The sequence below is a fragment of the Notothenia rossii genome (assembly GCF_949606895.1).
Source record: "Notothenia rossii genome assembly, chromosome: 2".
In the NCBI taxonomy this organism is placed as follows: Eukaryota; Metazoa; Chordata; class Actinopteri; order Perciformes; family Nototheniidae; genus Notothenia; species Notothenia rossii.
The window spans coordinates 38,529,883-38,601,971 of NC_136904.1; the positions used below are offsets into that span (position 1 = coordinate 38,529,883).

At 39.8% G+C, this 72,089-nt stretch overlaps 1 protein-coding gene and 2 long non-coding RNA genes across 5 annotated transcripts; 2 read left to right on the forward strand and 1 right to left on the reverse strand.

Moving 5' to 3' along the window:
* Window positions 1-20,714: 20,714 nt before the first annotated feature.
* LOC307028338 (sterile alpha motif domain-containing protein 3-like) lies at window positions 20,715-29,242 on the reverse strand. Of its 3 annotated transcripts, XM_079663271.1 has the most exons (7): window positions 28,952-29,242; window positions 27,581-27,620; window positions 24,935-25,074; window positions 24,305-24,437; window positions 23,097-23,249; window positions 22,683-22,772; window positions 20,716-22,122 (listed from the first exon to the last, which is right to left on the reverse strand). In XM_079663271.1, exons 4-7 carry the CDS (start codon window positions 24,428-24,430, stop codon window positions 21,817-21,819), a joined length of 675 nt encoding a protein of 224 aa, XP_079519397.1. In that variant the 5' UTR covers window positions 24,431-24,437; window positions 24,935-25,074; window positions 27,581-27,620; window positions 28,952-29,242; the 3' UTR covers window positions 20,716-21,816. The 3 variants fall into 3 exon arrangements, with proteins under 3 accessions (XP_079519396.1, XP_079519397.1, XP_079519398.1); XM_079663272.1 differs by lacking the exon at window positions 28,952-29,242 and having other exon boundaries at window positions 27,581-27,759; XM_079663270.1 differs by lacking the exons at window positions 24,305-24,437; window positions 24,935-25,074; window positions 27,581-27,620; window positions 28,952-29,242 and adding an exon at window positions 23,447-24,278 and having other exon boundaries at window positions 20,715-22,122.
* A 7,253-nt stretch (window positions 29,243-36,495) lies between these two features.
* LOC307030005 lies at window positions 36,496-47,626 on the forward strand. The gene is made up of 3 exons (XR_013805470.1): window positions 36,496-37,324; window positions 47,254-47,338; window positions 47,486-47,626. It is a non-coding gene; the product is annotated as an uncharacterized lncRNA (long non-coding RNA).
* LOC307030006 lies at window positions 37,338-42,748 on the forward strand. The gene is made up of 2 exons (XR_013805471.1): window positions 37,338-38,615; window positions 42,429-42,748. It is a non-coding gene; the product is annotated as an uncharacterized lncRNA (long non-coding RNA).
* Window positions 47,627-72,089: the final 24,463 nt, after the last annotated feature.

Sequence of the window (72,089 nt, forward strand, 5' to 3'; positions counted from 1 at the left end):
AAACTGGGACAAAATTCACTTCTGTGTGCTGGTGGAATTGTCTTTTTATCAGTAATGCCCATTTTACAGCTGGAATTCATAAAAACTGCAGATACCTTTTCTCTTATTTTTTTCTTATTTTTCCAGCTGCATTAATTCACAAAGATTAATTCTGTCTCATCATTGGCGTGAAATAGGGTGTGAAAATGCGATATCTGCAATAAAAGCTGTGAGGAATTCAGCGAAAGAGCTTATTTGGCCTGCACAGGTACTTTAACCCACCCTCTCTAGGTTATTTGTAAGATAAATGAAACCACAGAAACAGATGACAGGTCTTTAGCTCAACTATAAAATGCAATTAACCAGCAAATGAGGCCAGGCAAGCCACTTTGACCATTCGGTATGAGCAACAGCTAGAGGGGAAGGAGGAGAATGGTAATTCATACCCAATCTGCAAACCGCAGCCTTTAACTGGGGTTGATCAATCGCATTAGACAGTTAAACGGCTGCTGATTTGGGTATTCAAATGTGTTTGATTCAGATTTCTGTGAATTTCTGTCATTGCTCGCTCGCAGAAATGATCACAAATGTACAATTTAACAGTGGTCTGTTTATTCAAATAACAATATAATAATTATAAAAAAAAATCTAAATGGCTCCAAATTGATTACAAATGTTGCATCAAGAAAATGAATTTATTAAGTAATTACAATTAAAATGTATCTTTTTTATTTGACAAAACTAAGAGTCTAAAGCCAGACCAAAGTCAATTCACGAAATAACAATTTATGACCTGATGATGGGCTTAAAAAAAAATCCAGTGTCTACAATACTGAAGTGCCTTAAATCTGCATTCTCGCTTATCATCAGGGGGTGAATCCACTCGCTGCTAGGAGTCAGATTGTATAGAAGTGTGAAAATATTACCCTTTTTTAACCCTTTCACATTAGTTTTTTTTGCTCATGAAAGTTACTTGTAGTTGGCTAAAAATGTCTGATTAAGTGTTTGCTTGTACTTTGCTCTGACCGGTATTTCACTGCTGGTCCCAAAATAGTGACATCCAATATGCGCAAAATTATGCTTCAAATCCGCATTCCAAAAACCAAAGGGAAACTTTACAGGTACTATATCCTCTTCTGATTCAAAGTGTATGCCTGGATGTGATTGTATAACTTTATAGTGGTTTCCCTTTCCAACACTCAGGGTATAATCTGCTATATCTCTGCAAAGCATCTACATCTCATCAGGGAAAATGTGCAGCTCAGTGCAGACCGCCCACCCTCCACAAACCAACCCACAAGCCCCAGTGGTCGGTTACCTTGCCAAGGCCTTTTGTTCTCAGCCATAATACATCTTTATTAGTATAATCCCGCTGCTCCTCTGCTTTACTCACACTCCATTAGTCTTTATCCAAATCATGTAGTTACAAACAGACTGTCATTGAAGGCAGGAGGAACACTCTCTGGAAATCAACGATGGATAATTGCTTTAACTTTTCCACTAACTGTTGGTGCATAAAGCCTTTGGCAAAGAGACAACAAGCAGCAGCCCACATTTTGGATCTGAAGCCCTAAAATGAAAAGCCTCTTTCTGACAGCAACACTGGTTCCATGCGGAAGAAACCTGGCTCTGCTTAGTCCCTGTTTCTGTGGGTACAGCAGTGTGCACAGGGGTCCTGAGATTTATGGCAGCAGCTCAATGTAGCTGGTAGGGGAAAGTCTTTGGGGGTTTTCACATCCCTCCATTTGTTTTGCACATTACTGATGTTTCCCTTAATGTGCTCCGAGCATCCCCTTGAGGAGCTAGATGGGGCTGTTCTCAAGTTCAGGCTTCATTTAGTTTCCCCCTGTTCTTCTCCGGAGATAAAAACCTGACATACAGACCTCTCCGTCTCTCCTGAGGAGCTATTAATACAGGAAGAGGAACAGGGGAGAGGAGGTGGAGCTCCACATCCACCTGGCAGACCAAACACTGCCATGTTTATTTGGATCCTACATGGGATATGGATGAATAGGCAAGCAATAGATGTTAGTCATGGCGGCAAACTGACACTTTCAGGGTCCCTCATGAGCAGTGGGTGTTTCTGCCAGCTAGAGAGATCCCCCTCACTAATCAGCATATATCTAAACTTGTTTAAAACTTATATTACTGAGAAAATAATGAATACGTTGAAATGTGTTGATGGACAGACTTGAATTTGTAAGTGAATATAACCAGTAACAATAGGGTCGCTTTGTCCCAGTGACTGAAATTATGTAATCTTTCAACATATAACTGATTATTACACATTGCTAGGGGAACAATTCCGTGTATTTTGTAGCCAAGGTGGGTAAACTTTAGTTTCTCCTTAGTGTATAACATTCACATTTAAAACATTAAAACAGTTCAGGTGAAAGTCTGTGTTTATTAATTATTCAGAAATCCTCTCAGCCAAATGTCTTCTTGAGCTCAATTATGGTAAAATATCTCTGCCTTCCTGTTGAATCTAGCTTTCATTGCAAAACAAGCTCACACATTGCTGTTTAAATTACATTTTCCTTTATCCAATGTAACAATGAAGTGCATTCCGAACAGTGTTTCCTCACTTTTAGTGGGTATGCCAGTGACCAAAAAAAGATAGCACAACTATTTTTAACAACACCATAATCTATACAAAATACTATAAATATAATCCAGTGGTGGATAGTAAGTAACATTTTAAGGTAATTGTACTTTAGTATTTTATTTTCTAACTTTCTTTACTCTAAAAATTATTCATGAAAAATATAATAAACAAATAATTGATCATGTTATAATATAGTTTAAGAACACACGTTATTGACCCCCTCAGTGAGATTCATAACCTCCTGCAGCATAGAAAGATCCACCTTTTCAAGTTACAACATTAAAGTAAAAAACACATTAAAGCATGAATAATATATAATTATTAATAATATAACATAGCTTATTTTTAAATGGGTTGTATTGCAGGATAAGCACTTTTTGTACTGTAGATATTCCAAAAAACTCTGACATTTAAATTTGGATTGTAGCATTTTTTTACATTGTGGTATATGATCCTACCTTTTAGTTTACGTTTTTTTCCCCCTGTGTCATCTCTGTCTTTGTGTGTTAACCCACCTTTTTTGATTTTCTGCCCTGGCCTTATAGGTCGCACCTGTTCCCCATCAGCCCTGCAACCTACTGACCTCCTGCACTTAATTCCTTCATTAGTTCCCCTTGTGTTAAAGTGTAGTCTTTGTAATGTCTCTGTCTGTTTATGTGTGCCTTACATGGGGAAGTTCTTGTCAGTCTTGTGTGGTTTTACAATTTTTTCTGGAGAAAAAGATCTGTGAAATTCTTCGACCTCTGACCTCATTATTGAAGGTAATAATTTAGCTAGCTATAGGCTAACTGCTGGGGCATCTTAGAAACAGAGTATGGATGTGCAGCTTAACGTACTTCCAAGGTGCATAGTGAAAAAGTCTGGATTACACCAACATGTTGTGGCTTGTGGCCTTCGAACTATGTTACAAAGAACTAGCAGCTTCATCTGACCCTGTGCTGATTTATATTATATTGTTACATTTGTGTTATTCAGTTCTGTAATTGTATTGTCTTGCCATCTTCATTTTCTAGTGAATCAGTTGAGGACAGTGTTAGTTGCTATGTGCCAGCCAGCAAAATCAATGGTCTCTAGCTCAAATTGAAAAGGATGCTTTTGTCTGAAATCAAGGAGACGTATGTTGAAGTGGAAATCGCCACCAAATGTATTGTGAATACCATGTGTGTGTGACATATAAGGCTGCAGCCATAGCGGCAGAAACTAAAGTGGTTAAAAAGGAGAAGGGGGCAAATGGGGATGCTCATGATAAATCAAAGGGGCCTTGTTATGCCTTTTGGGGTCCCCTTTCCTGTAGTGTGTTATTTAGGTTTTTGTGTAAGTTAAAGGTCTGCACAGGCTAAAATCCCTGTCCCCCCCTGCCTGAAATGCCTCCATTAAATTCCTTTCGTTTACTTCTGTAACATAGTGACATCACTATGTAACAATTGCGCTTGTATTGGCGATCACTCCAACACATTGTAACCGATATCCAAAGGAAGACATTGGAACACACATCTGAGCAGTTAACCAATCACAACAGAGCCAGCCAGCTAACCAATCAGAGCAGACTGGGCTCTGGTTTCAGACAGAGGGTGACAAGAGGTGCTGCACAGACAGTATGAGACAAATAAAGAGCTTTTTGAACTTTAAAGCACAGAGACATGTCACAGTAGAGGCACTAAATACTAATATGAAACTGAAAATGAGCATAATATATACTTTTAAAAGTCTACATGCTGTTTAAAAAAAAATCTGTATTTCTTTGATCGTCACAAAGTCATTTACAGATCATCATTAAAGATTAAAAGATGTATTGTCCTTGTGAGGTTGTCCTTTCTGCTTATTTATTTTTCTTCTTTTAGATTTCCCCAACTAATTCCAGTGAATTCACAATACCCAATTCCATTCAATCTGCCTTTAACATCCAGCCATGGATAATACACACAGCCCATATTATATTCAGCAGCATACACTGCCTTCACCACTGTGCCAGATAACTTTGCCGTGCCTCAGTCTCCTCTGGCTGGCCTCGCAATGCCTTCACATAAGGACAATGAAGAGAAGGCGATAAATCTTTATTGAAGCAATTATAGAGCAAATGTTAGTTACACCACCTAATTGGGCCTGGGTATCTCTCCGCTCATAGAAATTATGGCTCGAGGGGAGTTAAAATGGACACCAATTAATTTTTGCTGACAGAATCAGCAAAACAGAAAATGGCAACAAAGGGAGTTTCCCCAGGAGGTAGTGACTTTAGAGCGAGGTGAGAATAACTTGCGTAATGTAGTCACAACATCACACCATTTCCATATAAATAACTTCGAAAGAAATAAGAAACTCATTTGCGCTGCTGAAAAGAAATCAATTACAGCAACAAACAGGCTTATGCCATTCCCCTAGACCTTGAAAAGCACGAACGACATGGTTATAGTACACTCTAATGCTTTGCCCGGGTTCTGGTAGAATATGCATAATGTGCGCTGACGGACAGGGAGGAGTAACGTCAGCTAGTAAATGTCAAGCACACATACAGGACCACACACAGCTTATTAAAAAGCTGTCACTTGGAGAGAAGAAGCTAACAGGATGTACCAGACTTGATGAGGATTTATTACCCGCTGCCATCTTTACTAAATGGCATTCTTAGACTCTCGGAGTCTTAAAATAAATCACCCTGCCGATGTGTGTGCGTGTTCGCTTGTGTGTGCATGTGTGTTATTGGGTCACTTTTGAAAGTTGCTTTGTTTAGCGCAGATTTTGACAAGATAAGGAATTACAAAGGTCACAAAGGGTAGCCTCCTTTTTAGCGGCTTTGTCATGTTACAGTAAATCAAATAATCATGACTTAATACAGGCAGCTTATCCTTCGCCAACTTTGGCTCCATTTGATAGCTGTCAATATCAATCAAACAGGATATTATCTCCACTTGAATACACAGGGCAAACAGTCAGTTCCAGCAATCAAGGACGCCTTAGGAGTACGGGGTACCCTGAATAATTTAGAGGGGCCTAGAGCTGAACCCTGTGGTTTAGAAATGTATTGTTTAAGAACTCTTGACTTGTTGTCATGGGGCCTGAATTTCAAACACCCTGCAGGCAATTAAAACAAACTTCTTTCTGATACACACCAGTTCAGTCTAATAACAGTTCATAAACATTTTTGAGAAAAGGTGAGGTCGCCATATTTCTCACCATGAAAAGACTGATGAGTCAAGGCAGTCATTTGACATTGAGGTATAATACAAGCAGATATGGAAAGGATACAGTTTAAACAAAAGTGTTAGATTTTACTCAAAGCACACTCCCTATTTTGTTTGCAATCCACTGAGGCAATGTACATAGTCTCCGTATTTCACCCTGAGACGATGTGTTTGCGCTACGTGTGTTCTTATTACTTTCTAGTTCTCCATTTTATTTTGCATTTGGTACTCAAGTGTTCATGTTCTCGGCTGAAGATATATTTGTACTTGTGGTATGTAAAGTTGCTTTGTTTTTTTAAGATTTGTTTATTCAAATGATAGCAAACAATCTCGCTGGAGACACGTGTTTTCTGTTCACATTGGGTCGTCTCCCATGGGATGTCTCTTCACTTTTTGTAATAAGATATCAAAAGCAGACCCAAAAAGTTGCTTATAAATGTTTGCCTATCACCCAAGATTAAAACTACAGGAGAACTCACGCCTCATTGTAACTGCAAACAGAGGTGATGTTTTTTGTTTTTTTTCAGAGAGAAAAATGCAATTTCGGAAGATAAACTCTGTATGCTTTCTGGCTGTATACACAATTAGACTTCCCTTCACATTTTCAAATAACTTCTAACTGACAGATTCTCAAATAAGCCATCATAACTTTAAACTAGAAAATATGTACAACTAGTCAATTCATAATACCTCTGATATGGCGTTGAGCCATAAGAATACAATAATAGCCTGTGGCCTTATAGCGTGAATTTGGTGAGAAATGATTGATGTTTTTTCATCTATCAAAAGGGAATGATGGACATAAATGCAAAGATTAAGCATTTTTTAATGAGTCAGATAACCTTCTGATTTTATTGTAACTAATTCAACGCCTGTGAATCACAATAACTGTGATTCATGCCATTATCGCTGGAATTTGTAATGTACTGTATTATATAATACTTCTGATATAGTCCTTCAAACATTTTACTTTCTGATATGTGTGCATGTGCAATGCCATCTTTATTATTTAGTGGGTCAAGTTATAGTTACAAGGAAGGGGGGGGGGTGCTAGTGAATAAATACATACATTTAAGTTTTCCGCACTCACGCGGGAATATCTCCGCAATAAGAGGTGTAAAACCTGTGAGCATTTTCAATCGCATTTGAACTAAATGCTTATATAATCTGTATTTGTATTGTTGATTTATTGTGTGAACGAAGCGATATACAGTAGAGAAGGTTAAGCTGTCATTATTAGGCTGTTATGTACTGTTGGAGTGGTAAGCAGGCCTATTGTTTTTGGATATTTGTGGAGTTAGGTGGTCCGTGAGTGTTTTTTATTGGTTAAGTGTCCTTGGTATGAAAAAGTTTGAGAAACACTGCGCTAGTGGATTGTCAACGGGGGGTGCCTCGCTGCGGGGAAATTATACAGATCGCTAATCCCCCCCCCGCCTATGCATCCATTATTATTAATAATAATTTTTAAAAAAATTGATACATACATTTTTTTAATTTCCAATTTTTATTTTGTAATCATCTCGTGACCCCCCCACTTTGGGAACCTGACCTATCAGACCTATTCAAGAGTATGCAGCCACATTGCAGTGATGTGCTTGTTTAAATTCAGGTAAGCTAAAGTGATGACAGGATGTATAAAAGTAGTGACATGGATGTGAAATTGTGACAAACTAGCGGTTATGCAGAAAACATATTTTTATCATAGTTTTTCCAGTTATGTGGAACAGTGCGTGACCATCTAACTTACCTAAAATGTTTGTTTTATTTGCTTATTTTAACAATGTGATCGCACGATTCCTTCAGATAATATTGCAGATCTGCTATAAAATAGCTATCTAACCTGGTTATTTAAAATGTACTGACAAAACACTTACAGTATGAAACAGAATAACTTTGCCAACAGTGACAGTTTTGCTTTTATATTTGCATCGTTTCTGATCTACAGCGCTTTTGCCTATTTGAAGTGTTTTGGGCCGTTGGAGCCCATTTGCACCTGTCGGCCACCATATTGAACCAGGCAGAATGCCTCAGACCCTACTGTGGGAATCACAGCCTTAGACTATCCCAAAATAATGCAGAGTCATTCAGCATTGCAGCTGCAACACCATTGCTGAACAGTTTGTATACAACACACTACTTCATCCTGGTACACCACATACAGCTAAATTAAAGATATCATTCACACATCTACAAACACATTTTCGGTTGTTAGTATGACAACTGTTCCAATTCTTTTTATTGGCTGCTTGTGAGTATATTGCCCATTCAATAACTTTAAATTAGAGCAGCCTATGTGTCAGCTGTTTAAAGGATAAAGTGTTGGAATTCAATCTGCTGAACAAACTGGGAGCAGTATTCATTTGGAGAAGAAATGAGTGGGGCACCAGTGGGAAAACGCAATATTGTCTGCTCTTCCCTCACTGGACAAGGTCAATTAGAGAAGGACATGGATTGGCAATCAAAGCTGACATCAAAGATTGACTATAGTGATTATAACCATGCAGATGGGGGGCTTTAAAGGTTATTAATAATGATTTATGGAATTAATTAAAGAAGTAAGATAGGATTCCATGCTTTAAATGCATTATATAAGTCCAGCTTAGGGAACATTTACCACTTGCGGTAACTCCAGTTAAAAATGCAATATGTTGTACGACTGGATGGTTTGTCATTTGGTCTGAAGTGGAGTTATGATTACAGGGAGTGAAGATGGATTAGGAGAGACGCAACATAAATATTAGATAAGAGATCCCGTGGATTGATTCAGAACACATTTGTCAGAGCGTTATGCATGCATCATATGTGACATATGAATTGTCTATTAATAAAGACATGGGTTGTTATTGGTCCACACTAGACATTAAAATGTATTGTGTCTCCATCTTTGCTGAGGTGTGTCTGTGCATCATCGAGTCTGGCTGTGATTTCATTTATGTGCTGTGTTTTATGATGAAGATGAATCTAAGTTTCTAAGTCCTTTTTTTTTAACTTTTCAGCTTTGAACTATAAACCCTATTTTTTATAACAACATGGACTGCAGAAGTTGTTATTAAAATAGGTGACAAGGCACCTTGGGATGCATTTGAGGACAAGCTAAGGGCGTCAGGAGATTCTTATTTTACATTTTAATAGCATTTCTGCTAAACTAGCAAAATGTACTTAGGCAATGTGATTTCTTTTCCCGGGGGGGTGGGCCATGGTGTACTCAAAACAAACGGGGATACAACACTTACACATTTTCACCTTTATATATTATTACACATCTGCGCATTTTTAAAAAGGTTTCGCTCCGACGGCGAGCATGAAGCGGTGGACGCGGCGCGAATCACGCGATTGAGGCGATTGAACTGTGCCGCGTCAAATGCGAGAGTTCAATTTTTTCAACTCGAGCGTCAAATTCACGTGACGCGTTCTCGCGGAAGCCAATCAGCGGTGATCTCAGCCTGCCGTCACTGGCGTTCAACCAGAAAACATCAGCTGTTAGCTGTTAGCAGTTAGCACACAGAGATCACAGCTCCTCATATCTGTTCAGAAACTGGACAAAAGTTAAACAAGTGCAAACCACAGACTGTCTGTGTCATGGCGAATACAGTCGCTGGTTTATTTATGTCTGTAGGCCGTTGTTATGAGTGTGGAATGAGCATATACAACGTTAGCTTAACCTGGTCAACCCAATCTCCATTCAGAAAACAAGCATTTTAAAAGGTTTTCCCCTGCCGTCTTGTCTGCAGACTTGTCAAGCATTAATTCATGGTTTTTACTAACCGGTATCAGTATGTTGTTACTTCGGTATCATTTAGAAACGTGTATTACAATTTAATCACGGTAAAATATGTTCATTTTGTTGTAGTTGTAGCCCCCGAGCCAGCGCGTCTTGTTTGAATGATGCGAGTAAACACAGCTGGCAGCCGCGGTGAAACTCGAGCGATTAAAGCGAAGCGAATATTCGCATCGCGTCCGGTGTGAACGCAGCATTAAAGCGAAGTGTATACTCGCATCGCGTCCGGTGTGAACGCAGCATAAGGAGGGAACTCTGGGATTTTAACCTTTGCAGACCTTTTATATGCAAAGAAGCCTATAGCAAACTTCAGGAAAGGTAAAACCCAAAAAATCTCAATAGGGCCTCTTTAAATTAAAAGCAGCCAAAAGATATTACAGCTCACAGTATCTGACTTTTCTAGCAGTCAGAAATGGAGCGACCTATAACTGAACACAGCCTTCAACGCACAGTAGTCTTAACTTGTCAAACCTGAGTCACTATGGAGGGCGTGCCATGGTCAAAAAAGGTTTAGGAACCTCTGGAATAACACAGTGGAGGTTTACATTATTTATCAGACCTTGCCTGTCTCCATTGAATTATTAGGAACCTACCAATGCCCACAGAGAGGAGTAGATATCATCTATGCTGGAGGCTGCTCCTGTCTTTTAATATGTCTGAGGGACTGCTGTATGGGAACTACAGGCACTGTGTGTTTGGGTATGTTCGGACATTATAACCCATTGGTGACCCTCCAAACCCTATGGCTGGTCATATCCTCCACACTGGAAAAAATCTGTCAGCATTTTTTTTATGTGCCTGGGAAAATCTCTCCTAGGAAGTAGCCCTAAAGGTGATAAATAGATAAACATTGCATAAAAGATACGTTTTCAATACGCAGGTTGGACATATTTTACCCCAATGGACTCAAAACAAAACAAGGAATGGAACACATATATATCTTTTTATATTTACAGGAACATTTATTGGTTACTAAAAAATGAAGAAAGGCATGCTGTTGGTGTATTGAGGAATGGTGACACAGCAAAGCTCCCATTGACAAGTGTTCCAATACATTTATTTATTTAAAAATATTGTATGTAATAACCTTAAAGGAAAGTGCAACTCTGAGAAGCGCAGTCTTTTTGTTGCCCATGGCCATTTATGACTTCAAGACAGCTTTCTCTAGCTTGTAAATCAATCTCCATGAGCGGTCAAAACCGACATGATCATTTGATGCATTACTGTGAAATGCTCTAGTAATTATTCTCTCCTTTAACGAGGCAGGCAAGCAAAGCCAGGCTGCCCTCTTTCCCTCCCATGTCTTAGTCATTTATTCCTTCATTTTCCCTCAACTTAGGAACAATCTGAGTCGTACTGGAGCATGGAGGAGATATGACCGGGGGAGTGGGCCTCTTAAGCTAATGGCTAATCAGTTTTCTAGCACACTTTGCTAAAACACATTATTGTTTTAACATTCATACAGTCAGAGAAGCTTGAAGCTTGCACAAGTGTTATTCTGTGATTAGCTCTTCTTTATTTAAAATGTACACCCACATCTGTTTGCAGCAGAGAAAAATAAAAGTACAGCGTTATTGCTCCACTGGCAAAGTTGGGGGTTAAAAGGTTTGCTTAAAGGCACCCGATTGGTCGTTTTTGACGAAGGTCAGAGTGTGACTCACTTCCTACGCAAAGGTTTCTGCACCAGATGACCTCGAGGTTGCATTCCTGCTTTTACCTCGGTGGTAAATTGTGTTTCTTGCTGCAGCTCTCCAGTCAGAGGTGTCAGAGATACACAGGGTGTAATTACAGGTCAAAACACAGGATTTACAGGAGACTGCTACGATGTGGTTTGATTACCAGATATCAGCAAGGTTTAATGTGAGCTAGATCAATAACTACTCCATATAATACCATGACATTTGGTATACAATGTTGTTCTTCTGAGGATGACATTTAAAAAGTTTAGTGATCCTTTCGCTTTTTCCACAATATAGAAATTAGCATTATCCAGTGTTGGAAAAAGTATTCAGATTTTTTACTAGGAAAAGTACTAATACCACACTGTAAAAATACAAAATGTATATTTAAAGTAGTTCATAAAGAATGGTACTTAAGTAAAATTATTTAAGCACGATTAGGAAAATGTACAAATGCTAATTGCAGAAAAAAAGCAAATCTTCACATTTAAGAAGCTGGAGCTGAGAAGTATTTTTAACACAAAAAAATGTAAAATATTTCTGTTAACGTATGGCTTTTAGTTACTTAGATATAATGTCGGATGGTTTAATCTATACCAAATAATCTTATTTTAAAAGTTTTTCAAAAGTATTATGTGTCAAAACCTGAATTAATAAAGTAACTAGTATATACATATGTGAAAAAAATATAGTGGAGTGAGAGGTACAAAAGTAGAAGTATTATAAAATGAAAATATTCTGGTAAAGTACAAGTATTCCAATTGTATACTTAAGTGCGGTTGTAAAGTTCTGGGTAAAAAGTACCGTGTTTGTTTCACCCATCCACCACCCCTGCCCTGAGCAAACTCTCTTTATAAACGTCCGTTGCTCAAAGCGTCTCGTACTGACAGGTTGGGTTTACAAGTCTGTTGCATCTTAAACAGAAGCCTTATGGTACGTCCACACGGCAGTGTCGCGTGCTTCAACGGAGACGCTTCCCATTCACTTTGAATGGGGTGAGGTCACGCTTTGCCAAACTGCATTGTGGTTCGGTCGCGTCGCTTTGCCTACGTTGCTTGCTTCGAATGTTGACAAAACTTCAACTTCTCAAGCGCCGACGGAATTGCCAGCCAATCAAATCATATGCCAATACAAGCACTAGCCAATCAAACCGTGTGCTTGTGTGTCCGGGGCGGGAGATTAATGTGATTGGTTGTTGGTCCACACCAGACACATCCACCGGCAAGCTTCAACACGACGCTGCCATGTGGACGTACCGTTACGGCCCGTCCACACACAGGGATGAAAAAAATCTTGAAAAATCTTGATGCTGGGCGTGTCTGAAGCTTGGCGATTTTTTGCGACCAACAACCAATCGCATGAATCTCCCGCCCCCGACATACAAAGCAATAGCAATGTTAAAACGAAGTAAACTGGATATAAACTCCCCAAACAGGCGAAAACCTACCAGTTTCACCCACTGTCTCAGCCACCTCCCCCCATGCCTGGTTCCTCAGGTTTGTATCCCGGTAAATAGTTCTGGTCGTAAAGAACCGGGTGATTTGCTACCGTAATATCTCGTTTGGAATATGAGGAAATGAACTGGGGTCTGGCTCTCCCAGCTTGCACGCGGTTTGATTGGCTAGCGCTTGCACTGGCGGGATTTGCATAAACGGGATTTGATTGGCTGATGCCAGCTTCACAAGCATTGGGAGCATCAAAAGTTGAACATTGCTCAACTTTTGATGCTCACGATGCTTGCAAAGCCATGCTCCGCTCCCCACAATGCAGTTCGGAGAAGATTACAAATCTTCTACGTCACCCCATTCAAGTGAATGGGCGAAGCTTTGAAAGATTTTTTTCATGCCTGTGTGTGGACGGGCCGTTAGGGTGCCTTGTGTGTTGCTATCTAGACGCTTGCGGCCAATGCCTAAGCCTCTCTATTTAATTCCCTAGGAGTGAGACAAGGATTGTTTATAATATAAAAAGAAAGTGTATGGAAGTGTACAGTATGAACTATATGTTTGATATTCACAAGAACAACTGGCCATACCGCTAACCTATATCATTATTATTACCCAGGAGACCCTAGTGTTTCTATTTTTAGGATCATCCAGGGGATCATTACACCTCATTAAAAAGAAAACTTTGAAATGGAAATTTTACAATAGGCTTACGTTTGAAGCTTCCTACTTGCTCTAGTGGGAGTTTTCCAATCACTTACATTGAAGAAACATAAGCACCTAGTGGAAACTGTAACACAAACCATACATTGCCAGGAAGTAGAGCTAGATCAGCTCCGAGCATCTTACACTCTTTGTCTAACTATCATACGAAGGTCAATAGAAACAAAGGAATCAAAACCAACACCTGGGAGATTGTGTTTGACTCACTGGTCTTGAGAGAGTGAGAGAAAAGGATAATCAGTGTAAGAGAAGGGGAGGTTGAGAGGGACAGGTATAGGCAAAAGAAGAGGAGGTGAAACATTGAGAAACACATCTTACATGGTTCAGGAGACTAATTATACAAGAAGGCCAAGCTAAGTCGACCACTTCAGAGATGCTGCAGGCTACACAGGGACCAAGCGACATGGATACCCCATTCAGAGGAAGGAAACAGCTTCTCATGCATGCCTTATTACCCCAAAGACCCACGTCTGTGGCAGATAAGTCACCTGCTCCTTCTAGCCCTGCTCCTCTGCGGACACAGATCCTGTAATGATACATTTCACTTCTGGCGATTTTTAGTTTGATGGGTGGAAATGTGGAAACAAAAAAAAGGAAAAACTGTGCATTAGGGGACATCATCTCTGACCCCCCATCAAAGAGCTCTGTCTTCACATCGCGTGGTAAGGCGAAACAGTGCCAACCCCTAATTTTCCTTCGGTCCATCTCTAATGGGATTTGGGTTTTATATTAAGTCCACCTTCCCCCTTGCCTCCCTCCCTCCCCTTGTCCTGACACTGCGCCGTGAGTGATTTGAATATAAGAAGTGGCTAAATCCACAGAGCAGGCTTCAAATAGGATTGTGTGCGCCTTTCACTGTTAAACCGGGCCTTCCAGGTAAGCCTGTCCTGTAAAATGACAGAAAAGGTGAGGGGTGCGGTTATGTAAGGCATCACTTACACACAGGCTGGCTCACTAGAGGAGGCTCTTAGATCGTCTTGTATAACTCAGTATGGCAGATTCTCTTTCTCCGAATTATTGCTGGCCAGTTCTCATCTATAAGCACAAGGTGAATGTCAACGGGGGTATTCCTCGAACACTAACAGTCAATGCACTGTGTTTTTGTCCTTTCATTATTCACAATAATGAATGTAGGTAAGAGATTATGTTGAATAAATGATTCAAGGTCAGGTACGGAGTAGCATCAGTTACATGAAGCGTTAAACTGCTTTCAGCTTTACGGTCTATCATTCGAGCCGCTGCAGCTATATTTAACCTGCATGAGAGCAGCGCAGGGTATTACAGCATGTTCAAAGCTTAAAGATATGTTGCCATATTCATGTGTTAAGCACATGAAGCCTTTGAGATTATTTTGTTTAAAACTCGAAGGGCACTTGGAGAGCACAGACCTCTGCCAAGGCCGTTTCCATAGGCTCTTTTTTGGACATTGCTCTACCCTTCCAGCAGCTTTTATGAAAATCCGGCCACTATTTGTCCCATAATTACACTGAAAAACCGACAAACAAACCATTAAACCTTACTGAAAATGTAATCCCTTGGCAGAGGTTATAAGACTGTAGGTCTATTAGACAACATGCTAATGTTTAGGTAAGGTCATTTTTACCATGTTTACTGTAAGGGAAACTTCTGTAGCAATGGAGTCAGGACTCAGAGAGACACGAGGAGAGTTGGAGCTTTGATGTCAAACACTGGTGGTTTATTACAAGTATCGGCCGGAGAATTTCACATCACAAGTCACAGCAGCCAGAGGTTCTGACTGCACGGGTGGGTTGCCACATCAATTCTGACCAGCCTTTTTCTCTATAGACCTTTTTAACTATTTTACAGAGAGTTAATCAACATATTGGGGGAGATAACGTAAACATCTGGGAACACTGGAGATAGCCCCAACATCTGGAGACACTGAATCACTTGTCTGACTCTTAGGCTCTGTGACCGAGAGTTGACCGGTCATAAACTGAGAATATCCACATATAAGTGCAGCAGCACATTCCTTAAAGAAGATAACAGAGTCAGGGTTGGTCATAAACATCAACAGGCAGAAAAGTTAAATATCTTAGGAGTAAGGGAGAATTATTCTCTAACATTTATCATCTTGGTTTAGTGTGTCAGCACGCGAAATAGCTTAAAAAACACAAACTACAGCTGAGGCTGATGGGAATGTCTTTAGTGTTGCAGATATTTGGTCATAAACCAAAATATTGGACACATTTAAATGGTGTCCTTGTGGTTGTGCTGAAGGAAAAAGTCATCTTTAAAATGATTTGAAATTCATTCTGAAGCCCAGCTAGCGGGGAACGTTCTCACAACTTTGGCTAACGTTACCTATTGGTTCTAACAAGGTTTTAAAGAAACGTTTTACTCTGATGTTCAAAGAACCTTTTTAGGATGTTTATTTGTTCAAATAATGTTCCTATAAGGTTTAAGGTTAACTAAGACATAACGTTTAAACTGCAACATTCAGAGGATGTTTTGAGGATGTTATTAAGGCCTGAGATGACAGAACGTTTTTTTATAAAACATTCCTTTAATGTGATATGTTAACAAAGGTGGGTCGTTTTGCCTGCAACATTCTAAGGATGTGTTTTGGACGTTGTTGGGTATCACATTAAAGATGTTCTTTATAAAACGTTCCCTCAATGTTACATGATAACAAATGAAGAACATTTTCAAAGCAACATTCTGAAATTGTTTTCAGGATGTTATTGAGGCCTGAGATGACAGAAAGTGTTTTATAAAATGTTCCTTTAACGTGATATGTTAACAAAGGTGGAACGTTTTGCCTGCAACATTCTAAGGATGTGTTTTGGACGTTGTTGGGTATCACATTAAAGATGTTCTTTATAAAACGTTCCCTCAATGTTACATGATAACAAATGAAGAACATTTTCAAAGCAACATTCTGAAAATGTTTTCAGGATGTTATTGAGGCCTGAGATGACAGAAAGTGTTTTATAAAATGTTCCTTTAACGTGATATGTTAACAAAGGTGGAACGTTTTGCCTGCAACATTCTAAGGATGTGTTTTGGGCGTTGTTGGGTAACACATTAAAGATGTTCTTTATAAAACGTTCCCTCAATGTTACATGATAACAATTGAAGAACATTCTCCAAGAAACATTCTGAAAATGTTTTCAGGATGTTTTTTTATAAAACGTTGCTGTTATGGCAAATATTAACACGGTCATGGTCAACGTCAGATTTATTTCTAGAGCGCTTTAAAAAACAAACTTGTTGCATTTGTTTGAAAAGGATGTTTTAAAAAAATCTGATGTCACCATATTTTCCTTTTGAAAAAAATAAACAAGAACGTAATTCATGATAAGCTGTAAGCAGATATTGCATGTTTGCGGTGGCATGTGTGAGTTCCCAGCTAGAAATGTTTGTTACCATTCGTTGTTCTAGGAATGTTTTCAGCGGGACGTTTTATTTTGGTTCCCAGAATGTTCTTCTGAAAGGTAGGATAACGTTCTTTAAAAACATTCTTGAAATGCTTGGTAATAACCTTCTTGAAATGTTTTTGATGACCTTCTTAAGATGTTTTTGATAACCTTCTTAAGATGTGGTGGATAACATTGTTAGAACATTATGCTCTACTTTTCTTAAAACGTTTTCAGCGGGAAGTTTTAGTTTGGTTCCCAGAATGTTCTTCTGAAAGGTAGGATAACGTTCTTTAAAAACATTCTGGAAATGTTTGGTGATAACCTTCTTAAGATGTTTTTGATAACCTTCTTAAGATGTTTTTGATAACATTATTAGAACATTATGCCCTACTGTTCTGAAAACGTTTTCAGTGGGACGTTTTATTTTGGTTCCCAGAATGTTCTTCTGAAAGGTAGGATAACGTTCTCTAAAAACATTCGTACCATTTTTGGTGATAACTTTCTTAAGATGTATGAGCGCATACATCTTAATAATAAGTGCCGTTCTAATTCTCTAGTACATGATAGGAAAGGAGGTTTCAAACTTCCTTTATAACCTCCTTTAGCTTAGGAACCACTGAACCTCCCTTACCGAAAGGAGAGGAGAAAATGCTACCCCACAATGCCTTGCAGCCTCAGCATTTGCCATCACACAACAGTCGGCCATTCACGGAAACAACCGATTATGACGGAGAAATTAAATCATGAAACTTACGGTGCTTATTAAGCATTTTAAAACGTATGTGGTAAGTTGCCAAAGTGCTTTGTTTTGAACGTTCATCAGTATTATAATCAAAAAGAGAAATATGAACGTTAGTTTTTACTGAAATGATTAAATAAAATCAACATTTCACAGAGCTGTGTGGGGTTTGTTCAACTTTTAAAATATGTTTGAATGGTGATATACACAGTGATGGATGTTAAGGACTAAGATTTATGATAAATACATCCCAGCTAGCGGGGAACGTTCTCACAACTTTGGCTAACGTTACCTATTGGTTCTAACAAGGTTTTAAAGAAACGTTTTAATCTGATGTTCAAATAACCTTTTTAGGATGTTTATTTGTTCAAATAATGTTCCTATAAGGTTTAAGGTTAACTAAGACATAACGTTTTAACTGCAACATTCAGAGGATGTTTTGAGGATGTTATTGAGGCCTTTCATGTGATATGTTAACAAAGGTGGAACGTTTTGCCTGCAACATTCTAAGGACGTGTTTTGGACGTTGTTGGGTAACACATTAAAGATGTTCTATATAAAACGTTCCCTCAATGTTACATGATAACAAATAAAGAACATTCTCCAAGCAACATTCTGAAAAAAAATTCAGGATGTTATTGAGGCCTGAGATGACAGAAAGTGTTTTATAAAATGTTCCTTTAATGTGATAAGCCAACAAAGGTGGAATGTTTTGCCTCCAACATTCTAAGGATGTGTTTTGGACGTTGTTGGGTAACACATTAAAGATGTTCTTTTATAGAACATCCCCTCAATGTTACATGATAACCAAAGAAGAACATTTTGGAAGCAACATTTGGATAATGTTTTCAGGAGGTTATTATTTTTTTATAAAATGTTCCTGTGATGCGAAATATTAACAGGGTCATGGTCAACGTCAGATTTATTTGTAGTGCGCTTTAAAAAACAACGTTTTTGCATTTGTTTGAAAAGAATGTTTAAAAGAAATCTGATGTCACCACATTTTCCTTTTTAGAAAAAAACAAGCACGTATTTCATGATATTGCATGTTTGCGTAGGCCTGTCTGAGTTCCCAGCTAGACATTGTTGGTTCTAAAAACATTCTGAGAATGTTACCATTCATTGTTCTAGGAATTGTTTTATCGAGAAGTTTTATTTTGGTTCCTAGAATGTACTTCTGAAAGGTAGGATAACGTTCTCTAAAAACATTCTTAAAATGTTTGGTGATAACATTGTTCGAACATTATACCCCAAGTGTTTTTGTCGTTTATGCACATACGTATCTCTACATATGGATCGAATAACACTTAGAAAACCAAAGACAGACATATAGAAGAACGGACCGACTATCACTGCCCGTCCCTGAAACCCCTGTTAGTGTTTGTATGTGTTTCTTTCTACTGTGTGTCTCTCTCTCTCTGCCTGCTGGTATGCTCTACACGGCTGGGAGCAATCTCCAATCAACCACACCTGCAACCTGCTCGTCAGCCACACTATGAAAGCCTGCAGCCTGCACTCATTCCCTGCCGGATTGTTGCCGTGAACGGTTTGTTGCATGCCGCTCTTGCTTTTTACCAGCATATTCTTTGACAACTTTGCCTGCTTTTGCCTCACACTTATTTTTGTGTCTCTCCCAGGAGGAATCCAAGGCCTTCCACACTCCCAAGACCAGCCAGGCCTCTCTACCCACCCTGGAACAACTGTTTCCCATTGCCGCCATAACCAACCTCCACTCACAGCTCCCCTTTTCTAATAAAGAAATGTTACTTTCACCAGCTGATTCCGTGTCATCCTTTTACATGTGTTAATAGTTCAATTCCAATAGTTAAGCAAACTATCATAATCATCCTAATGACCACAGTGGTCAGTCCACTTACCCAGGAATTTTGAGTTGAACAATTACAGGAATATTATGTCGTCATTATTATTATTTTTGGGGGGCGGTTTTGGCGCGGTGGTTAGAGCGTTGGTCATCAGATCAAGGGGCGTTGTTGAACTCCAGTTCAGTTCGAATCCCGCCCCGGCCGCCACTGCGTCAGGCCGTTGTGTCCTTGGGCAAGACACTTTACCTGCATTTGCTCCTGTGGGTAATGTCCACAGCAATGACTCTTACATGTCTAATATGTGTAATGTGTATTTGTATAGCGCTTTGAGCACCTGTAAAAGCGCTCTAATAAAAAATATTATCCATTATGTTCAAATAATGTAAACATATTTTAGTAAATGGTTACCATAGTACATTTGCATAATTTCTTTAACATAAAACATGTTATCCTTCTCTAAAATAATAACATTCTGGCAACATAAAAAATCTAACTTGCAGCTGAAAATGTTTTAAGAACAGTAGGGCATAATGTTCTAACAATGTTATCAAAAACATTTTAAGAATGTTTTTAGAGAATGTTATCCTACCTTTCATAAGTACATTCTGGGAACCAAAATAAAAGCTTCTGGCGAAAACGTTTTAAGAACAGTAGGGCATAATGTTCTAACAATGTTATCAAAAACATTTTAAGAATGTTTTTAGAGAACGTTATCCTACCTTACAGAAGAACATTCTGGGAACCAAAATAAAATCTTCTGCTGAAAACGTTTTAAGAATAGTACACTGTAAGACCCAACTTGTTGTTTCAACTTAAATATTTGCGTATCCATGCTGCGAAAGAATTTTACGTCAAGACAACAAAGACAATTGAGTTAACTCAAATAAATATTGCTATTGGACTCAACTCCAACTTTAGTTTGTCTAACTTGATAGCTTTAGTTGATATAACTTGATAACTTTAGTTAATTTAACTTCAGCACTTGATACCTTTAGTTGATATAACTTGATAACTGAAGTTGATATAACTTCACTAATTGATAGCTTTAGTTGATATAACTTGATAACTTCAGTTGATATAACTTGATACCTTTAGTTGATATAACTTAACCTTAAGTCAATACTACTTTAGTTTTTGGTTGATTTAACTGCAATGCTAATGAGTTTATCTGCTTAAATGTAATGCAGTTTTCACCCCAGACATCTTATACAATTTAACAACAAATACTGCCCAATATGTTTCTTGTTTTATTGAAGATACAACTTTATGAACCAAAAACACTGAGATCCAACTCAAGCATCTTTAATAAAAACAGATGAGTCTCAATAAAAACAATTTTGGGAACAAGAATAATGCATCAGAAGACAATCATCCAACAATCCAACCATCCAACGATCCAATCTAACAAAAGTAAAAATAAATCTCCATGAATTCAAGGCTTCATGGGGTGTGTAACTGATAGAAAATAAGTCCCTTTTTTGGGTGAACTACTCCTTTAAGACAGTACCAACACATGATGTCATCAAAATGGAACATTTGTACCAGAAAGCTTTTTTTAATAGCCTTGCCTTGTTCTTTCTTACCATCTCACTGTGGGCAGTTAATCATACTACCATAATACTTGATGTGTTATCTATTATTTAATGCATCCTATTTAGGCAATCATCAATACTCAAATATATTTTGCATTGCAAGTTATAGAAATTTAAGTCGACATTTAAGTTTTCATTTTGATGACATCTTAAACAAACGTGTTGGCATTCAACAATGTGCAGCCAGTTACAAATAGAGCAATTAACTAAAGAATAAAAAAAATGCATCAAAACATGTGCAATTCTAAATAATGCATCGCAAATAAGATTAAGTAAACACTGAAGTTTCACACAGTGTGGATAAAACCTCAGTGCAACAAATCCACACTGTGTGTGTTACTGTCCCCCAAATAAATACACACCGTGTGTGTTACTGTCCCCCCCAAATAAATACACACCGTGTGTGTTACTGTCCCCCCCAAATAAATCCACACCGTGTGTTATGTGTCCCAAATACACTGTGTGTTACTGTGTTCCAAATACACTGTGTCGCTATACCCAAAATCCACAGTGTAAATATCCCAACAAATCCACAGTGTGTGCCCTTCCAAAGTGGCATGTAAACCTGCACAAGTCATTAAATTGTCAAATGCAGTACACAATCTACAGGATGTCTAACCAAAATAACAAAATATAGAGTCCATTTCTCATACCAAGTTCACATTTTGTTTGTTCAGTTGAACTTGCATTTTCTACTTGAGTATCAATATTTACACTCTGCCTTAAGCTTACACGGGCTTCCTCAAGAGTCTGTATCTCAAGCCATGTAACAATACACAATATTGCTGTGTGCAGTTCTCCAACAATCAAACTTAAATGGGAGTCCATTTCTCAGTCCATGACTCCTCCAATGTCCATCAAGTTCAGGGTCAATGCTTAAACTCTGCTTTAAGCTTACATGGTCTTCCTCAAGAGTTTGTTTCTCAAGCCATGAACCAAAGCAGTGCAATGGCCTCCACCAATGTCCATGAGCACCTTCTGAATGACTTCAAATGTGTACCTTATGCCTTTGGGATAGTCGATGTTGAGTGCGTAGAGCAGACCCATCAGCAGTGACACAGCTGTTGGAAAATCACTGACTGATGGAAAGATGATTTCTTCCTCGATGACCACTGCGAAACTGACAGTATCATCCCCGTCTGCCACTATGAGGATGCCCAGCATCATTCCTCTTGTCATGTCCTCCTCAGCATCTGTGGCCTAAACAAAGTGGAAAACGTGATAAAATAAACCTTTATTGATTCTGTTGTTGTGGCCACAACAGCATTAAGCATGAAACACACCAGTGGTTCCTAAAATTTTTATCTTAAGACACACTCCCGGGGACCCAAACTAATGAAAATAGCTGACCTACAATCTCACAACACTTCACAAAAAAAAAAAAAAAAAAGAGTATGAGCTGTTGAGTACTTAAAAACCTAATTTTTTAAGGGCTTTATTAAAAAAAAAAAAAAAAAAAAATCCCACCCAGTGTGAAATGAGCGGTGCTTTCGATGAGTTCATTTATACTCCTAAGCTTGGACACTGCCATCGAGGCCATGCTGGTACGGACATACACACAAAGCCACATGTTGGAGCGGTTAGCGCTCAAAAATGAAGTAAATATTTTGAGGAAAATTGGAAACAAAGAAAGGGCCTTTTACTCATGATTGGTCCCAACCCACTGTTTAGGTCCTAAAATACAGGATACGTACAAGTAAGGGTAAGAATGGGGGCCTGATCTGCACTGACGGAAAATATAAATATAAAATAAAATATACCTGAACTTTCTTGTAAAAGTTGGACGAAACCTCTTTGAGGTAGTGGGGGATCCCCATCAACACAACGGTCCTTTTCCATTGGTTGGAACACTAAAAATAATAGACAATACACAACCAATGGAACAGCTTCAGTCAGATAACATCAGAATAGAGTATTTAACAGTAAATAAATGATAAGTGTGTGTGAGTGTGAGTGAGAGCTGCAGACAAAATTGGAAAACTATAAAATTGAAGCTGATAAAGCGGTTCTTTCTCCTAATTGGATGACACCATTGACCCGTGTGAAAGTTTATAAAGAGCTGGAGAGACAGGGACTGGGAGAAGCCTGTTACTGAACCAACGCTATAGTAACATTTACTATAAGAACTTTTTTTAACAGAAAAACAGTGTAAAATATCACGTAAGCATACTTACATCACTATCCAGTGTTGTCAACAGCTTCTTCAGCTCCACCACACCAGGCTTGGCTTTGTAGATATCAATGAACCTCTGCAGATACTTGTCAAGACCAGCGAAGAGGCAGCCTTTCAGGTCAACAGTGGTGAGGCGAGCAAACTCTGCTTCAATCTAGTAGGCATAAAAGAAGCAAAGAACAAGCCGAGGGATTGGCTGTAAATTCAATATCACTGATATACTGTATGTATATAACTGTATAATCTTCATGACAGCAGACATTAGCCATTGTGTACAACATATCTTTCTATTCTTAATCAGCCTCCAATCTGATCTTCCTCAATCACATTTGAAATAGAGAAGTACTTTACCTGACGTTCAGAGAACAGTGCTGGCCATTTATCTTTGATGTCAGCCACAGGTGGCTCATCCTCTAAGATTTCCTTTCTCCGCAAAGAGAAGGTGCTGGTCATCATCGCTTGAATTTGCTTCCAATCAACCTTCCTCTTCTTCATTTCTGTGAGCATTGCTGTCCTTTCTTCGTCAAGGGAGTGTTTTGTTTTTCCTTCCGGGATGTCTGGCAAGAAGTTGACTTCTGATTTTCTAGCCCTCTTAAGAGTTCTTTTCCCAGATGTGCTGGATGACCGTGAGTTGAGTGAGTTGATCTTGAGCTCTGGGCATCCAGCCTCTCGGAGCTTTTGTCTGAAGTTACCCATTTTAAACTTTAATCTAAACGTCCAACAGTGCCATCCAGCGACAGACCCTGGTTCCCTCAGACATGGATGTTTTTTGATGAGCGCTTGCGCCACCAAAGCATATTCCTCATGTTGTGGGTATGGGCTATAGGCATAAACCGCTTCTGCTATTTTTTCCAAAATGTCTGATTTCATGCATTTGGAGATATCAAGAAGGGTTCCATCCTTCTGGAAGGCTTCATTTCCTTCCCTTAACCTTAGCTCTGTATCAAACGCAAAAGTAGCGATCTGAAATGACTGAGGCAGGTGACGACTGCAGGTGGACTGGACTCGACTGGGGCTCGACTCAGGGGTTGTGGTTAAGCTTGCAGTGTCCAACGTTGAGTCTGTATGATAATAAAGTTCTTCTGTATGAACTTGGAGTTCTTCAAGAGGATGACTGTACACTTTTAAAGTCACTTTATCTTTAGGGAGATCTGACATGTTACTCAAGTTGCAAAGCTCGTTATTGAACATTGAATCTTGAAATTGTACCCTCAAAACTCCTTCCAATCCAAGCTTGTTTTTGAGGATCAAGTGCAGGTCATCAACCGTGTCGGGCATGTTCTCAATGGTGACCCTCCGAATGTCCTCTTCGGTTAGGATGACACGCAGCAACATGGTGAATCTAAAAAGAACAAAACAAATATACATTTTCTTATAAACAAGGCAAAGTAATGATCACATGTCATAGTAGAACCCCGACCTAGTAAGTAATTTAACCACATGAGGCCTATATCCCAATATTGGGAACATTCTGTGTAAATTACAGATCTACAAGCTCACTATGTCTGACATGTTGTGAGCTTGTAGATCTGCTATTTTCGGTGAAGAGATTTAGTGTAGATGGGAAAAGGACGGGGCTTCAGTCAACTAAGTATGGGGTTTTGCTGTAGGAGAGTGCAATGCAAGGCGTTGTGGCCTTGCCGTAGACTATCAATTTAAGATTTTGTTTAAACCCTGTTAAGATGTAAAGAAGGTTATTTTTTATTATTTAAAAACAATGGTAGTAAAATAATGAACTATATAAAAGTATAGAACATAAGGTAGAGTTGTTAATGAAACTAAGGCCTATAAGACAATTATTATTACTTAAATTATCCTGAAAATAAGCAAAAGGATTACCTCAGTGTAGCAGGAATGCCTTGGGAGAAATCAGGAGTCTGCCTTGCACCACGTAGGCTGTCAGGGGGACGTAGTGGTTCAGCTCTGCAGGGTCGACCACAACCAGTTGGGAATCCTCAGCACTGCAAACTTCATAACATCTATAGTGGTCCAGGTAACAACCAGAGAAAGGTTGAAGAACAACGAATGCCTTGTTGTCCACTATCACAATGTACAGGACTTGGCAGAAATCAGGGAGTCCACTTGTGCTTCCAAATGATACAAACATCCCCTTTACATATTTTGTTCCATGTATTAAGGCTGTTGTGGCAAGTGATATAGTGGTCAGATGACTGAATTTGTGCTGAATAGCTAGTTTGACTGGGAGGGGCACATTTTCAAGGGAATTGTGTGTTGTCCTCTCTACTTCTACTGCTGGCTTGAACAGGCAAGGCATGTCAAAATGGTATGCCAACATAAGCTGGTGTCTGTTGGCCAGAGACAACACAATGTTCTTGAAGTTATTAATATCACGAACAGCTTTCTTGAAAAAACTGTGTTTTGCTTCGAAGCGAAATGTCCAGAAGTCAACCACAGGTCCAAAGCAACGAATCAGATGGGGATAATGCTCTAGAAAATGATGTTTGGGTTTGAGTTTCACATCAGGAAATACATCTGTTAAAAGTTTCCTATGTTCAAAGATCTTTGCTTCTAGGTAACAGATGCTTTCATCTGTAAAAGCGGACGATGCCAAGATTTCAACAATGTCTTTCAGTTCCAGAATCAGAGACCATGCATCATCATTTTCAGGGACATCATCACCAATAATTAATGGCAACAACCTTAACAGAGTCCAATTCTCGTGGCCATTTCCTCCTATGGTTCCAGACAAATGAAAATTTACAGGAATTTTTTGAGGACAATTGGTTTTGTCAGAGTACTTATAAGGGAAGTACTGTATGGCAGTATTTAAATTATCTAATGTGAAATATTTCCTGTCAATGAATTTTTTCAAACACAAACACAGCTCAAAGGGTACAATGCCTTCAAATAGGTCGTGCAAAAAGTCAGGTGGAAACCCTGTTATACAATGAAAGTATTGTAGCTCATTTAGAACACATTCACGTTTTACACCATTTACACTTTTCAAATTTGTGTTTTCTTTAAGCTCAGACAGGTTCAGGTTATGTGACTCTATCGTTCTCAATACAAATGACCCACTTCTTACAGAACAAGTTTGAATATCTTTTCGACTTGCAAGGCAAAATCTGCAAAACTTGTCCACATTAAAGGACTCCTGAAAGCCAGCAAATGAATGTGCCCCCAAATTATCTGATGAAATGTATAGCACTGTGCCTCTGACACTGGTTCCTAACCTGTCGATGTAAATTCCTTCCTTTTCAAGCAACTGTAGGTCTCTCAGCAGTGGTTGAACAATTGGACCATAACCACATTTTTTAATATCTTGACTTTTGCATAGGGCAGCCAGATATATAGTAGACAATGATGATCTGTCTCTTACAGGCAAATTGCCAATTATCCAATAGATTGCACACAGCTTATGTTTCTTTCTTGAGGTGCCTAAAGGGTTACAGATCTCAAAGTCATCAATATACAAGCCCAAAGAAATACTTAGATCTTCACCATTAACAAGTGGATTTTCTTTACAGTACGATGCATCAAAAAAAGACTTATACTGGCCAGATGGTGATTTTCGGTTTTCTTCCAAAACTCTGTCAATTACATCACCCCTATTCAATAACGCTTGAAGAACACGCAAGATTGGCACATAAACAAATGTTTTTTTTGATGAAAAATCTAAAACATATTCAACTGGGTTGATTAAACTGAAGTTTTCTTTGAAAAAAGATGACCTCCTTTTGTCAGTTGACAAAGACCCACCCTCTGAAAGACAGCTAAAATGATTTGCCTGGCACAAGGTATCCTTTACTAAATTTATAGTGTTTTCATCAATGGTACATCCATTCTGCCTTAATGCTTTATCAAGAGTATTTTTGTTTACCTCACTCAATAAAACACCAATATCCCTAAATTCTGTAACTATTTGCTGAACTGCAGTCTTTGAGACATGTAAAACAGTTTCCAATCGCAGAAGTAAAGACGCAAGTCTTGCTTGAACTTTATCAGAGGTATCCTCCTGCTCATTTACAATCTCATCCTCAGAACATTCTGCATCACTGACATCTGAAACCACTTGATCAGCCACAAGTTCCACGCCTAAATGTGTTTGAGTAATAAGCTCAGATTTCAAGTCTTGTAGTGTGGCATTGTTGTGAAAACGACTTTTATGCGAAGTAAAGGTAGTGTAATTTCTTGTTTCGTGAGAACAGTGATTAAAAGGGCAGGTAACTGTCTCTTTGTTTCTAAGATGTTTCCCAAGATGACCAAAGTACTGTTTTATAGTCACTGGATAATTGATGTCACACAATTGACAGTTAATTTTAAGGTTTAACCCTCCAACAGGTCCATGATGTGAAAGTCCATGTTCTCTTAAATGCTTATTAAGGGATTCCTGTGTTCGGAAAACTAGCGGACAGTCACTGTAGATACAGGGCAAAGGGCAATTTCTTCCATGATGTCCATGAATGGCTCTATAATGTTCAATTATTCTTTTGCGATTTCCTGAGTAATAGGTACAAAACTTACAAATCCACCGCATTCACGTTTGGATCTTGATCATGTACACCTGGAAAAAGAAAAGTAAGAAAGAATTAGGACAGAGATATTACATGGTAGTTTAATAAGCATGTTATATTTTCCTCAAAGCTATATATATTAGTGCTGTCAAACGATTAAAATATTTAATCGCGATTAATCGCATGAATGTCATAGTTAACTCACAATTAATCGCAATTAATCACACACTTTTATCTATTCTAAATGTCCCTTGATTTATTTTTGTCCCATTATTTTTTTTCATTTTAATGCTCTTATGAACATGGAAAAGTGGATTGGCTTGCTTTATGCACATGTTTCTTTTATTAGAAGCAACATGCAAACAGGGCAGTACAAAATACAATTATAAAGTTAAACCATGGCTTAATATTTCCTTTTTCTAAAGTTTGCTGTGAACATAGCAGTCAGAAAACGTATTTCAGAAACAATGAACAGTAACAGTTAGGTAACCAATAAAACTGAAAGCTGAAAGCAAAGAAGTTGTAGGCTTAAGCCTACAACTTCTTTGCTTTCAGCCAGCTACTCAAACAGACAAGCCTGTTGACATTTTCAGACAACAGTGAAGCTCGCTTCTTTTGCACAACATGCCCAGACACTGAAAACAACCTCTCAGAAGGTAGTGATGTTGCCGGTGCTGCTAAGTACTTGCGTGCAAGGCGGGCCATTTCTCTGAATCTTTTTATCATCCATTTCGTCGTATCGCGCTCGCCACTCACTCGAACCGTAACGTTAGCCTACTACTATTGGCCGGCTGCCAAACGGCGTGCCTATTGTCTTGTTTCCAGTCTAGCTAGATCCGGTGTGGTGTTGTAGTTTTTCTAACGTTACTAGTTGTTGCAACCAATTGCAACAGCATGTGAAAAAAACTACACACACAAATATATGTGTATATATATATGTGTATAATAAGTAAAAATTAAACGCATCCTATTAACTGTTGTCCGAAAAATTCTCCACCATGGTTTACTCATAGCCTATTTAGTGCACGTGCAACTCATTTTAACTATAGCAATTAAAAGTTTGAAGAACACAATTTTTTAATGAAATAAAAAAGACATTCTCAATACGCACACCAAACTGGGCAGGGGGTAATTTAAATTAAAAAGTCTGGGAAACAAACTAATCAACAAGTCAAACAGGAGGGAATGGCTGCGCTGTTTGCTAGCAGCTAGCTAACTCGGGCTGCTAAGCTGTTAGCTATTCCCACTGTGAATTTCACCAAAAGTTTTGCTGTTCCGTTTTCAATAAACGGGCAACACGGACGATAATGTAACCAATTAAAAAACGTAAAACATGTCTTAAATATTACTTGTAAGCTATCAATATAACATTTACACTCACCTTGTTAAAATACGATGTATATTCAGTCTCTGGCGTTGTTCCATCCACCGAACAATGCGCGCGCTTAGCAGGGAAGGACGCAAAACGTGCTACACAGCGTACAGCGTGATGACGCACAAGTCTATAACTTTTGTGCATTTGTCAACTCAACTAGACTCAACTTGATTTATCTTGTTAACATAACAAAGGGTCTTAATTGAGTCAACTTCCATGTGGTTGAGACGTTATCAATTAATTATTTTAAGTTAAAATGACTTTTTGCACAAATCTGTGTTGTATTGACAAGTAAAAATGAGTCATGATAACTAAAGAGCAACATTGGGTTTTACAGTGGTAGGGCATAATGTTCTAACAATGTTTTCAAAAACATTTTAAGAAGGTTATCACCAAACATTTTAAGAATGTTTTTAGAGAGCGTTATCCTACCTTTCAGAAGAACATTCTGGGAACCAAACAAAAACTTCTTGCTGAAAACGTTTTAAGAATAGGAGGGCCGAATGTTCTAACAATGTTATCACCAAACATTTTAAGAATGTTTTTAGAGAACGTTATCCTACCTTTCAGAAGAACGTTCTGGGAACCAAACAAAAACTTCCCGCTGAAAACCTTCCTAGAACAATGTCTGTAACATTCTCAGAATGTTTTTAGAACCAAAGATTTCTAGCTGGGAGGTCACATAAATATGTATTCAAATTCTTATGACAAACCATCCAATGGTTGTTGAGAGATAGGGGATAGGGGACCGCTGAAGTCACTGGGAGTCATTTCTGAGAAGAATGAATGTCTTTACAAAACTGTATCTCATAGTTGTTAGAATATTTCAATCAAGGCCCACATCTACACAAACTATGCCTGTCTATGCATTATATCATTGCATGTCAAAGTAAATAGAAAAATGTAGAGCTGTCCCTCATTTATTGGAATGCTGAAATGTAATTACAATTCATGCTGAAGGTCACATATATGCAAAAATAAAACATCGAATGGTTATAGAAAAACAAACAGGTGGTTGCTCTTAAGGAAAAGTCAGGAAGGTCATTAGGAATAATTATCTGAGAATCATGAATGTCTACACAAATTGCAACAGTATGGTTAAAATATGTCATCCACTGCCCAAATCTAAGTGAAGTATCAGTGGCTGGCAGACACATACTATCACGGTCTATGCATTATGTCATTGCATTTCAAAGTAAATAGAAAATGTAAATCTGTTCCTCTTGTCTATTCCTATTTCTTTCACTAAGTGTAATTTGATGTCCCACTATGACCAAGATTAAATGCCTGTCCCTAATATATTGGCATGCATCTGTCAGTGTGTGGTCTTTGTCATGCATTCAATCTTAATATGGCTGACATGTTCAGTGTCACAGCTAATTACAGAAGTAATGCATCGGCCCATTAGTAGCTGCATCAACAGCCCTAGACTAATTTCTACCATAACTAGTTGGGACAATTGCGTTGGCCTTTAAATATGCATGTCATTCTCCAAAGATACTTCACTTTTATTTTTTTAAATGTCATCATTATGATATGATGTGTTACTTCCCTCTAATAATATCTATCCAGTGTTTTAGGATTTTTGTTGGCAGTTAGGAGACAAGTTTCGATTGAGAGAATGGAACGTTCCAAAGATAGTTCAGTCAGACAACTCACGTGTTTCTTTAACATGTTTATTAGAAGCAGCATATAGTTAAGTTTGGCGACTAGGCTCGGGCATCATCACTCCATAGATATACATAGCACGATGAGTGATGATCGAATAACTAACCCCAAAGCCTACAGGTGGAAGCTAGGGTGGAAGCTGGGGTGGTGGTGGGGCAGGCAAGCAGCAGCGACGTAGAGGTAGCTGCGGCAATAGCAGCAGCAAGCAATGCATGGAGAGGCAGGTTAAATAGAGCGGCATATCAAGGAGACTCGGTTTGGTTGGTTGCAGAGTGGCAAGGGGCGTTATGTGTGAATGCAGCATAAGTGCTCGAGTTGACTGCCTGAACTAGCTCGCAGGCTTCGCCCCATTTCAGTCAGACAACTCACGTGTTTCTTTAACATGTTTATTAGAAGCAGCATATAGTTAAGTTTGGCGACTATAGCTCGGGCATCATCAATCCATATATATACATAGCACGATGAGTGATGATCGAATAACTAACCCCCAAAACTGCGTGGAGATTAGATACTATCCCCCAAAACTGCGTAGCCCGAGCCTGACGCTGGTGATGTAAATCTGATAAGTAGAGGGCCTGGCGAGCTGCCATGTGGCCATTCCCCCTAAGCACAGCGGCTTTAAGGGGAATATACTACTAGTGAGACTGCTATGTGTAGGCCTGAGGAATAGCCCAGAGCCGATTCTTCCCCGAGCACAGCGGCTTTGAGAGGAATATACTACCTATATACACACTACCTAGTGAAACTGCTATGTGAAGGCCCGGGAACAGCCCAGGAACAGCCAGAAAAGCCACCCCCCTTAAGCACCGCGGCTTTGAGGGGAATATACTACTTATATATGCTACCTAATGAAACTGCTATGTGAAGGCCCGGGAACAGCCCGAAAAGCCATCCCCCTTAAGCACCACGGCTTTAAGGAGAATATACTACCTAGTGACTGCTATGTGAAGGCCCGGGAACAGCCCGAAAAGCCATCCCCCTTAAGCACCGCGGCTTTAAGGAGAATATACTACCTAGTGACTGCTATGTGAAGGCCCGGGAACAGCCCGAAAAGCCATCCCCCTTAAGCACCGCGGCTTTAAGGAGAATATACTACCTAGAGACTGCTATGTGAAGGCCGGGAACAGCCCGAAAGCCATCCCCCTTAAGCACCGCGGCTTTGAGGGGAATATACTACCTAGAGCGACTGCTATGTGTAGGCCTGGAAGTGACCAGTGCCGACCCCCCCCCCCCCAGCACCACGGCTTTGAGGGGAATATACTACCTATCAGACTGCTGTGTCTAGGTCTTTGAGGTAGCGACAATGAGCTTTCCCCCCCCCCAAGCATGCAGCTATGAGGGGAATATACTATAATGAAAAAAATATATAATCTAACCCAGCAACCACCTGGTATGCTATAACAGAATTCTACAGATATAAATCTTTGAACGTTTACTCATCATCGAGTAGTGCAAGAGTTCATGGTTGTTTGTGCTGAAAGGATCGCATTCCTGTGAGGCATGATATAGCACTGGTGGGCAGAAGATGAACGACGGCCCAGGATACTCAGGGTTGAGGTAGGTGGATATAGAGCTGCGGTTGTGGCTGTGCAGATTCTTAAACAGTGGGAATAGCGATCTGGGGGCAGATCGCAGCTTAGGCAGAGGTAACGCAGCTTGGAGGAGAACCCTCGTCGTTGGGTTTGAAGCCATCGAATAAACATGGGTGCCGACCCATGTGTCGGAGGGCAATGGTGCGAGAAGTTCAGCATGGAAGATAAAGGACAAAGAAAACAGTGTTAGTTTTAGCAATGATTATTCGGGGTTCCTTGACTCCCCAAACAGAACTGTCAGACATTGAATGTTTCAAAACAGTGTGTATATTTGATCTCCAAAGTTAATTCAGTAACGGTACGTCCACACAGCAGCTTTGAAAAAATCTTGAAAATCTTGGAGCTGGGCATGTCTGAGAGCTTGGGGATTTTTCGCGAGTAACGCGACCAACAACCAATCACATGAATCTCCCGCCCCCGGCATACAAAGCAAAATACACCGGGGATTTTATGCGAGCAATATATATATATATATATATATATTAGGCTTGGGCGGTATGACGGTATTATGGTATACCAGGGTATTTCGAATACCGTCGGTATGATTTTCAATACCGTGACGTCACAGACTGTGCGCCAAATCACAGATGCGTTTCATTCTATTACACTGACACGGAGTTTTGATAGGGACGACATTGGTTGTAATGCACAGCACGCGCCAGCAGAGGGCAGGGGAGGGCAGTCCGTCTTTCCCGCTCTCAGAGCTCAGCACAGAGCTGAGCTGAGCAAGATGGCGGCATTTTTTTGCCGGCCCCGAACTCGGACAACTAGTAAAAAAGAAAAATGCCTCTGCGCCTGTTCGGGACTATTTTGGGTTTACTCGTCGCCAGTGATTTCATCCAGCACAACGAGAGACAGAGGAACTTCTTGGGGAATGTTTAAGACGGGGTGAGTGAGTGTTGACATTTTTTAATCCTATGCAACTGGTTGATGGTTTTGTAGTGGAGGTCGGACGGTTTTAAAAACGAAAGCATTAACGTGCTAAACATTCACGCGAGTAATCCAATGAACAAATGGAAATAAGGTTTTTAACACATGCACGGAATAATATTGCCAAACTAGTTAGTGAATATTGCAAACTTTATTCAATAAGTCAAGTATTTACTCCCGGAAAATGTTTATGTATGATGATATATTGTTAACTTAGCTCACAATGGAAACAACGTCGGACATCTACAAACGCGTCCTGTATCCGATCTCAAAATGTGCCATTTGCACAATGTGTCATGTATGCAGCCCTTGTTTTGCACTTGCGCGCATGTCGCGGCACTTTGCGAGCGTCTACCGGCTCGGGCTGCATTTTACACCGAACATATAATATACCGTTCGAAACATCTATTTGCCGCCGAACGCCACCTCGCTCAAGTCGACCCAAGTCATACCGTCATATACCGTATACCACGGTATGATGTCAGCAAGGTATGACGGTATGAAAAAAATGATACCGCCCAAGCCTAATATATATATATATATATATATATATAAACTCCCCAAACAGGCGAAAACCTACCAGTTTCACCCACTGTCTCTGCCACCTCCCTCCATGCCTGGTTCCTCCGGTGTGTATCCCGGTAAATAGTTCTGGTCGTAAAGAACCGGGTGATTTGCTACCATAATTTCTCGTTTGGAATATGAGGAAATGAACTGCGGTCTGGCTCTCCCAGCTTGCACGCGGTTTGATTGGCTACTATGGCTAGCGCTTGTACTGTCAGATTTGCATAAACGGGATTTGATTGGCTGATGCTTCCAGCTCAGCTTCAAAAGCTGAACATTGCTCAACTTTTGAATCCTGAAAATCCTGGACGTACCGTAAGGGTGAGATTATGTTGAGGATTAAAAGGTGAGAGGTCTGTGTATATTCACCACCTGAGAAACCAATACAAAGCTGTAACAACTGCATCTGACGTTTATCGATGTATAGTGAAACCCCTTTGTCTGAACTTATACATTAACCTTTGCACAGGTGCAAAGTTAAGAGGCAGTCTTTATCATTGCGTGGAGGACGTGCCTTCTTAAGGCCCTTGAGGAGCAAATAAATTAACTCTCGCGTGGCTTAATACTTAGCACTTGAAGATTGCAGGATTTGAATGAAAATATAATTAATTCATGAACTATTATATCTATTGCATAAGTACACAGAGGAGGTTGGGACAGAAGAAGATAAAGTACCAAGCTGAATTGTATGCTTTGAATCATGCTCTTGGTTGGAGGCAGAATATGGGAAATCCTTGAGGGGCTTGACATGTAGATCCAGAGTCATTTGCTTGAACGAAGGGCATGGCAAGCTGGTGGGGCAAACCACTCATTGTGAAATCCCCCGAACCAGCAGAAGGCACAGCATTTGTAAGTAACTAGAGAGGATCTGAAGACACCACAAGGTCATTATAAAAGAATGAGCATGACATTCCACTTGTCGCAGAGGGGCTAAGGACCAAAGATCTGAGCAATAACCATCTCTAAGGTTGCATTCATGCAGAATAGTCCGCATCTTCACACCAGACGCAAGTGTATTGTATCGTTCATTTGCAGAAGGTTGGGTTTGCGTTACCCAGGCAACCTCAAACAGACTATGAACTGTAAACTAAAGTCATTGTACGGAGATGCTTTTTCAAAATTGGCGTGACATTAAGCGGATAAAATGCAGATCCCAGCAATTTCTACAGTAGCCTGCATCATGTAGCATTGGCTTGCTATTTTCATGCTGCTGTTAATCTGGAGAGTGCATCAACAGACTCTGCGGCCGGCGCATCGGATTATAAATCAGACAACGTGCATTAAAAACATTACAACACATAATGAGACGTTATGCAATGAGGAGGTTTCACCGATGACAGGTGGCTCTGATGAGATTGTACCACTGCCTTCTCTGTACACAGGGGACCAGTGAGGTAAGCAGTCACCAGAATGAATGCATGACCCTATAGGTTACTGGATGTGGCACACAGGATAGATAGCAAAACAAGCGATGACGCGCAAATAGTTGTTTCCCATGTTTGATGCGGACTACCTCTATAGAGTTTACTAGCGAGCGACCCAAGACCATATTTCAAGGCAGTAATCGGTATTGAATGTATTACAAGTCTAATATGTAGTATAACGTAGAGCACTTTGAACATTTGGAAAGGCACTAAATAAATAACATGAATTGTAATTATGCTGTTCTGATGCGGGACAACTTGTCTGGTGGCAGTGAAGCTTACATCAGTACACTATCGAGAATGATACCGATAATTCTAGACGTGTGGAAGGTCTTCCAGTTCCTGTTCTGAAAGAGGTAGGCCTAGCTGTTGAGAAATTTGTCTGGGAAAGTTAACAACTAGGAAATGGTTAAAAGATGGACACCAAGGGGTGCTTGCAGGTATTGTAGAGAATCCAGCATAATGCTTCTGATGAGGTGTCAAGAAACGTGGGCTACTATGGCAACCAAATGCACATTTGATTGTAAAACCTTAAAATATATATGCCACAGAAGGCATATGGGATGTCTGCTTTCCCTGCCATGTCATCTACAGAGCATAGAAACGGGAAAAATCTTTAGTAGTTATTAATACGCTTGACAGAATAATCGTGAGGAACTAACGGCTCAATAAAGAAACGTTGCTAGAATAATTCCTCCTAGCACTAGGCTAGGGGCCTGTCATGTTTTTAAACGTTTAAATAGCAGCACGTGTAATACTCCTGGCTCATTCAGTGCAAACTTCAGTCTTGAGTGCGGGTTTCAACAGACATGGGTCCCTGGGAGCCAGCATAACCTGCTAAGAAACCTTGATTTAAGCCTGTGATAAGGTCATTTGACGAACATCTGTGATTAGAAAGAGCTTGGAAACTATTTGCAGCATGAAACCTCCTGAGGCACACCCAGCGAGGGGCAGATATTGCAGGTAGCGCTTAATTCCTGTGAGGAAACTCTTCTTTGGTAGGTGATTAAATGTACATGGTCGCTTGGCAGAGAATGATCATGGTATTCATAGAAGAGACACTGTAGGAGAGATTGAAGTCTAAAATGATGGTCAAAAATGTATCGAGCTCCCCTTCATATTCACGTAACGGAAATTATTAATTAATTTCCATTTTTAATTTAATTGATTTATAGTAGCATAAATACTTATACACTTACAACTCTGTATAATTGCCTCAAATATGACCTACTGCAGGCCAAATATTTCGATTAAAAAAACATTGCTTATGCAGAATAGTATTATATACCTGCCAAGATGCGATTCCAGAGAAATTGCTGCTGCAGGGGGCAGGAAGCTAGAACTCGTGGCTGGATCTGGGACTCCAATTCCCAGAATCCTCGGGTGTGACGTCAGCGGCACAACGTGGTTGAACGCGGAAGTAGAAACATTTGTTTACATCGCAGGCAGAGGAAATTGAGTTTGTTCACGGGAATATATCGTGGAATTAAAGGCTTCAAGCGCTGATTTTACTTCGACAAGGTAGGACAGGATGGCAGGTACTTTGGGAATGCCGGAGTCAGCTTGCTCCTGCCTTTTTGGTGTTTAAATACCCGCCTTCTTCTTATCGTGTCCACAAGGAAGTCAGTTACAGGGCTTGGTTAGATGTGGTTCAGCCACAGCTGAACACATTGCTGTCCCTTCTCATTAAATACCCGCCGACCGAGAGACAGTGCGACTCTTAGCTGACACACAAGAGAGGGCTTGTTAACGGAGCTGGCGTAGAACTCAAGACTTCCTCTGGCAGAAGGATATTACAAGCTACTCCCGATGAGGACGGAAGGGACACCTGAATGTGTGTCGTGACTGGTGCGGGAGCTGTGGCTCGTTCCAGCGGCGTCTGAACCATGCTCTGAGCTAGCCTGTGTTTCGGGAATGAGGCATTTCTTACGGCTTCTTGCGTATGATGATTCGGTTCCAGAGTCGGAGATTGCAGTAGAAATTTGCAAGGACAGCATCGGCAGGCAAGCAGCAGCAACATGAAACCCAGCAGCAGCAACATGAAACACAGCAGCAGCAACATGAAACACAGCAGTAGCAACATGAAACACAGCAGCAGCAGCAACAAGAAACACAGCAGCAGCAACATGAAACACAGCAGCAGCAACATGAACGCAGCAGCGACGTAGAGCAAGCAATGCATGGAGAGAGAGATCTGGCAGGTTAAATAGAGCGGCATATTAAGGAGACTCTGTTTGGTTGGTTGCAGAGTGGCAAGGGGCGTTATATATGAATGCAGCATAAGTGCTCGAGTTGACTGCCTGAACTAGCTCGCAGGCTTCGCCCCATTTATTTTTGATGAAGAATAATTTATTGTGTTTGCTGTATTGATACCAAAATATACTGAGCATAGCCAAGTCCCCGTTTTAGTTTTCTCATAGATATACAGGCAAATAGATTTTTGGGTGATTACTTTGGGAAATAATCACAATCAGCCATCAATTAAAACATTTTAGGGCCCAAAAATATTTAGCAAAACCCCTGTGAAAGACACATATTTGAGAATTTTGCAATTCATGATTTAAATCCAATGAATTTGCAATATGTCCAATACTGTACTTAGTGGTAGAAGGACTACTCTGATCCATTACTTCAGTAAAAAGGAAAAATATGTTGGTCACTTACTCCATTGCAAGTAAAAGTCTTGAATTCAAAATGTTGACCAAATATAATTAGATAATTATTATCAGCAAAAGTACTCACTATGAACAATTGCCCTTTTCGAAGTATTACAGAATATTAGATTGTTCAGTTTGAATTGCTCACAAATAGATGTAAGAGCATTTAAATGTTTGTTATGCTACTCAAAAAGGTCAAAGGTCATCAACAAGGAGTCAGTTGATAGCTTAAGAACAACCAGTTCTCCAACTCATATGACCAAATAGGTCGATTGTTCAAGCCCTTATTACGACCAAATAGGTTGATTGTTCAAGTGCTTATTACAACCTATAATCAGGTTTTAATGTTTTCGACCCCTAGTGAGCCCGTTGATTGCAAACGCTATGGAGGGTCGTATATTCACAACTAACCCTCTCTGGAAAATCCTAAATTGTAGGATAGTTTAGCCATTAAAATGCTTTTTGATTAGATTTCTAGCGAGAAGTGTATATTGTACTTTCAGAATCCACGTCGTCCAGTGGATGTGTAGGATCTATAGTTTGATAGATATTAGGAAGATGATTTGAGGTCTTGCCAGGAGAACGTGTATATGCGGCAGCGTCCATGTAAAGTTAGCATCAACCTAGTGATGGCAGTTTGACACTGAAGCTTCGAACGGAGCTTCAACCCTGGACTTCCTATTCCATAGAAGCAGTGCTTCGAAGCTTGCTTCAAATCACGTGACATGTGACGTCCGAAGCAGCAACTGCTTCAAATCACATGACATGTGACGTCCGAAGCAGCAACTGCTTCATTTCCTGAATGAATCAACTCACTGGTTCGCCGTCCAATCAGGTGATTCAATGCACTGCCTCGTCTCGATTCTGACAGGTGACAGTTTCAAATTTGAGCGCTTCAACACTTTATAACCTCTCTAAACAATGCGCAATGAGTGGGTTGTTGTCGGAGTTTGCATTGTTGCTGTTGAGTTGTTGTTGGCATTGCATTGGATCATTATAGCAAGCCAGGAAGAAAAATAGATCGTTCTGGCTCGTGAAACACTTCCAAATGTGGAGAAGTTGTGAACAAAAAGACAATCAGTAATATAAAAACACTTTGATGGTCGAAAGAATTGATAGCCCAGTGGATAGAGCCGGCGGCTAGGATGCGGCGATATCCTCCGCGCAGCTGGTTCAAAGCTCGGAATAGTTAAACTTTTAATCATTGCTTTTCAACTTGAATACTTTAATAACTGATAAAAGGCCGTCTCCGCCCAAAAAAATGTCAAGCACTCTCTAGTCTCTTCTCAATAACCCAATACACACTATTATCAATCTTTAATTGCAAATAGAACATGATATTCAGTCTTTGTGTGTGTGTGTGTGTGTGTGTGTGTGTGTGTGTGTGTGTGTGTGTGTGTGTGTGTGTGTGTGTGTGTGTGTGTGTGTGTGTGTGTGTGTGTGTGTGTGTGTGTGTGTGTGTGTGTGTGTGTGTGTGTGTGTGTGTGTCTCGAATATTTTTCAAGGCAAAGATACGTTAAACCCACTGCAGCCTTGCACTTCGCCAGGAGAGGTCGCTGTAACTGAAGCTTCGAGAAATGAACCTATTTCCGACACAATTGTCCAAGTGGTTCGACCCTTCATTCAAAGCTTCATTTTGCCATCACTACATCAACCCTCACGGGGTGAAAACAGTATTTCCGGCCTCGAAGTTTTCATAATAAAACCGTATTCCCTCCACTGTCAAATGATTTTAAAGTTATATCTGCAATACTCATTGTCACGGTTTGTGAAACAAACAGGACCCAAATGCAGATATAAACGGAAACTTCCTTTATTTCAAGGCTATGATATATATGTACAATGACAAACAGAACACTCACCGCAGAACTAGTCAGGACGAACCGACCAAGACAGACAGAAAACCCAGAACTTAAATATACACAAGACCAATCACACAACAAGACACAGGTGAGGAGGGAGGAGAAAACACAGGGGCCCAGGTGAACATAATCAGACAATTAGACAAACCAGGGAAACTAATGACAAGAGGAAAACACAGGGAAAAGGACCAGACAATAACCCAAAGGAAAACATGACATGGAAAACAGCAAAAACACCCAAACCTACAAAACTATAAACGTGACATAACATGAGAATCGTGACACTCATCCACTAAAAACATCAGTTTATCCTTGTTAATTACACAACATTAATTGGTTTAAATTGTGTGCATTGCACTGCTTTTGTGTTTTTCCCATTGGTTTTTCCCTTTCGATTCTGAGAGACACATTTCTTTTTTCAGAGGTTTTGATAGGCTAAAACATCGAACTTGAAGCTTGGTGATTGGATGTTTTAGGCGCAATGCACGTTGGGATATGGTGTTTATGCGATATGAAATCCGAAAACACAATAAAATAATACTTTATTCCGAGTGTGATTGCTTTTCTCTTTGAAAGTCATCACATAACGGCATTGTAATACACGCATGGTCGGCTCTAGAACAAATCGAATGGGGGGGCAATCATTTACCAAGGGGGGGCACACACTGCCATCAACAACCAACACAAAAACACCAACGCAACTTCAATTTAAAAAAACATGCTGTAAAGTCTATTGTCTTTCACACACATTGCAGGGGTGTAGTGCTATTTTATAGCGCACCTATGACTTGTGCATACATGCAAGGTTGTGGCACGACCACCAAAACAGAAACATATGGACATAGGCCACCATATAAACAGTGTGTGAATGTATTTAGTATCCTATCGATGTGAACATGTTTTAAGTGGGGGTTGGACCTAACCTCCTCTAGGGGGGTCCGAGGGCATGCTCCCCCGGGAAGATTTATTTTTTAAATATTTAAGTTAAAAGCATCAATCTGGTGCACTTTGAAAGCAAAATTAAGAGATCTATGGATATTTATCCTCTTATTTTTTAATAACTATAATGATCGTATGAAGGTGTGCCTCGCAAATAATTGTTTACATAAATCGTAACCAAACCATTTGAGACCCACTGAGATAACTTACACTAAAGTTAAATATCTAAACACTGAGAGAGTCCTTACCTCACTGAGCTGACATTATAAGATCCTCTCAGTCTGACAGGAGAGGACTCTCCTCCACCTTGGTGTAGAAACAGCTCTTTATATCCATTAGCATAGCTAGCTAACCAGATGCTAACAACAACATCCCACGTTACCGCTCGTGCACTCACAAAATGCGCTCGTGCCACACACACAAACAGCCGAGCTTGAATGAAACACAGAGACCCAGAAGTACTTGTACTGTACTGTATATCATATTATTTTCGATGGCTTTACTGTATAATCAGTGTAACAGATTAACAGATCGCCACTGGGCTTTCATCTAAACACACAACCACGTAATGATAACAAAACAAAGGTCTGGGGTCATTAGTCAAGCAACACACTAATCAGAGAGCAGCAGTGAGCACACCTCAAACTGTGTTTTATATTTGTATTCTTTATTTCTGATTTATTTCACACAAAAACCTTTAGTAGAAACGTTTTCACTTATATGATAAAAAAAAAAAACGCCAAAGTGGCAAGGCTTGCCCACCCTGCGTTGGGGGGGCACATGACTCATTTAGGGGGGCATGGCGCCGACCCTGAATACACGGTTCGGCTGCATTAAATAGTACATATCTGATGTAGTTCTTTATTTATAGAGCCCTGATTAGAAGACTTCTGGACAAACTGGAAGAAACTGAATACGTGACATGGATCATAAATATATCAGCAATTAGACAACATCTTCCATTTCTCTTCACACAATACGTCTCCTTGCAGTATCAATAGTAATGTGGCTGACTTATATATTGGATCCAATTGGTAAATAGGCGGTATTTACACCATAACGGTGCACAGCTAATAGAAAGGGACTTGTAGTTTTTAAAGATATTACTGATTTTCTCTGAATATAAGAATGTAAATACTGAGTTGAGAGAATAGTCAGGGGTTTTGGGTGATGGGAGACACATCTATGGATTCAGAATTTCAATAGCTTACCATTAAATTACGGATATACCTTTCTGTCTGTGATGTTTTACAAATCAGATAATATCTGATATATTACATTATATATATATATATATATATATACATCATCAGCTATAATAGTTCACTTATTGTAGTTCTATAGAACTACAATATGTGAAACATAGTCTATCGCGTAACCTTGTCGCACTGCCACTCCAACATCCAATCACAGAGCTTGTGGACTAATCACAAGGTTTGTAAAGCAAAACGGATGTTGTAGTCCCAAATGGTAGCTGAGAATTCTGGATAGTGTAGTATCTTCGGAAAGTCTGTTGTGTCTAAACTCCAAAAAACTACTTCTTTCTCCGAATCGAAGGTTAAAAACACAAAAGCATTGTACACAATTTAAACCAATCAATATTGTGTAATTAACAAGGATAAACTGATGTTTTATACCAGTTATAGATCCTGACTATAGACAAACAATTCAAAAGACAAAATGTATTTAAAGACCCATCTTTATTTGAATGTGCATCTTAACCTGAGATATTTGTTATACAGTAATAGTATTGACAATCTAAAAAAAACTGAGCAACTCAACAGTCAACTTTATATTTCTTATTGTCTAAGCATTTATTATTTTCATTTTCCCCCTCTCATATTCAGTGTGGACGGATTGAGACAGCGTGGTGTACAGAGAGCTGCTGAGACTTCAGGGAGAAACCTCCGTGTGATGGACATCCTGTCTGTTGGTTTGGAGAGGACTGAGGGTCTTTCCTCAGCGAGGAGGACCAGGCCTGATGGATGAGCCCATGCTGGGCAAAGCTGATACCAACTGCACAGGCCTAGTCTGTCACTTTATTGGACTAAATGTGTTTACTTATACATGTAATAGTTTTACACCTTCTGTCCCTATGTGCTTTTTATTTAAAACATGTTTGATTAACTTTTGTTTCACATTTTAATAAATTGTATTTGTATTTGCACTCCTTTTGTCCATTATTCTTACTGAAAATAGATTACACATTCACATCTGACTGAAGATTGGACCCATTTACTTGTGACGTTGCAAACTCTGCGGTACAAGGCACAAGTGACGTGAAGCTCATAAAGTGAGGCAAATACAAATAATCAGCTGATGGAGTGTAGATGTGGAAATAGGTGCATTCGATCAGCTGACTGTGTTGTCACAATAAAAGTAGTTTCTTAGTGTACTGGTCTTAAAATCTCATAACATCAGCTTTTAATGTTTCTCTTGGATGTTCTTCTTGACCCTCAGAGAAGGAGAAAATGTTGAGTCGTGTCTTTCAGGCTTGTCCTTTCCTAACAAAAATTACAGGAAACATAAAACATATTATTGCAGAACAAGTGTGTTATTTATGAAAGCGGTGTGTTTGTGTGTTTAGGGGCTGTAGATATAATTATTTTGGAATTGTAATGTTTTTTATGTATTTCAACAGTGAGCTACAAAGACAATCAGATTATGAATGAACAGTATGAAGTTCATCAACATTGAAATATATGTTATTATCAAAATAATATTTTACTGTTATCAAAACGTAGTGCAACTGTAGAAGCTAGCTCTGTTGTCTCACTGAAAGAATCACTTTTACCAGGTTTTTACAGACAATATTCAGAGATAAATAGTAGCAGTTCTCACTATGTGTTAAATATCTTTGCCTTCAATACATTAAATTAGAAAGCTGACAAAATCATATTACTTGTTTACATCTAAATGTAACTTTTTGCATGGAAAAACCCCTCAACTTAATTAATATACACACATCTTATTGTGAGATCGATTTCACATACACTACTTCGACATTAGCTTGTCTAGATACTTGAGCATAGCCAATTTAAATTAACCTTAGCGATGCATACAGTTCCTACCTACATAATAAAATATCTCTCTAAGTCACAAGGATGACCTTATTTTATCAACCTCAAACAGAAGCTGTTTGTTGTACAGTATTATCCCGCTTAACGCTTAACACTTGTCTATTTCGTTTTAACCTTTATAAATATAGTCTATGATTTTAAAATAAAGTTCTTAAATTTCACTTTCCGCAAAACCGCATTCATGCACCGTCTGTTTTAACCGCAGAGCAAGTCGCAATAGTCCGATATATAGGCATGAAGAACAAACAAACACGGCCGGGGTCAAGTTGTGTTTCCTGGATGAACTGACCAGGCAGAGTCCCTGTAGCTAGCTTCACGGAGCAGCTAGCAGAGAGACAAGAAGCTAACAGCAGCAGTCACTTGACAGAGCTGTCACTCAATGTGACCACGCCCTAATTTATGCATAAACGTTAAGACCTAATATAAATAAAAGGGTTAGAAATAAATTCACTCACAGGTTCATAATCATGAAGGTGGAATCTAACTATATCCATAATAATATTTATTGGGGTAGAAACATGTTTTTTTCTGCTGCAAAATTGGGCATTTTAACATGGGGGTCTATGGAAATTGCTCCTTTTTGCAGTCATCGCCTATCGGCCAATATATGAACTGCAGTTGGTGGCACCTCCGTATTGGCGTCCCGGCTCTTCCCCAGAGTTTTCCGCTTGGTCATAACCAAAGGAAAAACAATGCTGGCTCCCTATAGAACACAGGATAGAATTTAAAATTCTTCTTCTCGCCTACAAAGCCCTTAATGGGCAGGCGCCATCTTACCTTAAAGAACTCATTATACCCTATTGTCCTACTAGGGCATTGCGTTCCAAGAATGCAGGGTTGTTGGTTGTTCCTAGAGTCTCTAAAAGTACAATGGGAGCCAGAGCCTTTTCTTATCAAGCTCCACTTTTGTGGAATCAGCTTCCAGTTTGTGTTCGGACGGCAGACACCCTATCCGTTTTTAAGAGTGCGCTTAAGACCTTCCTTTTTGATAAAGCTTATAGTTAGGGCTGATTAGATTCAGCCCCTAGTTTTGCTGATATAGGCTTAGTTTGTCGGGGGACATCTTACTTCTTCCTTCTCTCTGTCTATACCTGTGTACTCTCATGTTCCGATTAACCCAGCTTCCCCAAATTTCTTTCTTTTTGGTGTCTATATACGCCGGGATCCGGAGTCATGGATGATCCTGCGATCCTGTGTCATGGATTGTGATTCCTGGATCTTGAGTCGTGGCTGTGGTCCTGGATCATAAGTCCTGGATGGATATACTCATGGATTCATCTTCCTATTATACACACATGCATTTCCAAACATTTGGACTACCTATGTTGCAAATGTATTATCTTTTCAATTTACACACGGCATCTATTGCACGTCTGTCCGTCCTGGGAGAGGGATCCCTCCTCTGTTGCTCTCCCTGAGGTTTCTCCCATTTTCCCCTTTAAACTGGGTTTTCTCTGGAAGTTTTTCCTTGTACGATGTGAGGGTCTAAGGACAGAGGGTGTCGTATTGTTAGACTGATATTCTGTACAAACTGTGAAGTCCACTGAGACAAATGTAACATTTGTGATATTGGGCTATATAAATAAACATTGATTGATTGATTGAGATCAGACTTAGGCCCATTCCCAAACCGCCCCCTACACCCTACCCCTACACCCTACCCCTACACCCTACCCCTACACCCTACCCCTCCGTTTGCGCGTTCACGCGGAGGGTCCGCCATATTGAGGGCTGTTCCAAACCAACGAGTGTGGAACGGTGTGGAGGGGGAGTGGGCTATCAAGCCCTCAAACAGCGAGTCTGCAGCGGTGCTGACTTGAGACCGGTCTCTACCTGACCGGAGTCACGCTGTGTGTGTCCGTCACGAAACACGCTGTTTACAAGTAGTTCCAGCAAACATCCACTGATAAACTGCGATGTTAACAACCTCATGATAACCTCATATGTTTTTAACTTAGGATCATACCTGTCTTTAGTCACAAGGTAAATGTGTGTATTTTATGATAAAGTTGTGTATATTTACAGACTGTTGCAAAAACTAAGAAGCTTATAAACATCAGGTTTAAAACTAAAAGAGCTTTACAAAAAAGTAACACAATTAAAGATGTTTGGAGTTTTATTTGAGTTATTAATTTACATTTTTTGTCAAAGAGATGCTGATTTGAAACCGTTGTTACATACAGTTACGGCATTTCCTGTTTCTGCCGGAGAGAGGGGAGGCCGTCCCAAAGCTTGCTGCTGTATTTACTCCCTCCATCTGACAGGAGGGAGCCTTGTTGAGCTGTGAGTGTGGCTACAGACGGAGTTCACTCCGTCACGGAGGGGTAGGGTCGAGGGAGTGGTTTGGGATTGGGCCCTTCGAAAATGGTTGACACATATTTCTTCTTCTTGTTTGCCCCTCTGGGCTTCCGTCATATTATGTCAGGCTGCACTACTGCTTGTATTTATAAAAGCTGATTCGAATTTCAGCCAATATCTAAAATGTATTTCAGATATCACATGTTCTCTTCAATCTTTCCAATGAAAACCATCAACAAAAATATGTAATTGAAGAATGTACACGGCTTTTCCCCCTCAATTCGTAAATACATATGTTATTTTTATATGTATTCTGCTTATACAATGTATATAAATAACCAAAATGCATTGTAAAAATTATAATTACAAAGTATTTTTTCTAATGACTTGAAATGTTAAGTAAAACATTACTTCATACTTGCTGGTAACTCAATTTATTTTGTAATTATGTTGTGAAAACATAATAATTTTATCATGTCTTACTGAGGCATTTGCATATAAAAAAGCTGGTGCTTGTGCTAATAGATAGCTTGAAGTCACGAGAAATATAAACACATATTCAGGCCCAATCCCAAACCACTCCCTCGACCCTACCCCTCCGTGACGGAGTGAACTCCGTCTGTAGCCACACTCGCAGCTCAACGAGGCTCCCTCCTGTCAGATGGAGGGAGTAAATACAGCGGCAACTTTTGGGACGGCCTCCCCTCTCTCCGGCAGAAATAGGAAATGCCGTAACTGTATGTAACAACGGTTTCAAATCAGCATCTCTTTGACAAAAAATGTAAATTAATAACTCAAATAAAACTCCAAACATATTTCATTGTCATACTTTTTTGTAAAGCTTTTTTAGTTTTAAACCTGATGTTTATAAGCTTCTTAGTTTTTGCAACAGTCTGTAAATATACACAACATCATAATAAAATGCACACATTTACCTTTTTCTAGACTAAACACAGGTATGATCCTATGTTAAAACATATGAGGTTATCATGACGTTATTATCATCGCAGTTTATCAGTGGATGTTTGCTGGAACTACTTGTTAACAGCTTGTTTCCTGACGGACACACACAGCGTGACTCCGGTCAGGTAGAGACAGGTCTCAAGTCAGCACCGCTGCAGACTCGCTGTTTGAGGGCTTGATAGCCCACTCCCCCTCCACACCGCTCCAACTCAATATATTGTAGCTAGTGTCTGTCTCACTTTCACTGTTATTTACCTGTGGCTTACTTAACTGACGCTTATTTGTTTAGTTTAAGGAAATCTAATAGCTCGTCTGTGCTGATTATTGTCAGGCAGGGGATGGTGATACACTTAATGAGGACCAGGCAGCTGAAACAGAAGGTGACAGGAGCCCCCACAGAGAGGAAGAAGAGACAGGTTTGTTTTGATTGGAACTGTGCCAAAAGTTATATAAGTGTATTGATTTGAAAATGGGTGTATACTATAGTATTTTATCGTATTGTATGTCATCATTTTTGTAATCTAAATCTAAAAATCCTCTCTTCTCTTCTTTCCACTCCCTAGATGATGTCCCTCCCATGAAGAAGACGGCCTTGGACCAGATGTTCGGTGATTTCCTCCCTGCAAGATCACCAGTAAAGAAGACCACAAAGGAGAGAGCTAAGGAGGAAATCTTAAAGTACAGGGAGAGGGATGCGTTGCAGTGGTGGAAAAAACAAGTGGATCTTCCACTTCTCTCAACATTGGCAAAGAGCTACCTGTCCATCCCTGCAACAAGTGTACCCTCTGAACGAGTGTTTAGTACAGCCGGTGACATAGTGACAGCAAAGCGCAGCTTGCTTCATCCTGATTATGTTGATCAACTTATATTCCTTAAGAAAAACCTGCAAGCCAGACATATGAGTTAAGCTCAGTGAGGTGTTATGTCAGTGAGAGTGGTTTTTATTTTTACAGCAGCCTGTGACTGCCAATAATAGTTGAAATGTTATTAAGACCTATTTTTGAAAGGTTATTTGTATTCTTTATATGTTCACAATATAAACCGCTGCTTTCTGCTCACTGGTGAGTTAGCCTACTGAATGAGTGTTATGTGCATCAGTCTGGCAGTTGTATGGCCATTGCTATAATGTTAATTGTTTTTTGCACATTGTTAATGCTGGTCAATAAGGAATAAAACAAAATCCTCTTTCGTACCATATTGAATTGTATCATTATTTTGCACCGTGTTGAATCGCATCGTATCGCCCCGTATCGCCCCGTATCGCATAATGTTGAATCAAATCGTATCGAACTGTATCGCAACAGGGGTGAATCGTATCGTATCGCAGCGCCTGGTGTTTCAAATGTATCGTTAATGTATTGTATCGTGGCAACGTATCGAGATGCGCATCGCATCGGCCTCAGTGATGGAGATGCACATCCCTACTCCACACTCGTTGCTTTGGAACAGCCCTCAATATAGCGGACCCTCCGCGTGAACGCGCAAACGGAGAGATAGGGTGTAGGGGTAGGGTGTAGGGGGCGGTTTGGGAATGGGCCTAAGTGTCAGTGAATCACCATTACTTATGAACAGTGGGGTAAAGTAACAAAGTACATTTACTCAAGTACTGTACTTACTTGAGTATTTCCATTTTTGGACCAATCTGCACAATGATTAGTACTTTTGGTACTTTTACCATGTTTATTTTTAAAGCCAATATGTTTTAGTAAACCTTGGATTACAGGACTTACTTACTTACAGAGTATTATACACTTCTCCCACCTCTGCTTGTGAAAAATTATTAAACTTGACCAGATGGCATTTAAACACAATTATGAAATTCTAAAAAGTGTTTAATTAGTCAAAGTCAGCTTTATTGTCAACATTTCTTCATGTGTTATACATACAGAAATCTCGAGATACCGTTTCCCGCAGTCCCACAGTGTGACACATAAAACAAGATACAAAAAAGAGCCTAGATAAACAGGGTATACAACTAAGTAATAGTATTAATAAGTGCTGGTTTAATAATATATTTAAAAACACCTTATTTCAATATAGCTTTATGAACATTTAGTGATCAATAATAACAATGCTTAAGGGACATTCTATTATGTGCATTATAAGTACATTTATAATGCTTATTAGAAATGGGTGTCATAGAAAGTCTTACCCAACATTACTCTTGTTGTAATTTAGCATGTTCACAGGTAAAACATCTATAAACTACATTTCACAAAGGTGCAAATACGGATTATATGTCTGGTCCTCTTCCAACACAAGCACAAAAACTTGCTAAAATGACAACAACAAAATGACAACATGTATTTACCTATTCAAACTGTGACCAATTTTTTTTTCGAGCAAAAGAAGTTCCTTCTCTCTAAACAGTCCTTGCGTGGATACAGCTCCCCCGTCTTGGACATTGTCCCACAGCGCTTCTTGGGTCCAGGGCAGACGTTCAGTTGTTCCAGCAGAGGCGTCCCGTTCACCCACAGCCACCTCCCTGCCAGGAAACGGAGCCCGATCCAAACCTCGGCTGTCTCAGAATCTTGGACCTTTCTTCTGGCAAGCAAGTTGTTGCCACCAAAGTCCATGTGAGCGAGGTCATAGACATGATGTAAGTATGTGTCACTTACACTGGGGTCTATGTCAAGATTCCTGCAGTGTTCCAGAGCCTCCTCCCATGTCTTGTTCTCTTTCACCAAGATTAAATCATCATGACACACAAATGAAAGTTGTTTATCGCAAAAGTGATCATTCCACTCAGTTTCTAGAAATGTAGAGAACAATGCACCACAATCCTGGTTTCCATTGAGGTCATTAGGTTGTTCCAATTTCCATCTTCTAAAAGTGCTTTCATCTCCATCAGACCAATGCCACTTAACTGGTTGATCATTGTCTCTTTGGAGACCAATCCAACACTGAAAGTCCCAATTACAAGGAAACGACTGTGACTGTAGTGCATTCCAATCATTCTGATCTCTGATAGTTGCCAGGTCAGTGTGATGCTCCCTGCAGTACTTTTGGGCCGAAGACCAGGTAATTTTGTCCGGCACGTGAATAAACATTCTTTGATGTTGTGAGGTCTGCTCAATCAGGACCAGGTTGAAGATCAAGTTGAGGATGAGGATGGTGGAGCAGCCTTTCGTCAACATGATTCCAGAGGTGTCTTGTCTTTGCTTTTTGGCAGCTTTGACTTTCAGCACATAGATAGTTACACTGTATTCTCCCCCTGGTAAAGAAAACGTTTTAAATAAAATCCAAGGGGATGTGACACGCAAATTGAATTGCTACCACCTGTCTACCAATGACAGGAGCCCGAAACTCAGACTGTCCTACCTCCACGACCTTGACATCAAAGTGTCCAATCATGTCATCCTGACTCATATGGGATGGTACACACACAACACGGGCTCACCCAGTAAATTTGTTAGTCCCAATTATCATCTATGGACAGGTCTTACAAAGTCACCCTTTTGGTTGAAGATCTAAAACACGTCAAGGCGGAACGAACATATACAGAATTTAAGTCAAGGAGACCCTGTACCTGGAGAGACGGACGTGTAATAGATTTTCAGATATATATTTTTTGTGATATCCAAAGTACTTCTTTAAATATTAAAACGTTAAAACTACAAGTTACTTCTAAAATATAGAAGTGTAAGTAATAATAATAATAATAATAATAATAATAATAATACATTACATTTATAAAGCGCTTTTCCTTGTGCTCAAAGCGCTTAAGTGAACAGTGGCACTGTTTTAAGGAAATGCACTGACACATGTTCCACAATGCTCACAGCTTAGTTTTGTATAATTTGTTTATGTAGATCCGACAATCAGGCAAATATGCTCTTCCTCTTAGTCTAGTTCAAACCAGTCTGTAACAAAAGCTCACTTTTGATTGTATTTCAAAGCTGCATGAGCAACATTGAAACTGCAATTTTGGGTTACAAAAAAATATTTTATTTTTGAGATAAATCCTTTTATTTTCCATATTAAATTATATTACATTGCATTTAGCTGACGCTTTTATCTCAAGCGACTTATAATAAGTTAACTCGACCAGGAAGATACAAACTTGAAGAAAACAGAATCATATAAGTACATCAGGTTTCATAGAGCCAAAACATTTCATTTCATATTACTTCATTTAAAAATGTTTTGTATATGTATATGCCTTGTCAACGATTAAAACTCTTTTCAATAAAAAGTGATTTCATACTGTTCATTTTCAACAAAAAACCTTTACTGAAAAAAAAGATAAAAGGTTGAATACAATGAGCACAATCCTGCCACTATAACTGTAGTTACTAAAATGTGCAGGCTGTTTTTCAGACAATTAGCAGTTACAATATATTATAAACAAATGTATCATATCTTATAATATGCAGGACTGTATAATAATAATAGTTATAAGCACTCGAGAATCATAATGCTTTATAACAATTATCAACACATGAATACACACTTTAATATTGTACTGTATGCCCTACATGCTGTAATTTAGCATGTGCACAACAATCTAGAAGTTACGTTTTACAAAGTGGTACAAATAGAGAGGCACAATCACTTACACATAAAATAGCTAAGGTATTGACAAGTAAGACATGCATCGCCATATGCAAACTCTGAGCTACATGTTCTTTAATTACTTTTTTGAGCAAAAGAAGTTCCTTCTTTTCAAACAGTGCCTGAGGGGATGCAGCTCCCCCGTCTTGGACATTGTCCCACAGCGCCTCTTGGGTCCGGGTAGGTTTTCAGTTGTTCCTCCAGAGGCGTCCCGTTCACCCACAGCCACCTCCCTGCCAGGAAATGGAGCCCGATCCAAACCTCTGCAGTTTAAGTATGTGTCACTTACACAGGAGTTCATATCAAGATTCATGTAGTGTTCCGGAGTCTCCTCCCATGTCTTCTACTCTTTCACCAAGATTAGATCATCATTACATGTCACTTGTTAGACGCATTTACCCAAAGCGACTTACATATTCAGTACTGTGGGCAATCCCCACAGGAGCAATTTGGGGTGAAGTGTCTTGCCCAGGGAGGCAACGACATGCCGACTGCAGTGGGACTCGAACTTGCTATCCTCTGATTCGAAGATCAGTGCATTAATCCACTGTGCCACACGCCTCCCTATCATAATCATCATGACACACAAATGAAAGTTGTTCATCGCATTTGTCATCATTCCACTCCAACACAGTTGCCAATGGAACACAATCCTGGTTTTCATTTCTTTCATTAGGTTGAACCGATTTCCATTCTCTTAAGGTGCTTTCATCTCCATCAGACCAATTCCACTCAGCTGGATCATTTGTGTCTCTGAGGAGACCAATCCAACAGCGATTGTCCCAATGGCATGGGTGTGATAGTGACTGTAGTGCATTAAAATCATTCTGTTCTCTGATAGTTGCCAGGTCAGTATGGTGCTCCCTGCAGTACTCTCGGGCCGAATACCAGGTAATTCTGTCCGACACGTGAATAAACCTTCTGCCTTGTTTTGAGGTCTGCTCGATCAGGGGCAGGTTGAGGATCAAGTTGAGGATGATGAGGATGGTGGAGCAGCTCTTTGTCAACATGATCTATGGCAGCTTTGACTTAAGCATCCAGATCTCTAGAGTGTATATTTTGTTTAACGTCCCAGTTTAAATACCTCTATGAAAACTTGGGAAGTGGGATGTGCCAGACAAACAGATTAAATCACAACTACGTGTCTATTAATGATAGGAGCCTGAAAACAATAATAATAATAATAATAATACATTTGATTTATATGACACACGTTAAAAACAACTTCATCTCAAGGTGCTTCACAAAGCTATAAGGAGAAAATAATAAAATGTTATATATATATATATATATCTAAGGTGCATATTGAATAGCATATGGTAATATAAAAAATAAAAATAAAAGGTTAAGAGCATAAAAGGTTTAAAAATAAAATAAATAAATAAAGTAAAGGACAGTCAGTAAAATGCGGTGTGGAACAGGTGGGTCTTGAGGCATTTCTTAAAAACTGAGAGTGATGCCGAGGTCCGTATGTTCTCTGGAAGCTGATTCCACAGACGTGGACCCAGGGAGGAGAAAGCACGGTCTCCCATGGTGACCAGTTTTGTCCGCGGAACAGCCAGAAGCTGGCTGACCTGAGTGTGTGTGAGGTATGGGAATGTTGTGTGGTTAGCTGTCCCTGTAGGTAAGTGGGGCCAGTGTGGTTAATGGCGTTGAAGACCATTATGAGGACTTTGTAGTTGATCCGGTGGGTTACAGGGAACCAGTGAAGTGAGTGAAGGATGGGGGTGATGTGCTCTGATTTGCGTGTTTTTGTGAGTATCCGGGCGGCACAGTTTTGTACATATTGCAGTCTCTTAGTGAATATGACAATCCTACCCCCACTCTCCTGATATCAGACTGACCAATCAGGTCATCCTAACCTATTTGAATTGGCATACACAACACTAGGGCTCATCCACTAAAGACATTATTTAATTCTACCTTTGATTACCTTTCTTTTGGAACTTTAGGTTACAGGTCAAGGTTGTGAGGACTGATCTGGCCTTTTTTTCAAAGAACCAATCTTGTTATGCATTTCAACAGCTCCACATGTATTTTATGTAACAAAACAGATGTTTGTTGTGAAGCTGACCGTTGAGCGGCCCTCAACTGCGAAAACTGCGAATTAAAATCATATTTTGTATGTATTGAAATATTTCCTCGTAAAAAGTGGTTTATGTTGTTTGTTGTCAACAAAAATATTTTATTGAAGTCAGAAAGATAAAAGATGACTTATATTTTTTTAAATGTTGAATACAAAGAGCAGAATCCTACCATGGTAAATGTAGTTACCAAAACTTACAGTCTATTTTTCAGACAAGTAAATCAGGTATATTTAAATGTTATGTGTGAACAAGATATAACAACAGATGACAACATTGTCTATAAGTATTTTTTTAAACATACTTGAACTTGTGGTTTAAATGCATATCTGTTAGTTATTCCAGGTTAATTGTGTTTAATATAAATTACAGATATACACACTTGCGATTACATTATTTTACAGAACCTACAGTATCCTATGTAAGGGCCTGGCAGGGACATATACAAACGGCACAATATATTTTATGAGGACATATTTTAAAATATCTCTGTATTGTCTCTGTTGATGACCCTGTACATATCGCCCTGTCAGACTCAATACTACAGCTCATGTTGACAGATTTAAACAGCGACGTGCAGTCAGGGGAGGCAGAGCCTCACCTATCATACTCCAATGTAATGGGAAAAAAACTAAAGAAAAACTAAATAGTAATAATAATAAAATGTCTCCACTGATCTATGATGTAAGTGTGATTTATGTATGATTCCAATCGCTTTTCAAAGTCAAAATCAGCCAATTTGCCGAGCTCCGCTGCAACTACAGGTAGCGATGAGAAGTGAGGCAGGGACGAGCTCTGCCTCTCGTAAGCCCACAGTAACTTGCTGGAGCACGGGCACTAATTTAGCGCGGGTACTTATTTTGTGCCCGGCCTCAAGCCAGTTACTGTGGGGTGAGGTGAGGCACAGATGAGCTCTGCCTCACCTCAGAATGTGTCACCCCACAGAAACTGTCTGGAAAGCGGGCACTAAGCGCATGCCTGTTACCATCTCACTGTAGGTCACCAATGTAATGTTTGTAGATCCCTTTATTACATTTATCCTCGCCATCCATAGTCTCTAAATAACTTATTTAACGTATATATGATATTTAGGCTCGCTGGTCTCATCATATAACGGCAATGAAAAAAGCAGCAGGAGAGGCAGCCATAACCTCTGCCGCACTGAAGGGGGCGCACGTGAGCCCACAGGTTCTTGTTGCTACTGTTATTCTACGCAGAGACAGATAGACACAAACAAAAAACTAGACTTTTGAAACTACAGGAAGATAAGGAGGACTTTTACAAAAAACTAATAGAGATTGTTGTCCAGAAGGAGAGCATGGACTTAATCTTCAAGACCACAATTGTAATGAAAATGGGATCTTACTAAGAAAGAACAATCCAATATTTGGATTTTGGGTAGGCCTATCCTTTTGTTGAACGGTCTGTTTAAAATGAATCGAAGCATCAGACTAAAAAAGCTTTTGAAAATAACCGAATATTTTGATTAAGGTCAAAATATAATATTTGTAAATCTGACTCTGAAAGAGTCAGTGCCTCACCAACCATGAACCTCACCGCACGTCACTGGATTTAAATGACTACTGCCAGAAGGGTATAGACAAAGGTCCCTCGTCGACTTAATAAAACAAGTCAACCATCAAATCAATTAAACTCAATCAGTGTGTGCTTTTTAGCTAGCAAATGCTAACTATTTATCTAACAAGCTGTGTAGGCCGTTAGCTATCTATCTATCTATCTATCTAACTTGTAAACTTAAGCTTGTATCTAACAAGCTGGCTAGCAGACTTCATCGATCTATCTTTCTATCTATCTTGCAAACTTTAGCTATCTCTCTAACAAGCTGGCTAGCGGACAATATTTATCAATCTGTCAAACTAGCTAGCGAATATTAGCTATCTAGTTAACAAGCTAGCGAAAGTGAGCAATCTACTTTACAAGCTAGCAAACATTCATTTAATTCAGCTAGCTTAAATATTAGCTAGCTCTATTGCCAAATAGTAACCTTAATTATACAACCCAGTCTCACAGCATTTCGTGTTATAGTCACGAAATTAATCTATTGATTCGTGTTCACCAACACGATTTCCCCATTTTTTTCGTGTCACTAAGAACGATTTTAAAAGCAATGTAAATAATAACAAATTAGAAGGAAAAAGAGATTTTAAAAAATACAGATTTCAGTATTCTGACACAGAAATATTTTAGAAGCAATGTATTTCTATTGGTATGTTTCGTGCCTGCACCAAATAATAACAAATTAGAAGGAAAAAAAGATTTTAAAAAATACAGATTTCAGTATTCTGAGGCTCTGAGCCCCATTTATTTTCCTATTCCTATTTAAAATAAAAGGGTTAGGCTTAGGGTAAGATATTGAGTAAGAAAATGTTTTTATGAACCACACAGCTTTCGATCTTCCAAGACCAGACTGGACAAAAAGACGTGGTCCAGGCAAGAAACATACTACCAATAGAAATACATTGCTTTTAAATTAATTCTGTGTGTCAAATAGATTAATTAAAATGTGTGACTATAACACGAAATGCTGTGAGATTGGGTTGAATTATTATTATTATTTAATACCTTATTTTTAGACTTGCAGTGGGGAACTGTGTCTACCGTTCTGGGGTAAGAGAAATTATACAAACATAGTTAAAATGTCCTTTTTTTAAGCTGACCGGGCATTCTCACAGAGTCATCACTTACAGCTCTATATCGCCATGAATTCCTAAATATGAGTAATTTGGATAACCTCATCACTAATTGGTAATCAAAAAGGTCACTTAATAACAAATAATTCAAAGGCAAAAAAAACACTTGCAATGCTATGTAAAGTAATAGCAATAATGCTCCAACCGGAAGCAGGAGTTGCGAGTCGATTGGTTGAAACAGAGCGAAGTGAGCTTGCTTCGGTGTATGGTTTGATCATATCCTTGATCATACAAAAATAAATGATTTTCAAATTTGATTTAGCATTGGCGAGCCGTGACTTTTATACCTAGGCCCTCTGACCCTGACGGCTTGCCACTGTGATTTAGTCATGTATTTTCAAAAGACAAAAGTAGAAGAGCTTCCTTCATAACTTTTTTATGACACAAACTGAATAATTTCAGTGCATCCCAAAACAAACAAGTTCTGCACATTATGACGATAACTTTCCCGCGGTATCATCACACACTGCTGCTATGACCCATGGAAAGTCACAAGGTGACACAATGCGCTACAGTTTCTACCAACTCTCTGAAGACGCTAATAATTGTATTGTAACTGCAGCTCATGTGCATAGAAATATTGCAATATCTCACCAAATGTCATATTATCGCATTTAGTTGCCTAAAAATCCACCACTGAAAAATATCTTCAATGATCAATTTAATTTTAAATTGCTACTCTACTAACATTATCCACTTGTTTCCGGAATAAATAAAATAACATTTAATAAAGAGCAAAGGGTATGTTGGATTAAGAACGGCAGATCAAATTTGAGGCTCAAATTCACAGATTCATTGCAGATCAATGAATCTCTTCTCATGCTCTTCACTCTAGGCAAGCTTGGTTTTATTGGTAGCAGTGAGACAAAAGGGAACATCTTTTGGAATGAAAAAAGGAACAATACAATACAATCCAGGGCCAAACACATCAGTAACTGTCAACTAGTTTTATGCGCCACTCTCTGGTTGCCTCCATTTCATCCTACTCCCTCTCATGGTCCAAAGGCAACTTTCTACTGTCAGAGAGAACTTTCCTGGATTTACAGTGAGAGCTAACAGTTTGATCTTTTGCAAGCTGTCCTCCATTTGAATGAGAGCTCTTGCCATGAGTTTCTGAAGATGACAGCATCACCCAGGTAAGCTGCTGAAATTGATACTGTGGTCTCCGCTGGTGTGGTGGTATAAGGCTTCAATAATAAAAAACGGTGTTGGCAGGTTTAGATTATCCTGCTGAATAAAAACTAGCGAGGGTCATAAACATGTGATTGTCACAGATGTTACATTTTAGCATGATTTAGAAATCCACTGGTGAAATACCATTGCTTTTTGTTGAGGGGGGCTAACAAAAAGACGTCATCACTGCACCACTCTAAAGCTATCTGTCGCAGTGTAATGCCCCTTTTCCACCAAACCGGTTCCGGTTCAAGATCCGTCCTTGTGCTTTTCTGGTGCTTATCTGGTTCTTCTCTGTAGCACCATTTGTGTTTCCACCGCTCAGAGCCCGACTGGTGCTGCCGCTGCTGCGTCATGACATCACCGTTTGCGTCGCTGATTTTCTCCCCAACACCGCTCACAACAACAACAATGGGGGACTGTGCCGGGTCGATGATCGTGTTGAGTGGCGTGGTCCATTGTTTATTAATGTGGTTCAGCTGCATTTACCGACCGCTGGAGTGCTTCTTGTCCACCGAAGTTTAGTTTCCCATTAACTCACGGCAGAGTTTAGTCTACTTTTAACTCACGGCAAAGTTGAGTCTACTGTTAACTCACGGCAGAGTTTATTCTCCCGTTAACTCACGGCAGCGTCCGCTAGAAAGTATTCACTGTCTGACTATCACACAGCAGCTGATAAATATCCCCCATCCCCATAAGTGAATGTGTTTCAGTCTGAATTGACGCTGGTTGGCATCACAACGCTGTTATGAAAGTGAATCAATAGGTTTAGCTCTCCGCCCGCTGCTGTGTCCTCCACCTCCACTTCACACCTCACCTCCACCACTCAACCTGGCTTCAGCATCCCCCCTCTGCTCACCTTGCCTCTGACCCCCCCCCCCCCCCCCCCCCCCTGCCGAGCACACTGGACTTTACCACCTCACCTTTTACCTCATTCTCACCAACGCAACTCGGGTTCAAGCTACATGCTAGAGCTTTTCAGGTCCAGAACCGGTTCTTCGGTTTAGCTCCGGCTCTTTTCACACCGCCCAGAGTCCATCTGGTGCTGCGTTATCGTTTGTGTCATGACGTAACCATTTGCGTGCCTGCTTCATAAAGCCAAACCGCGCGGAAACCCCTCACAGCTCACACCGACAACAACAACAATGGCCGATTGTGCTCCAGCTTCCTCTGTACCTCTTCGGAAGACCAGATTCCCAGTAGGTAGCTGGTCTCTTCAGTGGACCACTGCTGCTTGTTAAGTTTCTCCATCGTTGTGTACAAACTGGATAAAACGCAGGCTTTTTGTTGTTGTTCAGGAGTTGATTACTCGACGTAAGCGTGACGTATGTGGTGCTTTTGCTCCAGCCGAACAATTTTTTGGTGCTTGAAACGAACCGGATTCCGGAGCTAAAAGGCTGCTCGGGTGCGGTGTGAACAGGAAAACCCGGTGCTTTTCAAGCTCCAGCTCCGAACCGGCCCTGAAACACTGTTGGTGTGAATGAGGTATTTGATGTGCCTCTCCTCCACTGAGCCATCAAGCACCCCCCCCCCCCCCCGCTTCACTGCGAGCACAGGTCAGGTCCAGAGACAGATGGAAAAACTCCACCAAGGCAAGGCTGCTGGCCCTGATGGTATCAGCCCCAGGGTCCTGAGGACCTGCGCCCGCCAGCTATCTCCTGTTCTCCAACACCTGTCCAACCTGAGCCTGCACCTGGAGACCATCCCGGTGCTGTGGAAGACTTCCTGCGTTGTTCCTGTCCCTAAAAAGACGACTCCTTCTGGGCTCAATGACTATCGCCCAGTAGCATTCACATCTCATGTGATGAAGTTGCTGGAGAGACTGGTCTTGGCCCATCTCAGACCGCAGGTGAGATCATTCGTAGACCCTCTGCAATTTGCCTACCAGCCTCACCTGGGGGTGGACAATGCCATTATTTACCTGCTGCAGCATGCTCACTCATACCTGGATGGATCGGGTTGCACTGGGAGAATCACCTTTTTTTTTATTTCTCCAGCGCATTCAACACGATCCAGCCACGGCTACTGAGTGACAAGCTGCAGGCTATGAGGTTAAACTCGTCCACCATCTCCTGGATTACAAACTACCTCACGGACAGACAACAGTACGTCCGGCTGGGCAGTGTGCTGTCTGATGTGGTGGTCGGTAGTATAGGAGCCCCACAGGGGACTGTGCTGTCTCCTTTCCTGTTCACCTTATACACCTCTGACTTTCAATACAACTCAGAGTCATGCCACCTGCAGAAGTTTTCGGATGACTCTGCAGTGGCAGGGTGTATTAGGGATTGACGGGAGGAGGAGTACAGAGCGCTAGTGGGTGATTTTGTAGAGTGGACAGGAGGAAATCATCTGCTTCTGAATGTGGCCAAGACCAGAGAGATGGTCATTCATTTCAGGAGGAAGAGGACGTCTCCTCAGCCCCTGTGCATTCTAGGAGAGGATGTGGCTGTTGTGGAGGACTACAAGTACCTGGGAGTGCATTTAGACAATGGGCTGAACTGGAGGATCAACACTGACGCTGTGTACAAAAGGGGATGAGCAGACTCTATTTTCTGAGGAAGCTGAGATCCTTCCACGTGTAGTCTGTTGTGGCCAGTGCACTCTTCTTTGCTGCGGTCTGCTGGGGGGGGCAGCATCAGAGCCGGTGACACCAGCAGGATCAATAAACTGATCAGGAAAGCTGGGTCTGTCATCGGCATCAAGCTGGACCCCTTTGAAGCTGTGGTGGAGAGGAGGACACTGAACAGGCTGTTGGCCATCATGGATAACCCCACCCATCCTCTCCACCTGCAGCTGGACAGTCAACGGAGCTCCTTCTCCAACAGACTGCTGCAGCTCCGCTGTCTCAAGGACCGATACAGGAAAACATTCCTGCCCACTGCAATAACACTGTACAACAAATCACCTCTGGCTGGCAGAGAACTCTCTGCTCCATAGTTTCTCTTAATAAAACCACGTTGTACATTTTACACATATATAATCTGTTCAATATTTTATATTTAATATTCCATATGTCATATATTTATGTATATATTTGTATATATAATATCTACATGTATATTTTATATTTCAACATGTATATTTTCTATTTTATTTTCATTCTATTCTTGTTTATTTCTAGTTTTATTGTAAAATGCCTATTCTTTTATGCTGCTGCAACAAAAACTATTTCCCAAATTGGGATCAATAAAGTACCATCTTATCTTATCTGGTATAAAATGGGTGATGTTAGCATAGCAACCGAAGCTAATCTGACTATCTTGACTACTTGTTGCTATCCTAGTGTGGCATAAGCCATTTTCTAAAGGCACATTTTACCGGAGTATGTTTCATTATGATTCTACTGGTGACAGTTGGATATGACAACCTGTGTAGCCCATGTATTGATTCCATCTGATAGCTGCCATAATACAAAAAAGGAAAACGTCTTCCTGCTCTCCATAATGATCAATAAAAGCGAACAGATGATCAAAGTAAGTAAATAAACAGAATCATACTAAACCTGGTTAGTATTGCCTATCTTTATAAAGTGTGTTTTTTTTACAAGTGTGTGGACGCGTTCTGGTCACTTTGCTCAGCGCTACTGCTTGTTACAACCATTTGCCGTACTCGCCATGAACTGTTATTGCTCAGGTTAATCTCGCCCCCCTCCGCAAACCAGTCTCACGGCATTTCGTGTTATAAACACGACATTTAATCTATTGATTCGTGTTCACCAACACAATTTCCCCCTTTTTCTCATGTCACACAGAACGATTTTAAAAGCAATGTATTTCTATTGGTAGTGTGTTTCGTGCCTGCACCACGTCTTTTTGTCCGGTCGGGTCTTGGAAGAACGGAAGCTGTGGGGTTCATAAAAACATGTTCTTACTCAAAATCAAGCCACGATTATTGTTTTTATTTTTAAATCAAAGTGGTTACTTTTTTTGGCTGGGCAGTGAAGTTTTTTGGGGGCAGACCCCCACAAAGAAAAAAAATATATACACACATAAAAGGTCATCATCTTAACAGTTTGTTATGCTCATCGAGTCATCCGTGTGCATGAAGTTGGCATGCCTATTACAGCTGAATGCGGCGATTACCATGTTGTTCAGCAAAACGCCTCACAAACTGATTAAGATCTAAAGCTTTAGTGTGTTTTGATTCAATGCTGAGTACAGCCAAACTTCACAGACTCTTCTCTGTCATTGTAGACCGCAAATACCTCAATCCTTCCGTCTGCTTGGGTCCGAATGCTTCTCGTTTTGCGCCGTCCCGTTCAAATGAAATCCCCGCCAATCATATTTCCAAGCTCGGGCCAGGGCCGGGGGAGGGGTTACAAGACTCGCGTCTTGTGCTGCATTCACTTGCACTCAGACATTATAGATTTTATCTCATAAATGTCCGAAACAAGCTGGGGTGGCAAGGCTATTTTTTAGGGTGGCAGTTGCCACCCCATGCAACCCCGTTAGATCCGCCCCTGACAGAGAGTAATGGAGGTGCTGTATCTGCTGTTTCAACCCAGTCTCACAAAAAAATGTGTAATAACTACGTTGGTCCACAACTTGGGACGTAGTATTTCTACAAAAACGCCTCTGAAATTGTAAGATCCCAACGTTTTTTTTAATTTCCAATGGCTGGCGTCTATGTCACGTGATCTTCAAATTTCTCCCTGCAGAAAAAAAAACATGGCCGACATTCGTTTTATTCTCGGTGGAAAATGCCTATTTTAAGGTTAGTTTGGCCATTAAAATGCATTTTGATGTCATTTGATGCGAGAAATATGAGTTGTTATTTCAGATTATGTGTGCAGTGGATGCACATGATCTTTAGTTTGCTAGTTATTACGAAGATTACCTCAGGAAATTGTGTCCATTCAACGTTTTCATTGTTACCAAGGTGGTTGCTAGGGACGCTGCTATCGATATTATTTCTGTTATGTTGTGTAACTGTTTAATGGTGTTATATTTATTGCTACCCCCTTCCCCGTCCATTTATAGTGTTGGTCCACAGCGCAAACGTATTAGTTTAACAAAATCCGCATCTAAAATGGTGGCATAGATACGTTATTTTCCCCTGTGCAATTCTCCAACCCAGTCTCACATCTCACATCACATCGTCATAAACAAATACCGGAAACAGACCGAAAACATTTTTTAAAAATAAAATAATACTTTATTCCGAGTGTGCTTGCTTTTCTCTTTGAAAGTCATAACATAACGGCATTGTAATACACGGTTTGGCTGCATTACATATTACATATCTGCAGTAGTTCTCTATTTATAGAGCCCTGATGAGAAGACTTCTAGACAAACATGAAGAACTGCCGCCAAAACTGAAAACGTGACGATGATCATAAATATATCAGCAATTAAACAACATCTTACATTTATTTTCACACAATACCTCTCCTTGCAGTATCAACACTAATTCGGCTTTGATATTTGATCCAATTGGTAGATAGGCTGTATTGACACCATAAAGGTGCACAGCTGATATAAAGGGACACCTAGTGGTTAAAGCATGTTATTGAGTTTCATTATTTTTATTATTAGATATTAATAGGATCCTTATAAAGTATATTCATTACTCGTTATCCTCTACTAATAGTTAATTAAAGACTGTATATAATGACTATTTTGCACATCCCTTTCAAGATTTTCTAAGGTTCATTGACATATCATATTATACACAACTACGGTGTAGTTATGCATTGAATGAAAAACTTGGGTCGCAGGTTCCTCAACAGTGCATTACAAGGCATCCATCAATATGTGTGTATACCTCCAGCAATGTTATGTTGAAGCACTTATTTTAACTGATATTATACATATGTATCATACTCTTATAAGATGTATGTAGATAGTATAAGAAATGTGCAGAATATGACAGTTTAATGGTGGAGGTATAGACACATATTGATAGATGTCTTGTAATGCACTGTTGAGGAACCTGCGACCCAAGTTGTTCATCTCCGACCTTGTTAGGTGTTGAACAATCAATAAATAAAGAACACAGAATTATTAAATATAAAACATAGAATTTGTGTGATTATACTAAATTATTTACAAATAAACACCACTGCATATTTACAACTGGACCTGTTCAAATCAAGTTTTGGACAGTCTGCCGGGGTTCCATCCCATTTCAAGTGCTGTTCGACGCTCGGCGTAACCCTCGGAGCACACTCAAACATCCAATCACAGAGCTTGAGGACTATCACGGGGTTTGTCAAGCGAAGTGGAGAGAATACTTATTTACGGGTGTAATATTCTCTAAAAGCAAATGAGCTGCTCCGACCCTCAGTCCTGACGGACTCCAACTTGTGTTTATTAATCAAACAAATAAATAAACACAAGGATAATTATGTGTTATTGTTGAGTAAATGGAGAATTGCACAGGGGAAAATAACGTATCTAGCAGCGTCCCTAGCAACCACCTTGGTAACAACGAAAACTTTGTATGAACACAATTTCCTGAAGTAATCTTCGTAATAACTAGCAAACTAAAGATCATGTACATCCACTGCACACATAATCTGAAATAACAACTCATATTTCTCGCATCAAATGACATCAAAACTCATTTTAATGGCCAAACTAACCTTAAAATAGGCATTTTCCACCGAGAATAAAACGAATGTCGGCCATGTTTTTTTCCTGCAGGGAGACATTTGAAGATCACGTGACATAGATGCCAGCCATTGTAAATGAATGATGAAAAAAAACGTAGGGATCTTACAATTTCAGAGGCGTTTTTGTCGAATTACTACGTCCAAAGTTGAGGACCAACGTAGTTATTACACGTTTTTTTGTGAGACTGGGTTGGCTGTTTCTACCTGTGTACAGCACTGTCAAACTGTTTACTAAAAAGTTGTTTTAGTGAGTTGTCAATCACCTTCCAAACAACATTGTCCGCTTGTTATATTCAATTGGAATTTTTCACTTGAATGTAGTGTCCTTTCTTCAGTATGTCCTTGGAGAAAAACTCAAAAACAATACGAGAAAATGCAAATATCTTGCAGATATTAATATCCCTTATTATAATTATGATAATATTTCAATCTGGCACCAAGTAATAATGTAATAAAAGTAATTGCCTCATTTAAAGAATGATCACATAGCTGCTCATAGGAAATGCTACAACAAATATATGACCCTGCAGTGGACAACTACAGTAAATCAATAATGCAACATTTTGAATCAACACAAATATGTAATATTAAGAGTTTTTTTACTATTAATTTATTAGTTATTTCATAATAAAATATTCCATAATGCATGTAATGCAGCACTTCTGAAAAAGAGTATTACAGATGAATTAATAAGGCTTTTTGCAGTTTTACTGCAAAATATATAACTTTTAAACTACCGTATTCTTAAATCAAAAGGTGTTATAGTGCTTCAGCTTCATTCTTTAACTAGAGGTCCCAGTGTTTGCTTATTGTTTTCCATACGAACAGGAAACCCCAAAGTCATGAGTCTCAATTTATTCCAATTTGTGCTAATCCAAAATAAATAGTTCTCTATATCTGTCTTTCAGACTCCAACTACTGATTTTGTTCAGTTTCTCAGCTCTCATCATCCTGACAACAGCTGGTGGAGACCAAAAAAGAGTTTAAATTAAAAATTAAACTTGCATTCAATTCAGTCCAAATTAGTGTTGATTCTGCGTTGAGACTGCTGGATAATGAACTTTGCTAAGTCTGTTTACTATTACAACAACGACATTATAAAACCGTCTGTTTCTACTATTTATAGAATGCTTTATTAAAACACTGGCATTGAGAAATTGAGTTTTGCTGAATGGGGTTGCATAGGTTGAGGTTTGAATTGTCTTTACTGCCAGTGCCAGGAAATGTAAATAAACAATCAAATATGATGAAAATCAAGTTTTGCAAACACGAAATTCTGGATTATTTATTATTAAACTGGTAGAAATTGAGATTAGTTTATCACATATCATATAATGTGTGCATGTAGCTTGATTAACTAATGTGCTGGAGCCTGGGGTATTTTTTAACGGTTTGTCAGTTGTTCATATTTGATAACTGCTCACCATATCTACTTACGGCTGGGTACAAATAAATAACCTGAACTGAACCTGGTGCGCTTATTGCTGACTGCAAGGAGTGTCTTGTGATGCAAATGTGACAAGATAATCCTTTGTATAGTAAGGACAATAGCAAGGCCTAAACTGGTCATGATAATTGCTTTGTGATCTGAAAAAAGACACTAATGTGTCATTGTGTGTGTGTGTGTGTGTGTGTGTGTGTGTGTGTGTGTGTGTGTGTGTGTGTGTGTGTGTGTGTGTGTGTGTGTGTGTGTGTGTGTGTGTGTGTGTGTGTGTGTGTGTGTGTGTGTGTGTGTGTGTGTGTGTGTGTGCGTGTGTGTGTGCATCGATCATTTCCTGATAACGATGAAGCCATAGCCCCGCCTCTCCCCACCTCTGCTGCTCACTGCTGTAGCATGGTCAGTAGCTACTGTCAGTAGCTACTGCTACTGCTACTGACCATGCGACAGATGTTAGTGCAAAATCTACGGCTCCTCTACCACAACCATCAGCAACAAGTGGACATGGAGAACTACATGAACTACATGTTGCTAAATCCACTGCGGATAATTAACAGAAGGGCAACCAGGCAACCATGGCAACCAGGCAACCATGGCAACCATGCTCGGGGTTCTTCTTGGCTGCTTTTGGTGTATTTTGTGGCGGAAGTACAGCACCACTTACAGGCCCGGCATATGTACTACAGCGTCTCCAGCGGGTCGAGCGGTCTGCATACATGCCAACCTTTCCAAATCCAAAAGAGGTAGGTTTGCGCGCGGCAAATGTGCACGCCCAAATTAGGTAATCAGAAGAAATGGAACCCCAGTAATTACATGTATAAACCATGTATTTAACATATATATTGCATCATTTTATGCATTTTTCAGAAAAAGTGGTAGTTTGGTAAACAGTGACATCAACGACATGTCTGGTCCGTAAAATGCCCGAAAAGTAAAAGAATGGGAGATAAATATCCCAAAGTCTCAACATTTTATTATATTTTTAATGTGTTTCTGGTTCTCTTTCAGTTGAGACAGTGTAGATCAAGGATGTGTCAGGATGTAGAACTCTTGTGTGAACATTGGATAAAGCCAGGTTCATATTCTTCTTTCATGTTGTTGACATATTAGAGTCAAAGGTTTGCACAGAGCGAAATATCTTTGTGTTGCGCGATATATTAGAAAATACTGCATTAAAAAAGTCATTTCCTGCATTTTTTCTACTGATAAAGTGTGATATAAATAATGTACAGGCTTTCAGATTGCTGTAGTTCACTAAACAGAGACATTAATGACATATTTGGTGTTGAAAATGTCAGAAAAAGTGAAAGAATGGGAGATAAATATCCCCAAATCTCAAAATTGTATTATATTTTGTGTGCGTTTGTGGTCCTCTTTCAGTTGAGACACTGTAGGTGAAGGATGGTTCCGCAAAAGACCAAATACTGGATGTCTTTCAGTCGCCAACATGTGTTTTCGAGAAACTGATATTAACGGGGAAATCCTGCAGGACTCAAATGCCTCGTTCAATCAATCAATCAATCAATGTTTATTTATATAGCCCAATATCACAAATGTTACATTTGTCTCAGTGGACTTCACAGTTTGTACAGAATATCAGTATGACAATACGACACCCTCTGTCCTTAGACCCTCACATCGTACAAGGAAAAACTTCCAGAGAAAACCCAGTTTAAAGGGAAAAATGGGAGAAACCTCAGGGAGAGCAACAGAGGAGGGATCCCTCTCCCAGGAAGGACAGACGTGCAATAGATGCCGTGTGTAAATTGAAAAGATAATACATTTGCAACATAGGTAGTCCAAATGTTTGGAAAATGCATGTGTGTATAATAGGAAGATGAATCCATGAGTATATCCATCCAGGACTTATGATCCAGGACCACAGCCACGACTCAAGATCCAGGACTCGCAATCCATGACACAGGACCGCAGGATCATCCATGACTCCGTTTCCCGGCGTATATAGACACCAAAAAGAAAGAAATTTGGGGAAGCTGGGTTAATCGGAACATGAGAGTACACAGGTATAGACAGAGAGAAGGAAGAAGTAAGATGTCCCCCGACAAACTAAGCCTATATCAGCAAAACTAGGGGCTGAATCTAATCAGCCCTAACTATAAGCTTTATCAAAAAGGAAGGTCTTAAGCGCACTCTTAAAAACGGATAGGGTGTCTGCCGTCCGAACACAAACTGGAAGCTGATTCCACAAAAGTGGAGCTTGATAAGAAAAGGCTCTGGCTCCCATTGTACTTTTAGAGACTCTAGGAACAACCAACAACCCTGCATTCTTGGAACGCAATGCCCTAGTAGGACAATAGGGTATAATGAGTTCTTTAAGGTAAGATGGCGCCTGCCCATTAAGGGCTTTGTAGGCGAGAAGAAGAATTTTAAATTCTATCCTGTGTTCTATAGGGAGCCAGTGTAAGGCAGCCAGAACAGGAGTAATGTGGTCCCTTTTCCTAACTCTGGTTAGTACACGAGCTGCAGCATTTTGAATCAGCTGAAGCGACTTGACTGACTTCTTGGTACACCCTGATAATAAGGAGTTACAATAATCCAACCTTGAAGTAACAAATGCATGGACTAGTTTCTCTGCATCGTTTTGAGGCAAGATATGCCTGATTTTTGCAATGTTACGTAGATGGAAGTAGGCGGTCCTTGAGATTTTATGTGGGCGTTAAAGGATAAATCCTGATCAAATATAACACCAAGATTCCTTACAGTCTCACTGGAGGCCAAATTAATGCCATCCATAGTTAATATATCTTTAGATAATTTGTTTCGTAGATTCTTCGGGCCAAGTACAATAACTTCAGTTTTGGTCGTGTTTAACATCAAAAAATGTAAGGTCATCCACGTTTTTAAGTCCTTGAGGCAGTCTTGAATTTTATTTAGATGATTAATTTCATCAGGCTTGATTGATAAATATAGTTGAGTATCATCCGCATAACAATGAAAGTTTACAGAATGATTCCTTATAATATTGCCTAACGGAAGCATATATAGGGTGAACAAAATAGGTCCAAGCACTGAGCCCTGTGGCACTCCATGGCTAACTTTGGTTTGCATGGAAGATTCATCGTTGACACGTACAAACTGAGAGCGTTCAGATAGATAGGACCTAAACCAGCCTAATGCAGTTCCCTGTATGCCAACTAAGTGCTCTAGTCTTTGCAATAGGATATCATGGTCGATAGTATCAAATGCAGCACTAAGATCGAGCAAGACAAGAATAGAGACAAGTCCCTTGTCAGAGGCTATTAGAATGTCATTTGTGACTTTAACCAGAGCTGTCTCTGTGCTATGTTGTGTTCTAAAGCCAGACTGAAAATCTTCAAATAAATCATAGTTTTTTAAGTAATCACACAGCTGTTTTGCGACTGCTTTCTCAAGAATCTTTGAGAGGAACGGTAGATTAGAAATAGGTCTATAGTTGGCTAAAACCTCTGGATCGAGGTTGTGCTTTTTAAGAAGCGGTTTTATCACTGCTACTTTGAATGATTGTGGAACATAGCCTGATAATAAAGACATATTCATAATATTTAATAAAGAAGTGCTAATTAATGGAAAAACTTCTTTTAACAGCTTAGTTGGAATCGGGTCTAAGATACACGTTGATGGTTTAGAAGAGAGAATCATTGAATTTAATTGTTCAAGGTTTATGGCTGAAAAGCATTCTAGTTTACTATCTAGTGTATTATTAGAACTTACGTTTCCGGGAGCTGTTGATAACACTATACTGGTTAAAGGCAAGAGGTCATTGATTTTGTTTCTAAGAGTAACAATTTTATCGTTAAAAAAGCACATAAAATCATTATTACTGAGTGCTATGGGAATAGAAGGCTCAGTCGAGCTGTGGCTCTCTGTCAGCCTGGCTACAGTGCTGAAAATAAATCTTGCATTATTCTTATTCTCATCTATTAATGAAGAGTAGTATGCTGCTCTCGCTTTACGCAGTGCTTTCTTATATTCATTGAGTGTAATATGCCAAATTAAACGAGATTCTTCAAGTTTAGTGGAACGCCATATCCTTTCAAGTTGTCTCGACTTTTGCTTTATTTTGCGGGTTTCGGCATTATGCCATGGAGCTAATCTATGTTGTTTTATTTTCTTCTTTTTCAAAGGAGCAACAGAGTCTAATTTTATTCGCAGCGCATCTGTAGCACTATCAACAACATGATCAATTTGGGGTGGTGTACATTTTGTATAAGTTTCCTCCCTTACATGCAGACATGCTATCGAGTTAAGTATTGGTGGAATCTCTTCCTTAAATTTGGCTATAGCACTAACAGATAGGTTTCTGCTGCAGGAGCTTTTGACTAATGCTTTGTAGTCTAGTAACAGTACTTCAAAAGTTACTAAGAAATGGTCGGATAAAGCAGGATTATGCGGTTCGACTAATAGTTTCTCAATTTCAATACCATAAGTCAGAACAAGGTCAAGAGTGTGATTATAGCAGTGGGTTGGTTTATTTACACTCTGACAGAAACCAACATAATCTAATATAGAGTTAAATGCAACAGTAAGGCTATTTTTATCATCGTCAACATGAATATTAAAGTCACCTACGATAATTACTTTATCTGTTTTAAGTACCAAAGCTGATAAAAACTCAGAGAATTCTGATAAGAATTCTGAATAAGGACCTGGTGCACGGTACACTGTAACAAATAAGATTGGCTGCAAAGTTTTCCAGGTCGGATGCGTAAGACTGAAAATGAGGCTTTCAAAGGAGGTATAATTTAATTTTTGTTCGTTGTGGGTAACGCTGCCTTTCCCGCAGCGTTACCCCCGGTCTGCACGTTGTTTCTCTTTCAGAAACACAGAGGACTGTTTGTATGATGCGATCACAGACACGCTGCAAACGGTGTCCGCCAAAAGTCGAATCCAGTGTCTATGGAGTGTCATTTTTATTTGTTATAGTTTGGGAAAATTGAAAATCAGTAGGGAAAGCCAGCTAAGTCGGTAGGCGGTAGAAACACGTCAAAAGCGGTAGACTACCGCCCAAATCGGTAGGGTTGGCAGGTATGCTACTGCTACTGCTACTGACCATGTGACAGATGTTAGTGCAAAATCTACAGCTCCTCTACCACAACCATCAGCAACAAGTGGATATGGAGAACTACATGAACTACATGTTGCTAAATCCACTGCAGAGAATAAACAGAAGGGCAACCAGGCAACCATGGCAACCATGCTCGGGGGTCTTCTTCGCTGCTTTTGGTGTATTTTGTGGCGGAAGTACAGCGCGACTTACAGACCCGGCATATGTACTACAGCGTCTCCAGCGGGTCGAGCGGTCTCGTGTGAAGGGACACGTTTATTGAGCCGTATCCGTGTGAACGGAAGACTGTTTTATTCTAGATATCACTTATGGAGCGTCCACACAGCAGCTTTGAAAAAATCTTGAAAATCTTGGAGCTGGATCGTGTCTGAGAGCTTGGGGATTTTTCGCGAGCAACGCGACCAACAACCAATCACATGAATCTCCCGCCCCCGGCATACAAAGCAAAAAAAAACGTGGATTTTATGCGAGCAATATATATACTGTATATATACTGTATATAAACTCCCCAAACAGGCGAAAACCTACCAGTTTCACCCACTGTCTCTGCCACCTCCCTCCATGCCTGGTTCCTCCAGTTTGTATCCCGGTAAATAGTTCTGGTCGTAAAGAACCGGGTGATTTGCTACCGTAATTTCTCGTTTGGAATATGAGGAAATGAACTGCGGTCTGGCTCTCCCAGCTTGCAAGCGGTTTGATTGGCTAGCGTTTGAACTGTCCGATTTGCATAAACGGGATTTGATTGGCTGACGCTTCCAGCTCAGCTTCAAAAGTTGAACATTGCTCAACTTTTGAATCCTGAAAATCCTGGAAATCTTCGCTTCGCTTCCCCACAATGCAGTTCGGCGAAAAGCGAGGCAAAGTGACGTCATCCCCATTCAAAGTCAAAAGTCGTTGGAAGATTTCTTTAAAGCTGCTGTGTGGACGTACCGTTACAGTATCTTCTTTATATTTTATATTGTATATTTCTATCATTGACCTTCTACTTTCCCCTATTTAGTATCTCCTCTTAATATGTTAATTCGTTTTTCATCAAATATAACATATTCAACAAAACATGCAGCAGACCTTAGGAAAGGCAAGCTTATTTATAAAGCACCTTTCAACACAAGGCAATTAAAAGTGCTTTACAAAAATGAAAGACATTAAGAAAAAGGCATTTAAAACAGTCATTAAAAAGCAACAGAATCTACGTACAAAGTATTTCATTAGGCCTACTAAAAATATTGAAATAAAAAATGTGGGTTTTTGTTGCAGAGTTTGTGAATGAACCCAAGCTGTTGAATGGAAGCCAATTATGTTGATAGTTACGGCTGATAAGGCTTATTGTTTTGATATTTGTAACACCAAACCGATGGTCCTTACAGACGGCAAAAAAGTCTGACATTATACCTTCTTTTTTTTTAAAGCGAAGCGAAGGCCCTGTCACCCCAGGTCCAGTGCTTTGTCCTGATGGGCTGTAGTAGATTAGCATCAGCCGACCTGAGGGCGACGGGCAGGGGCGGACTGGCCATCTGTAGAATCTGGAG

Bases quoted from the DNA above. Each gene is read 5' to 3' on its own strand.
- LOC307028338 (XM_079663270.1), bottom strand. From the start codon at position 24,253: ATGTCAGATCTCCCTAAAGATAAAGTGACTTTAAAAGTGTACAGTCAT. The intron at 22,773-23,096 runs GTAAGTATGCTT...TATTATTTTTAG, and splicing joins TGACAACACTGGATAGTGAT to TGTTCCAACCAATGGAAAAG. The intron at 22,123-22,682 runs GTATATTTTATT...CACTTTGTTTAG, and splicing joins ACTTTTACAAGAAAGTTCAG to GCCACAGATGCTGAGGAGGA.